Source organism: Amblyraja radiata, chromosome 9 (genome assembly GCF_010909765.2).
Source record: "Amblyraja radiata isolate CabotCenter1 chromosome 9, sAmbRad1.1.pri, whole genome shotgun sequence".
In the NCBI taxonomy this organism is placed as follows: domain Eukaryota; kingdom Metazoa; phylum Chordata; class Chondrichthyes; order Rajiformes; family Rajidae; genus Amblyraja; species Amblyraja radiata.
This window is the reverse complement of record NC_045964.1, coordinates 50,806,820-50,868,345: the sequence shown is the minus strand read 5'-3', so window position 1 is coordinate 50,868,345 and position 61,526 is coordinate 50,806,820. Positions and strand designations below refer to the sequence as shown.

Genomic DNA, 61,526 nt, shown 5'->3' with positions numbered 1-61,526 from the left:
GGGGGGGGGGGGAGAAATAAACTGGAGGCAAGAAAAGGCCAGAACAAATCAGGGCCAGCAACAAGTGACATCAGGAAGGGTAGACCCCATAATGGCCCTTTATTGGCTGGGAAAGGTGTAGTAGCAAGAGGTGTACAAGTATGGTAGGATGTCCAGGGTGGGGAGAGAGGGGAGGGGTGGGATTGCAAGAGTTACTTGATATAAGGGAAATCAATGTTCATACCGCTGGGTTGTAAGCTGCCGAGGTGAAATATGAGGTGTTGTTCCTCCAATTTGCATGTGGTCTCACTCTGACAGTAGAGGAGGCTCAGGACAGAAAGGTCAAAATGGGAATGGGAAGACGAGTTAAAATGTTTGGCGACCGGGATATCGCGTGGGCCAAGTCTGACTGAGCGTAATTGTTCAGTGAAACTAGATTGGGTCTAGGATTACTGAGATGTGGTATGAGAGAATGACTTGATTATTGCTACATTATCCAGACATTAGGAGGACAGAAATATCTTTGTGCAAAGGTCTGTGAATCTTTGGCATTCCCTGCCCCAGAGGACTGTGGGGTCTCAGTCATTTACTTCATTCTGGAATAATAGAACAGCCAAATGCGGATAGATTAAATTGACTTGGTTTGTGTCCGCTGACCTCTATACGAATGAGAAGTTATCAAAATGAAATGCATTATTTTCTGATTCAAAACTCTGACAATGTGACAGATTTTCCCTCACCTGGGATAACAGGAACACTCCCAGGTTACCGATCAAAAGATGTAAGACTGCGATGAGAAATGTATTCACTGAGACAGTGAATTATGTATTCACTGAGACAGTGAACCTATGAATTTGCCATCAAAGAGTACTGTCAAGGCCACATTATGGAGTCATAGAGTCATACAGCATGGAAACAGGCCCTATGGCCCAACTTGCACCCCCCCCCCCCCCCGACCAACATGTCCCATCTACACTAGTCCCACCTACCTGTGTTTGGCCCATGTCCCTCTAAACATGTCATATCCAAGTTAATGAATGTTTTAAGAAGAAAACTAAGCTTCCAGAAGCAAAGGTCATCGAGGGACAATAGGGAGAGGGTGGGACTCCTCAAATTACCCAGTGCCAAAAAGGCTCTGACAAGACGCTGACCATCCAGCACCCAGCTATGGCAATACCATACCAATACCATGTTATTGACCCATCAACTGCTTAAAGATTTTACCTCCCACTCACCTACACAGCAAATGTAATTTACAGTTGCCAATTAACCTGCCAACAATTGTATTGGGCTGTTGAAGAGTTGAATGCTCTGCATATATTCTTATTTTCATTCTAGATGGAGAATGATAGATTTCCGGACCTTAAAGGAATCAAGGGATTTGGGAGAGCATGTCATGTGCACCTCATTCTTTGTCCTTCGTTATACCTACACCGTTAGTTTCCATGCTGGCCACCACAAAAGTAATCTTCCTTGCCCCCCCCCCAACAAAAAAAGATCCCAAATTCATGTCTAGTCCTCAGGCAATGCTGCTTCCTGGCCATTTTATTGTATTATTCCCATAAACTTTCGATTCAATTTAAAGCCAGAATCAGTCTCTATGTTGAATAACATCTGGACTCTGAATATCCGAGGTAGAAACAAATTATCTTCGTTTCAGTCATCAATGATCCCTGTTGGTCATTATGGGACTGGGTGGCTGGGTAGGAGGGGTGATGTGGGTGAAAATACAAAGGACAAACACAAAAATCAAATAGTTTTCAAGTGAAATTGTTGGGGAGTTGAACATAAAATAATGCCACCTACATGGAAGGACGACAACAATGCTGGAGAAACTCAGCGGGTGAGGCAGCATCTATGGAGCGAAGGAAATAGGCAACGTTTCGGGTCGAAACCCTTCTTCAGACTGATGACATGATGGCAAAAATGTGCATCCACCTTTAAGGCACTATGTTTGGTTTTAGATCACGAAGATAATTGGTTTATTGATTGCCATTCGATGAGGGAGGAAAGCTTGGAGTAATAATGCCGCAGTCCTAATAACGGGGACAGACAGGTGCACGAGAAACAAGGGATGGGCGAGCATTATGGAAAACGACGCAGAAATTTGCACGTAACAGTTAAACATTCTGCCACAGCAGTTCCACTACGAACGTTTGCCTTGTACCTCACTCCACCACGCATGCAGCGTTTACATTGAATTTTATACAGCGACGATTTAGAAAACTTTTTTGGCGACATCTGTAGCGAATGAACGCCCCCACATTCCCAGCCCCTCCCAGCTTTCATTTTACTTGATGTTTTCAGCCCCCTCTCCTTTGTTCTCGCCGTATGGCCTCACACTGGCAAGGCTGTCTCGGCGTGTAGCTGCAGATAAAACCGCCACCCGGCAAAAACCTGATTAACATTCCGGGCAGGCTTGTAGACTCAGGAATACCGGTAGCGACGCAATGCGATTAAGTAATGTAAAATGCAGTCACCAATTGAACTTGCTGGTGATATCGCCAATGATTTCATGCCACCTTTCTTTGCTTCGTGTATTTATTTTCACCAGAGCCACGCCTGAACAGAGACGTTGAGTTAGTTTACGAACAATTCGTTCTGCAGCGCTTTACGACGTTCAAATAAGAACACACAGGCTTTAAAAGTTTAAACGATTCCAAAATAAAAATTGACCGTAATAACGATTACACGTAATTTTAAACATCGCAAACTGTATGTTTGCATTATGTAGGCGTCTGCACTTGGCAGATGGTGGAGTGTTACAACCGGTTCTTGCGAGACAAATGCATGCACGCATGCAAGCTGATGCTTATGCATACGTTGTCCAAGTAGGTAGGAATCGCAGCACACACACACACAGTTTACGCGTTACAGTAGCAGTGGCAGTAAATACTCGTTTCCACCCAAACTACCTGCTGCCGGTCGCCCCTGCCCTCTTTGTGTGGGGGATGTGTGATGAGGTGCCTGCCGCAGGACACTACCATGTGCCGATAAGCCGAGCGTGACTCCGACTCACAACTCCACCTAACAACACGACACCGCCACACACAGCCTCCATCTCCAGCCACAAAGAGTGAGTTCTGCCACTTCAGACACTCGGGAAGCAAAATCTGCTATTTTTCTTTTAAAAAAACGAGATAATATACTTTTATTTTTTAAACGGAGGAAAAATACATATGACAGGCAGGCGCGGGCAGTTCGCGCTGCAGGGTGAGGCCATTCACGCACCAATCGTTCCTGTTGTTGCCGAGCCTGGTTTATGAGTTTTGCTTTCTATTCATTTTCTTTCTGTTATCGACTTGCTTGGAATAAAGCACGCATACGTAAAATGTTGACTCCAGCGGATGCCCTCTCATCTTAAACAGGCGCATTCAGAATAACTGGTTACAATTCGCGGATGCAAGAAAAGGCAAGATTTTGGCGATCTAAGATGAAATTTCCAATAGAATCGTCAAGAAAACACACTAATTGTGAGCCACCAGGTTGGTAACTGTAACGCAGTAAGAATATATACGTGGTGTGTGTGTTTGTGTGTGTCATCAGAATTTTTGTTTCGTGAATTCACTGATATTTTTCCATGTGGTTGATATTGTTCTCATATCATTTAATGTATTTATGTATAAGCGAATCGATGGCCAATTACGTGAACGTGCAACTGTTGTCTTCAAGCAGCCAAGAGTGTGCTTCATTACATCGATATATGCACATCTAAATGGGGTTCTAATACAGACCCTGGCAATAACCATTTTGAGAGGGATATATTGCACTGTTAGCGGTGCACTTACATCGTGTCACCCAACCGTACGCGTTGGATCGCAATAGAAGGGTTATTTTGAATATGTACATTTCAATTATTTCCAGATTGCATATTGAGAATATTATTTTTCGCACACTTCTCTGCGTTTCACGAATCGATCATTTAGGTCCTTCGTGCAGCTATGATTTTAGTGGCGGGATTATTGCATGTAGCGAGGGAAAAAACACCCGCAGTGTGATGCGGGAAGGAAAATTAAAAAAAAACATTGAGAAAAATCTCTGTTACATAGATTTCCACTTAGACTGTATTTTCTGGGGGTATTAAAATGGAGAGGTAAACTGTTTATATCTATTCAGCTTTTTACCAGTTTTTCTATTTGCTATCTCTTACCGCTGTCTGGTTGAATTCCCGTTGGTGCGTTGCTTGAAAACTATTCCTTCCTTACAACATCCACAACATACCCTCTACAACAATTTCTAGATGATATAGCTGCCCCCGAATGTAAAACGGACAACACTAACCTTTCAACTATTCTGTTCCCGGCACCATACCAACCACTTATTAATTTCTCCTAGATACCAAAACCGTCTGAAATGTTGTGAATCATTAGGTGATATTGTATGCAAATAAACCAAACTGGTTTTTGGATTGAGACCACACATAGTAAAATCGCGATCCCTGTTCAATAATGTTTACGTTCGTCACAATAACAACCGCAAATATACTATATAGTGCTGCTTCAAGCGTCGTTATATGAACAATAGATTACTGGGAAATCGATCGTTTCCGGTAATCCTACACAAGATGTTAATTTCTACTAATGCGTTTAATGCTTCTGGCTCGAATTGCTCTCATCAAATAACATTAATGATCAGTAGAGCAATACTAAAGGCATACACTATTTATCGCTGCCTATTGGCACGGGGTTCACTCCGGCTGATATAGTGTCCGTTTTTAAACATCTGACATAGTTTGCTGCAGTTGGCTTATTCTAGCTAACTTTATAACTAAGCAGGTACGGTGCTGTGGGCGGGGGTGGGGGGTGAAAGTAAGCGATTGGATTCTGGAGCATGGCAGCCCTATCACCTTTAATGTAGTTTGACGGTTCCATTTACTTTGCACACTGAAGGCAAATTGCCCCCGTCCGGGGTCTCCAAGTGTAACCTGACACAACCACAGGAGATCACTTTATGGGAATGAATGATGTCACCATCACCAGGAAGTGCTAATGGCATGCGCCTGTTTAAAGCTGAGGAAATGCTACTCCAGCAATGGGAACGCTTATGCATGACACGACTGCACAGAACAAACTTAAAAAGGCCGAGTTACATGCAACTGAAACAGTGGGCGTTTCACCAATCTGCACACCTCCAGGAAACATCCTGGTCACAAGGTCAGACTCGGAAGGGAAATATGAAGTTAGTATGTATCCTAAATTGGTATCCGAATGCTAGTTATGATGTATCCTAAACTGGTATCAGATTGCTAGATAAACCGGTAGATAACTTTTGGCGCACATAAATATATATTTTTCAGCTTATCCTGGGGATCAAAATTATGCTTCATTATTTTTGTTTTAGTGGCTGTCCAATCCACTGTGCAAGCCTGTGACTCAAAGACCAACGGGCACTATCCGGTATCCAGGCTGTCCATATCTTCCAGGACTACGGTGATAGCTAGTATGGACAGTTGTCACCAGTCATCGCACACAGTCATGAAGTGGAAGACGGTGCTGGCCATTTTCGTGGTGGTTGTGGTTTACTTGGTGATCGGAAGCACGGTTTTTAGAGCTCTGGAAAAGCCTTTCGAAAGCAAACAGAAGAATAAAATCACGGCGGAAAAATCCAATTTTCTTCGAAATCACCCGTGTGTGAACTCCGATGAGCTTGATGCGCTTATTAAGGTAAGGACAGGTGTGTGCTCTCGTTCAACTCTGTGCATCTCCTGAACGAACATGGTTTACTCACTTGAACTCTCTCGAGCAAAAAGAAAGTTTAGTAAAGAAAGCGCTCGGTGGGTTTTGGTGAAGGAGTGCGATTTGCTCCAAGAGTCATCGATAAATGAATTAATTTTACTTGTTTTTTATGCCGCATGATCATCTTGATTTCCAAATAAGGACGAACAGGTGTTCAAACGACAAGTAGGGTTGCTAAATTATTGCTGGCACAATGGCTCTGACTTAGACTACATACCTTTCCACTTTATGTAAGCATCTGAGGCATCTTGAAGGCTGCTGCTTCAAAGCAGCAGCAATGTGGAGGAATCGGGGACAAGTAGTAACTTGCCTACTTGCATTTATTTTTCAATGGATTCGTGGTTCTCCAGACAGTTTTAACTCGGCGTACTGAACAATGCGAGATGATTCACCGCTCCTATTTTCAGTGAATTATGACACCAGCAGGAACAGGTTGTTCGGTCCCTCGTGCTTGCTCCATCACAATCAATTTATGGCTGATCTTTCACCTCTACGGCACTTTTCCGCGCCAACCATTCACTCCCCGAATATCGAAACATCGGTCAACCTCTGTATTGAACACATTCAGCCACCGTGATCTACACACCCTCCTGGATAGTAATTCCAGAGATTCATTACTCCCTGAGCGAAGACGTTTCTTCTAATTTCTGAGCTGAATGGCTGAGCTCATGTTTTGAGACTGTGGCTTCTGGAAATAGATTGACCAGAGAGGGTAACATCATCCTTTGTAGCTATTCTGTCAACCACTGTTAGAGTTTTATGCATTACAATGAGACAACTTCTCATGTTTTTCTAAATGCAAAAGAGCACATGCCTAGCCTTGCTTCGTTCCTTACACAAAGCACAATTCCCTCACACACCACTTTAGGATTCCATCTGGTGAACTTACATTGTATTCCCTCTATCACGAGTACAGGTTTCCTTAAGTAAAGAGACCAAATGTGCTTGAATTCTTTTATATAAAAATACAGCCTGTTCTACTTGTCATTTTTAATTCTCCACATACAATGACACTCAAGTTTCTCTAAACACCAACACATTTAATTCTCTCACCAAGTAATACATATTGTTCTTATTTTTTAAACCGTATTTGGTTTCACATTATTCCACAGAATATTCCTTCTTCCATAATTTCACCCACCCACCACTTAAATCATATTGTGTCCTCCTCATAACCCACAACCCAGCCTAATGCCATCAACATTACACCTGGTCCCCTTTTTCAAAAAAAATGAGATGGATTATGAATGCATGAGGCCCACCACCAATCTTTGTGGCACTCCACAGGTCACAGCCTCCCAACCCAAAAGTGATCTGTTTATTCCTACTTTTTGCTTTGTGTCCATTTATCAATCCTTAATACTCACCCTTACATTAGCCCCAAACCCATGTTTACTATTTTGTTCAATAGCTTCTCAAACAGTAGTTGGGTCTGCAGAATATTTGTTATTGAATTTGCCTAAACGCCACCAGGCAAGCAATTAAGAGTACAAGAAAGAAAATAGTAACAAATATGTAACCCTATAGCAATTAACCATACTATATATTTTTCAATTGTGCATAATACGTATAATATTTAAATTTAAATTCAAATTATCTGCCACAATCAACACAACTTTTCCATAGTTTGTATTATATACAAATGCACTGCATTTACTCATCAAGACTCTACATCTCCTAAGCCCGTGAGCCCCAGCAGTAAGAAGAACGGGGGATGTCCTCTTCTCAATGGGATTGTGGAGAGAATAAAATGGGATTATTGTAGGATTAGTGCATATTAGTGCATAACTGCTAGAGTCAGTTATTAAAGATGGGATAGCAGCACATCTGGAAAGTGGTGAAATCATTGGACAAAGTCAGCATGGATTTACGAAAGGTAAATCATGTCTGACGAATCTTATAGAATTTTTCGAGGATGTAACTAGTAGAGTGGATAGGGGAGAACCAGTGGATGTGTTGTATCTGGACTTTCAGAAGGCTTTTGACAAGGTCCCACAAGAGATTAGTATACAAACTTAAAGCACACGGTATTAGGGGTTCAGTATTGATGTGGATAGAGAACTGGCTGGCAAACAGGAAGCAAAGAGTAGGAGTAAACGGGTCCTTTTCACAATGGCAGGCAGTGACTAGTGGGGTACCGCAAGGCTCAGTGCTGGGACCCCAGCTATTTACAATATATATTAATGATCTGGATGAGGGAATTGAATGCAACATCTCCAAGTTTGCAGATGGCACTAAGCTGGGGGGCAGTGTTAGCTGTGAGGAGGATGCTTGGAGACTGCAAGGTGACTTGGATAGGCTGGGTGAGTGGGCAAATGTTTGGCAGATGCAGTATAATGTGGATAAATGTGAGGTTATCCACTTTGGTGGCAAAAACAGGAAAGCAGACTATTATCTAAATGGTGGCCGATTAGGAAAAGGGGAGATGCAGCGAGACCTGGGTGTCATGGTACACCAGTCATTGAAAGTAGGCATGCAGGTGCAGCAGGCAGTGAAGAAAGCGAATGGTATGTTAGCTTTCATAGCAAAAGGATTTGAGTATAGGAGCAGGGAGGTTCTACTGCAGTTGTACAGGGTCTTGGTGAGACCACACCTGGAGTATTGCGTACAGTTTTGGTCTCCAAATCTGAGGAAGGACATTATTGCCATAGAGGGAGTGCTGAGAAGGTTCACCAGACTGATTCCTGGGATGTCAGGACTTTCATATGAAGAAAGACTGGATAGACTTGGCTTATACTCGCTAGAATTTAGGAGATTGAGAGGGGATCTTATAGAAACGTACAAAATTCTTATGGGGTTGGACAGGCTAGATGCAGGAAGATTGTTCCCGATGTTGGGGAAGTCCAGGACAAGGGGTCACAGCTTAAGGATAAGGGGGAAATCCTTTAGGACCGAGATGAGAAGAAACTTTTTCACACAGAGAGTGGTGAATCTCTGGAACTCTCTGCCACAGAGGGTAGTTGAGGCCAGTTCATTGGCTATATTTAAGAGGGAGTTAGATGTGGCCCTTGTGGCTAAAGGGATCAGGGGGTATGGAGAGAAGGCAGGTACGGGATACTGAGTTGGATGATCAGCCATGATCATATTGAATGGCGGTGCAGGCTCGAAGGGCCGAATGGCCTACTCCTGAACCTATTTTCTATGTATCTATGTATATTGGTCAGTATGAACTTAGTGGGCCAAAGAGGCTCTTTCACCATTGTCAACTCCATGACATCAAATCCTTGCTTGATTTGCTTCAATGCCATTTTGTGGAATATGAGATGACTAATGAGCCCAATGCAGGAACTGTAAATGTTATCACAGATGGGGCAGAAGATGGGTAATTTTGGAGATGGTGTGCACCTTCCACTTCTGAACGACCCTGATGTGCAAACCTAAAGCTATCCTAAATTTTCCTTCTCCATTTTGAGTGGCCATTGGCGAAAGATTCCCAGGTGTTGGTTGGGATATTTCATGTTTCACGTTTTTCAAGTAATCTTTGAGAACATCTTTGAAGCCTCATTATTGTTCATTTCTGAGCGATGTCATGGCTCTCTTCCCATAACAGAGCTCAGAAATTAGTACTTGTTTCGTGAGTCAGCTATTGAACATGCAAATGTCATGCACGTGGCCAATGACGTTTCCATTGGATCTGACTGAATTCAATTAAGGCCTCAGTGCCAGTGCTATTAGCTTGTGCAAGTTTGCTTCAACAGCCAGTGAATTTGGAGAATTTAGGGGAAGCTGTATTGGTGGCACCTCTGCAATGATCTGATGTGTCTGCCACTGGTTATTACAAGTCTTGGGTGTATATATATAAAAGAGGGCAGGGACCACTGCTGTCTAATAGATCATGAATTTTGTATCAGGTTTAAAGTCATGATCTACAAATTCCCTTTTCTTTAGATGGGTAAAGGTTGTGCAAATGCATTGAAGGTGATGATTACTTGAATTATCAATGTCTGCTGAATTAGGGGAAATGTTCGGAGCTTCCCAAAGACTTTTCTGTCTGAGGGTAGTATTGTACCGTGGAGTGGATTGCATAAGGATGCACATGCAAGCAATTTAGATGCATGGGAAGACGACCAATAGCATGTTCCTTCAAATACATCCTAAATATACCAATGATCCTTCGCTGTGGCTGTGTCCAGACCCTAGAATGTGAGAGTGCCTTCACCAGAAGGTTAATAATAATTTATGGTGGATCACTGCAACCTTCAAACGGAAACATCCAAAAGTGCAGCAGAAACTATTTTATTTGATTGCATTTGTTGACACTCTAGTTTATTGAGAATAAAACGTGCAGAAATTCTTTGCTATTCTTCGAATAGTGTCATAAAATCATTTGAAGCCACAAGAGACTGCAGACGCAGGAATTTTGAATCTTGAGGAGCATCACAGTTACAAAGTACATGCACAGAAAAGATGAAAACTGCCCAGCAGTTTGCAAAAATCAATCAATCAATCAATCAATCAATCAATCAATCAATCAATCAATCAATCATCAAATTACAACATTTCCATTCTTATCAATGATGCACTCGCCCCCCCCTCCACGATGGCAACCAGTGTTCATGATGGCCTCCAGAGACCCTGTAGCCACCACTTCCCCTCTCCAGGGACACGCGGGCATGAACATAGACCCAGAAGAGGGGCAGGCAGTCGACTCGGGCAGAACACTCAATTGCCCGGGGGTGAAGGTGGCTAGTTTTAAGAGAGAGGTTGGGATGGGGCAGGAACTGGAACATGACGGGTGGATCTAGTGGTTTGGATGGATAGATGGATGAAATCAGGTCGGGGGGGAGGGGGGTGGGATGGGTGGGGATTGGCAAATTGTGTGGATGAGGAAGAGCTCAGTGAGAGGGAAGAGAATGTTGTGAGAAAGAAGAGAATGTACGGGAACAGGATGGATAATGGGACTGAGGGAGGGGATGCAGGTTATCTGAAATGAGAAAAATCAGTGTTGATGCTATTGGGTTGTAGATGACTGCTTTGCCAAGCACTTGTGGTGGAATACGAGGTGCTCTTGCCCTCGTTTTTTGTTTGGCCTCACCCAGCCAATGGTGGAGGCTGAGGACAGACAGGTCAACTTGGGAATGAAGAGGGGAATTAAAATGGCTAGCAACTGAGAGTTCCAAGTGGCAAATATGTTGTCTAATCTGTGCTTGGTAGCATTGACGTTGAGGAAGCCATATTGAAAACAACAAAGGCAATAGTTAAAGGGGGGGGGGGAGGGGCACTTGAATCTCTGCCTCACCTGGAAGGGCTCTTTGGTCCCTGGAAGAAGGTGGTAGAGGACTGGGTACTTGTCAAGGATAGAATGTTCACACATTGAGGGCACCCATCAAGGGGATCTCAACGTGGCCTCCTCTACATCAATGAGTGCAGATTAGGTGAGCGCTTTGCCGAGCACTTGTTATTCATCCACCATGGCTACCCAAAACTCTCAGCCATTTCAATTCTGCTCCCCATTCCTACACTGACCTGTCTGTCCTTGGACTCCTCCACTGCCAGTGTGAGTCCCAATGCAAGTTAGAAGAAGAGCAACTCATATTCTGTCTGTTTAATAAGGAACTGCAGATGCTGGAATTGTCTACCTTCATATTCTGCCTGGGTAGTTTACAGCTCAATAACATGAACATTAAATTTGGGTAAGCTGCACTGCCCAGCCCCTTCCTCCTCAGTCCTTTCATCAATTTCCCACACATACCCTTCTTTCTCACAACATCCCACTCACCAACTGCCTGTCGCTCACACTCTCCTCTCATTAGGCCCATTTCCCCCATATTCCCATCTATCCTCCCTTATTTGGCACCATTTCCAATCAGATTCCATCATCTGCAGCCCCTGGTTACCTCCACCAATCAGATGTTTACTTCTCCCCCTCTTCCCCATGACTCCATCTACCAATCCATTCTTCCTGTCCTGGATCCACCTATTGCCTGCCAGCTCTTGCCCTGGACCCATCCCTTTCCTCTTTATACTGGTTATCTCCCCTCCACTCATTCAAGTCAAAGAAGGGTCTCAACCTGAAATATCTACTATTAATTTCTCTTCACAGATGCTGCCCGACCCACTGAATTTCTCCAGCAGACTGATTTTTGCCATAGAATATTTTACTTGTTGGTGGAAGATTATTAAAGTTCAGGAATTGATATTTATTTCAATTTAGAATTTAAAAAATCTGAATGAATCACTAATGTACAGATTTACAATATCTTTCTTGATTTGGTTAAGTCACCAACGTTGTCACTAATTCTGGTATTTTAAAAATCCCAGAATTAGTAACGACTTAGGTGACTTAACCAAATCAAGAAATATATTGTAAATCTGCACATTTTTGGTGGGCTCTTTCTTCTATAACTTTTTCTGAAACTTTGTGCCAATGAAAATTGATCATCAGAGAAGCAGCAAAATATTATAACTGGTGAAAGATCATTCAGTTGAAGTTTTAACTTGTCCTCTCATTAGCACACATAGAAATTTACCTTTGTTTGTATTTGGTGAGATACATTAACCCATTAAGCACATATATTAAAATCAAACGCATAAATCTATATGTATTTAACATAATTATCAGATTTGAAATGATATGATAATTACATTAAATATATAGATTTATGAGTGTATTTAATATATGTTGGTAATATGGGGGAGATAGTCATGCCTTCCTTGCATGCCCTTGTCTGGGAGTATTACGCCTGACATAATGAGTGTTTCCAGAATTGCATGCCTTTGTTGATATCTTTCTGAATATAATAAGCATAATTTCAAGCATTCAAACCACTTGTATTCAAACTTACTTTTGAATTTATCACTTAGTTGCAGATCATGAAACCAATAATCTGCATATAAATGATCACAATCCGAATCATCAAATTGGAAGGACAAATTAAATTACTACTTCAAAACCTCAATCAAGAGGTGAAATGCTTAACAATAATTCCTTCCAATTCACATCACAGAGGCTTCACCTTGAAGTTACTACTCCTTTTCCACTATGGCCAGAAAGAGTGAAATGAACTCTGAGTGTAGAAATGAAGAACTGCAGATGCTGGTTTATACCAAAGATAGAGTGCTGGAGTAACTTAGCGGCTCAGGCAGCAACTCTGGAGAAAAATAATGGGTAAAGTTTCGGGTTGGTTCAGTCTGAAGAAGGATCTTGACTTGATACATTACGGATCCTTTTTCTCCAGGTATGCTGCCTGACCCCTTGAATTACTCCAGCACTTTCTGTCTATCTTTGAGATGAACTCGGGGCCTGTCCCACTTACGTGTCCTTGGCACGCAAATTACGCGACTTCGTGGTCGCGTTGAGGCGCATGGGCATCGTATGGCCCACTGAGAAGCGCGGAGGGGTATGTAATTGTGCGCGACATCGCGCGGGGCTCCGAAATTTTTGTAGCGAACAAAATCTTCGCGCGCCAACGGCCTGTCGCGGAACTGACGGCCAAAGTGGGACAGGCCCAAGACCCTGGCGCGACGCAACATCTCACCTTCAACAGCAGCAGAAGCGGGCAAACGATCGCCGAGCTCAGCCTGGGACTCATGGCTGTTGCGGTCTGGATCCGCCCCCACTTCTACTCCCAGAGCGGGGCCAAGAAAATTGAAGATAGACACAAAATGCAGGAGTAACTCAGCGGGACCAGCAGCATCTCTGGAGAGAAGCAATGGGTGACGTTTCGGGTCAAGACCCTTCTTTTCAGACTGAAGAAGGTCCTCGACCCGAAACATCACCCATTGCTTCTCTCCAGAGATGCTGCCGGTCCCGCTGTTACTCAAGCATTTTGTGTCTATCTTCAAATGACGTCACGCGCTCCAGACGGCTGTGCGGTCGAATGAAGTCGCTCGCGACCTTCGCGGGACCGTCGCGGCTCAATGCGACCACAAGGTCGCGTAATTAGCGTGCCAAGGACACGTATGTGGGACAGGCCCTTCAGAGTTTGTCTGCTACATAGTGAGGGCTCACAGCTGTGTTGACTTGCATAATACTGTACAGATTAGACTCTTTTGCAAAGACTTAGATTTATTCCTGCACATTACAAGTTATATTGTTTTCTTGATGACGATTTGAAAGTACATTTATATACACATTTCTTTTCAGCATGCAATTGAAGCTCTTGGTGCAGGAGTGAACCCTATAGGTGACTCAACTAACAATACAAGTCATTGGGAACTTGGCAGTGCGTTTTTCTTTGCTGGAACTGTGATAACCACCATAGGTAATTTCCTTAAAACATTGTTACCAGTATAATTTGTATATATGCACACATTTTCAGTTGATGTAAAGTAGTCCAGAGATTCTGTGATAGTTTACTCGACTTTCTTTGAAATTCCCTTCTCACACTTAAACCCGACCAGTGTTAGGGTAAAGGTGGAATGAGTTATCGGGTAAGGTCCAATTTAGGGATGATGAGCAACAACCAAAAATCTGCAGTTAATCTAGAAACAACGAACTGCAGATGCTGGTTTACAAAAAAAGACATAGAGTGCTGGAGTAACTCAGGAGGTAGGTGGGTGGGGTGGGGGGGAGAAAGCTGCAAGAGTGGGGGGGGGGGGGGGGGGAGATAATTGGTTGATACAGGTGGGGGGGGGGAGAGAGGTCGATAGGCAGATAGTTGAACAACGGACTGAAATGATAAGACGAAAGGTGTCAGATAAAAGGATTGTAGATATTTGAATTATGAAGCTAGAGGAAGGAATGTAGGTGGAAGGGGAGGGGAGAAATAGATGCACCCAGGTGGGGCAATAAAAGGGAGATTGGGAGGGAAGAAGGGAGAGTGGGAGGGTTTTGTATTTATCTAAAACAAGATAATTCAATGCTAATACCATTGGGCTGTAAGCTACCCAAGCAGAAAATGCTTAACTTTGGTAATGGAGGAGGCCCAGGACCAAAAGATCAGTATGGGAATACGAAGAGTAGTTAAAATAGCTAGCAAATAGAATGCTCAGTAGCCCTTGGCGAACTGAGCACAAGTGCTTGTCAAAACAGTTGACGAGTCTGCACTTGATCTCTCCAATGTACAGGAAGCTACATCAGGAACACTGGAAGCAGTAGAGGAGGTTCTTGTTAAACCCTCCCCTCTCCCTCCTCCCCCCACACTGCTCCCTTCTTTCCCTCCTCATTCTCCCCTGTGCCTCACATGGACCTGCATTTACTTCTCCCCTTCCACAAACATTCCTTGCTGAGGCTTCACAATTCACAACTCTACAATCCTTTTGTCTCCCTCATTCTGCCTTTCCATCTCTGTCCAACCATCTGTTGATCAAAAACTCCCCTCACCTGCATCTGCTTATTACCTGCCAGGCTTTAGCCTTCCCCTCCTCTCTTCCAGCGTTCTTCCCCTTGCTACCTACAATCAGTCTGAAGGAAGGTCCAAACACGAAACGTTATCTATCGATGTTCTCCAGAGATGCTGCCTGACCCGCTAAGTTACTCCAGCACTTTGTGTCGACTGCAGTTAATCTTTTGGATAAAGTATATTCACTAATTTGAATAGTATCTTATCAATGCATAACTGGAATTGGTATGGTTCAAACTGATCAAAATGCTCTTCTAAGGGCTGAGTAAAAATACAAATTCGGAATTGATGCTTATTTATGAGCCTGAATTATACCAAATGCCACATCAATGAAAACATTCTGCTGGACACTTTCCATCCGCTTACATACACAATTTTTTTTCTGACACCAATTTTTTCATTCCGTTCATCCATCTAAAAACTAATTAGCATTCTTAAACAATATTAATTTGGAGGCCATGAGCTATGTGGGTATGGAAACACACAGAATAATTAACTATATACTTTTTTCTCACCTGGATGTCCTGCAAAATGGTTGTACTATCAATGACTTTGTTAGTTATTTTCTCAAACTCAACTGGCTGGTAACCTTTTGGAATGACTCCTTTGTATATTTTTGCATGGAAGATTACAAATGATCAATCTCTCAGCATTCATAACGTACAAGAGTTTTCTGTTTGCTGCTCACTGAAATAACGTTTCCAATTTCATATGAGTCCTATGAGCTCTTTCATAGTGACAAACTATATTCGAACACCTCCGCTCAGTCCGCAATAACCTACCTGAACTCCCGGTGGCTCAGCACTTCAACTCCCCCTCCCATTCCCAATCCGACCTCTCCGTCCTGGGTCTCCTCCATTGCCAGAGTGAGCAACACCAGAAATTGGAGGAACAGCACCTCATATTCCGCCTGGGTAGCTTGCGTCCGGATGGTATTAACATTGAATTCTCCCAATTTGGCTAGCCCTTGCTGTCTCCTCCCCTTCCTTAACCCTCGAGCTGTCTCCTCCCATCCTCCCATCCCCCCGCCCTCGGGCTTCTATTCCTCCCTTTTTCCTTCCTTCTATCCCCCCACCCCCCATCAGTCTGAAGAAGGGTTTCGGCCCGAAACGTCACCTATTTCCTTCGCTCCATAGATGCTGCTGCACCCGCTGAGTTTCTCCAGCATTTTTGTGTACCCTGGAACATTACATTGATTGTTTTTGCATAAATTATATTTCATTTTTAATCAAAGAAAAAAAAAATCAAAACTAAAACATTCGTATTGTATCCTACATGATCTTAGAATTTTGATGAAATGTTTTTTATAGAGAGTGTTGTGTTATTAGAAGATCTATTGCATACACTCAGGTTAACTAAGAGATGGCTATACCAGTATGTACTAACATTTTAAAAGGAAAGCTTTATGCCACAGAGGACATTTACTGTTATCATTATACAAAATATAATTTGCAAATTAAATCATTTTTTTAATGTGTAATTTGCTGTTGAGAATTAGATTTGCTAATTAATTAAAGATATGGCAAATATGTTAGGTCTAATTAGTATAATATGTCATCATTGGTGACACAAACTTTACAATGTTTGTGTATTAAAAACAGCATTTGCACAATTAATAATAAGAAACTGTTGATGCTGACTTTATTAAATAAAGTAAAACTTGCAGAATAACATTTTCCCTTATGCACAGTATATTTCATTTTTCACTTCTGAATTATTTCTTAACAGGTTAGACATATTTGGCAGGGATACAAGTCATTCAGGTTTCAACATGTTATTGAAAACTGAATGCTGATTTTTGGGTTGATATGATTCCCCATCAGCTTGCTAATTCAGGGCTTACAGGTAAAACAACAGCACTTGCATTTTTTACATAATATTCTACAATCTGTTTCCTCTTTCTTTGCACGACCTGTTACACTCATGTAAGATTTATTGTAACCATGTATAGGATTTTTTACCTGCAGAGCACACAAAACAAAGATTTTACTGTATTTCTGTACACATGACAATAATAAACTATTCCAGTATCAAGTGGAGGGCATTACTGCAATTTAACATAAGGACTGAACTAGATGCTTAACTGATGAACGCTCTTTTTTAACTTCCTAATGTAAGGAATAAGTATCTAGAAATAAATGAAAGGCCAAGGCTTAATTAGGTCTAATCAGGTTGTTGGTTACTGGATTTGAACCTAGTTGCCACATCTATGCTGTATCTTTTGCATGTCTTTAGAACTGTTTGATGATCTAATGTATGAATTTGTAGCAACCATTTATTAATCAGCAACAGCAACCAAGCTTGTTTATATTGTTTAATCCCCAAAATATGTTCTTATTTATTTTAATAGGCTATGGGAATATTGCACCCAGTACTGAAGGAGGAAAAATATTCTGCATCTTATATGCATTATTTGGCATTCCACTTTTCGGCTTTCTGTTAGCAGGGATTGGGGATCAATTAGGCACAATCTTCGGTAAAAGTATTGCAAGAGTGGAGAAAGTATTCAGAGTAAGTTGACAGTATTTATTATTTTAATCTATTGTTTTATACTACTGAAATGAATCTCAGCTATTGCACATTGATATATTACTAATACAATTGCATAGATGACCAGAACAAAATTGGTGCATCACCAAAGTTGTCAAATAAAATTACTTAAAGAGTATGTTTTAAAAACAAGTTCTTTAATACAATACAATACAATACAATTCAATTTATTGTCATTTTGACCCCTTGAGGTCCAAACGAAATGTCGTTTCTGCAGCCATACATTACAAACAAATAGACCCAAGACACAACATAATTTACATAAACATCCATCACATTGCTGTGATGGAAGGCCAAAAAAACTTATCTCTCCACTGCACTCTCCCCCCCGATGTCAGAGTCAAAGTCAAAGCCCCCGGCGGGCGATGGCGAATTGTCCCGCGGCCATTAAAGCCACGCCGGGTGATGCAGGGTCGCGCACCGGATCTTGATGTTAGAGCCCCCGGCGCGCGCTCGCAGTCCCGCAGCCATTCCAAGCCGCGCGGGGCGGTGCTGTAAGGCCCCGCTCAGGTGTTCTTCAACCCCGCAACTCGGGCGGGAGAAGTCGCCGTTGCGGAAGCCCTGAAAAGCGGTCTCCCTCCAGAACCCGCGGGCTCCCGGTGCCGCCCGCCAAACCCGCAGTTGCAGCGTCCGAATCTCCGGGGGTCGGGTCGCAGCAGCGTCCACCACAGCTCCACCCACTCTGGACTCGGCCAGCTCCGCGACGGTGAGGTGAGTAGTCGGCACCACAGCCCCCGGTCTTCCTGTTGGAGGCCGCTCCTCGTTGCAGCCCCAACGACAACGGAGACCCGACAAAGAAAAGGTCGGGTCTCCCGTGCAGGGAGAGATTTAAAAGTTACCCCCACACCACCCCCACCCCCCACACACATACCCCAACAAAAATAACAAAAACTACATAAAAACATAAGACATAAAATAATAAAAACGCAGACGGACTGCAGAGGCCGCTGCTGACGAAAGTCGCGCCGCCCATAAGCGGCTTTTACAGGCAAAGCAAATTATAACTTTGATATTCTGGCTTTATATTTCATGAAATATCACACACCAGTTTCTCAGCAGTTCTTCCAGATGATCAATTGCCATCCAAAGGATTCTAAATACATAATCCAGCATTTAATGAGGTGAAAATTACTTTGTCCCCTGAATACTGTTCCTGTTCTGGCTACCTGATTCAATGCTGCATAGCAGAGTAAAGTGCATCTCTTTGCAAAATTAACCTTTACACACTGCATGTCAGCCAATGGTAAAGATAAGCAGTTGGTATGGTAAGATCTGAGATGGATATATGGGAAATTATATTAGTATACATCATTTCCAAGAGAATACAAAGTGATTTCAAGATCAGTGGAATGCCGTTGTCCAATCTGACAGCCTTGGGCGCCCCCGTGTCCACAATCAATGTCGCATACAACATCGCATACAACAGGTTTGCCTTCCTCAGGGTAAACCTATGGAAAACAACTGGCCCGGACGTGTTGTCATAATCTGGAGCAGGGAATGGTTAGGGTAGTCCTATTACCTCAGATGCTATCATCCCCGGGAGCCTTGATCAACAGCAATTTGCCTAATGTTGCAACAGATTCACAGCTTGGTATTCAACTACTACAGTCAAGACCACAATAATTGTGAAAGCAGCTCTCCCTCTCCCATATCGATTCCATGTACACTTCACGCTGCCTCGGGAAAGCAGCCAACATAATCAAGGACCACTCACAAACCGGTCATTCCCTTTTCTCCTCTCTCCCATCGGGCAGAAGATGCAAACGTTTGAAAGCACCAGATTAAGGAATAGCCTCGTCTCCACTGACTCTTGAATGGATGCCTCACATCAAGTCAAGATAAGTTCAGTTGATTGACGTGCATAAGTATGATTACGTACAGGTACAATGGAAATCTTGCTCGCAGCAGCATACAGGCACATAGACAGACAACATGCAAAAATATAAATTATATATAAATCGTACACATTTTACAAGACAGTGAAAAGAGGAAGACTTGCATCTTTCAAAGTACCTAAATGTGACCCTTGCACTATTTTTTATCTGCACTTTCTCTGAAGCAATATTCTGCACGTTGTTTATTTTCTCATTTGCACTACTTGATTACTCATGTATGCTACAGTTTGGCTGGGTAATACACAAAATATAGTCTGTCACTGTATCTTGGTACACGTGGCAATAATAAACCAATACCAAAGCAATATTTTTACTTCTTTATTCATGCTTTGGTCATCCTTGGTCCAATTCAAAATACTCCCATCCTCAGGCTAATGATTTTTTCTTTCAACTTGTTTTTAACATTTTCTTCAATCTAACATTATCTGTAATCGCTTTCAATGGATGATTGGACCACTATTGTACTTTTGTTCTTTAGAAGAAATGCATGATTGTTGCAAATCAGCTATTATCTATTTAAATGCTACTCACTGAATTCTTACTGTCACGTTCTTCAATGTAGTCATCTGATCTACCACAACTAACTTGCCCCCAGACCATTATAACTGGGTTTATTTAGATTAAACATACTGTTTTCAGATTAAACCTTTGAAGTAAATATAAAATTGTATCATAATTGACACTTTTAATAACTATCCACTTCTTGGTCACCAGATCTAAAATAGTAATATGGGCCGTCCTGGTTTATTTTGCCTTTTGATTTTCCCTTCAACCTTCAATAATATTTTTTTGTTCCCCCCCAAGAAGTTGTATAAGCGGTTCAAAGTAGCTGTAAAAGAAATTGATTTTCTTTTGACGTGGTCCGGAGATTTAAAAAATCGACATGAAATTATTTTGGATCAAATAGGGTATCTCTTTCTGCTGGCTAATTTACAAATAGACTGTTACCAATAAAACCTAATTGTTCAGGAAATAATACTCATGAATCTATTTTTAAAATAGCACTAAGTTTTGTGCTTACAAGATTAAGGATAATAACCACCTTGGCAACCACCCCTCAAAAACACGTCCAACAACACTATTTCCAAAAGTAATCATTTATGATCTCTCTTTTGCCAAATTGTTGTCAATTGAGGTGAAGTCATATAGTTTTTACATTGCATATTAGTGTAAAATCAACCAAGTATCGTTTGGAGGTAATTATAAGAATATTTATGAAGATCAGCCAAATATAAATCTATAATCTCCTCATTTATGTGAGTAACCAACTTTGTTTTAACAGCAGCGGTTGCTCATATATAAATGAGAAAGATAATTTTATTCTGAAGGTTTGATTTAGTTCCCAGAAGTTAAAGGACTTCCAATCTAGCTATGCTCAATTAGCCATGCCCAACTCCAATCTCACAAATAATTGGCACTGCCCTCTAATTTCCATTATTTGTCCTCCATGTGTGCATTTCTCCAAATGGTCTATTTTATCCAAGAATTTTACATTACTGTAATTGTGACTATTCATTTATATTTGTTTCTCTCATAACTAATTTTAGCTTTCAATATGAAACATTTGCATTAATTCAATTTATGCCATCAGTTTTAAATGTGAACCTTAATTATTTTATCCTTTTTTTCCAGAAAAAGCAAGTGAGTCAAACTAAAATTCGAGTCATCTCCACAATCCTTTTTATTTTAGCGGGTTGTCTTGTTTTTGTGACTATTCCAGCAATTATTTTCAAACACATCGAAAGATGGACAACGCTGGATTCCATCTATTTTGTTGTTATCACTTTGACGACAGTGGGATTTGGTGACTACGTAGCAGGTAAACTGTTTATTGCCTTAAGATCATTACTGGTTCAAATGTATTGCTTGAAAAAATATCACTGTCATTGTTTGGTTTATAGGTTTATGTAAAGTGTTCAGGGATCAACTTTGCATTTGTATACAAATTATTAGATCGAAACACTTGGTATGACCAGAATGAGCAAACAAAATTCTAAGCTATTCCAGTTAAAAAGTAGGCAAGCCAGTGATTACAATATAATGATGTTCTGAGATGAAGCTTGGCTGGCAGGTCATAGCAATATCTGTTTAATTGGTCTGGCAATGGAAACCGCCTGTAGCGTAAATCTTCATAATAGTTCTGTTCTAGCTCTGTCGCAATTTAGAAGGATGCTTAATATATATAAAGAAAATAAATATTATGATTTCATGCTTTGAATTAAAATAATCTGTAATGGTATAAAAAACCCAATGCATCCCAGATTTCTCAGGATCTACTTAAAGAACAATTCTACACTCTCTGGTGTGTGATGAAATTTTAATTGTTGTAAAATTTGATTAATTTGTGTCTTCAAAACTGCGATAAACCTTTATATTATAGGTAAATTGAAAGGTCTGATGATTGGGAAAGAACATTGAATAGAGACTAATGATCATACTTAGAGCAGATTCAAGGGGCAAAGTGGCTATTGACTCTGCTATTTCTTATGTTCTTAAGTTCATATGTTTATGATTATAGATATATTTAACTGCCAGCTTGTACAGGGCACTGCCTCTATCTGCTGAAATTGTATTAAAAAAATAGGAAACATTAATTGACAAAACCTTAGTATTAGATTTAACATGAAACAGTGCAATCAGGCCACATATCTGAACATCAGTCTGAAGAAGGGTTTCGGCCCGAAACGTTGCCTATTTCCTTCGCTCCATAGATGCTGCTGCACCCGCTGAGTTTCTCCAGCATTTTTGTGTACCTTCAATTTTCCAGCATCTGCAGTTCCTTCTTAAACACATATCTGAACATAATTGATTCAGAAATGATCCATAGTCACAAGTCATGGAATGTGATTGTGTAAAGATCAAGAGGAAATTCCATCCTTTAGTGAGTCTAAGGAGCACTTGGTAAGATATTCAACTCTGAATACAAAAGCAGAGCAGGACACATCTGCCTGGCTTTATTGAGAATCACAGAGTGACACAGCATGAAAACAGGTCCTTCGGCCCTACTCGTCCATACCGACCAAGATGCCCCATCTAAGCTAGTCCCATTTGACTATGTTCAGCCCATATCCCTCGCAATCTTTTCCAGCCATCTACCTGTCCAAATGTCTTTTAAATACTGTTATTGTATCGAATAAATTATATATAGAGAGCTGGCCACAAGGCACATAAATTATTGATTTTATTGCAACATAAACAGGCCTTAAGTTATTTCTATTCAGATGAGTAATGTTGGATTAGAATCAATATTATGGAGTCGCACACCGTGGAAATCTATGTCGACCATCAAACGACTGTACACAATAATCTGATTTACATGCCCTTGGTTCATAGCCTACTGGCCTTGGTATATTCAGATGCTTATTAAATATTGTGAGAGTCTCTGCCTCCCAATTATCAGTACTAAATTCTGTTTGCCTTTGCCCAACTAACCAACTGATAAATATAATCTGTAGCCTTGTTAGCAACGCTATCAATCTGCAAATTTACCCAAACTTCCTGCAATGGCACCTAAGCATCTAACTCTTTAATGCATATTATAAACAACAAAAGTCCCAGCACAAATCCCTTTGGTACATGACTGGTCACAGACTTCCAATCACAATACCAGCCCACCAAAATCATCTTCTGTTTCCTATCATCTAGCCAGCTGTGCATCCAATTTGACAACATGCCTAAGATCCCATGAGCTCTCATTTTTTGGACCAGACTTCAATGTGGGCTACGTCATAGGCCAGTAAGTCCTAATCTAACATTACTTTACATCCTGGCAACATGTGTCCTCTGACCTTTCTGACTGATAGTAACACTTGATACATTTAAATATGACGTCAATTACCATGACATCCCTCCCTTATCAAACAAAAAGGATATCCGCATCACCATACTGTAAAAACATTCCAACGTCATTTAGGATATGGCATTCGCTACATCGATAACATTTCATTTTCATATGTCAATACATCTCATAGTCCTTGTATCTCTTGGGTGATCTCTGTCATTTTGGTCTGACCACTACCTCCATCTCCTTCCAATCTTTGCGTTCTGCTTGGTCAATTCTCATCCTCTTCTCTAGAGGTTGGTTCTGCTGTTCCACTATCCCATCCTCGTCACCAATGTCAGATCCTCGCGTGGATCTGAATGTAATAAACACCCTTCAAGGACACTGAACATAAACGCTTTGTGTTATTCATCCGCCATTCCTTTACATCCTGGCAACATGTGTCCTCTGACCTTTCTGATCCATAATAACATGTGGTACATTTAAATATGACATCAGTTACCATGACAGTGACATTTAGAAACAAGAACTTTCTTTGTGTATTAACTAGCATCTGCAGTTTTTTGTTTCTACATCTCCAACAGTGAATGCTGTGCTGACTCTCTCTGTTTAATTCCTACCTTTCCAAGATTAAAATAAAACTGGCCCTCAGAATTTTTCCACTAGTCACCCTGACACTGACTTTGGACTCTCTACCTAATTTTTATCTGACTTATTTCAGCTGCCCCTCTTCAATAAAGGTACTAAATTTGCTGCCTTCCAGCAAATCACTAATGGCTTGTGCTGAAACAAGGAACTGCAGATGCTGGTTTACACAAAAGGACACCAAGTGCTGGAGTAGCTCAGCGGGTCAGATAGCATCTCTGGAGAATATGGATAGGTGACATTTTGGGTTGGGTGTTACATAGAGTTGTTACATTCATGTATATGGCAACAGTTTAAAAAAAAGCAGTGTTTGTACATTGATAAAGATTGAGAAAAAGGCAACAGAAATTGACTTTGAATTAAAAAATTTCAATTCAAAAGTTTAATCAGAGTGACAGTCAGACTGGTCAGAGAACTAGAAGAGATGGAAAGCAAGGGTTACTTGAAGTTAAATGTCATTGAAGCAGAATGAATATTCTCTAAATTCAAGTATCCCTTGTTTTCCCTCTCTCTTCATCCCTCCCCCTTCCTAGTTCTCCAACCAGTTTGTCTCCCTGATTAAATTTATCTCTGTATGCTTCGTTGCACCTCCTAACATGAGCTAATAATGATCTATTCTACATTTTCCTTGTGCCATTTCCTTGCACCTTTGATGTCTCATTTTCACACTTTGCCCTGCCTTATCTCTGTGTCTCCCCTGATTCTGTCTGAAGAAGGGTCTCGAGCTGAAACATCACCCACTCCTTCTATCAGAGTGCTGCCAGTCCCGATGAGCGACTCCAGCATTTTGTGTCTATCTGGTGTAAACCAGCATCTGCAGTTCCTTCCTATCCATTTACTTTAGTCACCTATCATAAGCCCTTGTTCACAATTCCTGGTGTAAGTCAGCAATATTGACTGATGTAAAAGTATGGTTTTGTATTTAAAACGGTAGTAGATTACTTTCTTGTTATCACAATGCAAATAGCCGAAAGATATCAAAAGGCACAACGCCCAAATGATAGACAATAGACAATAGGTGCCGGAGTAGGCCATTCGGCTCTTCGAGCCAGCACCGCCATTCAATGTGATCATGGCTGATCATCCCCAATCAGTACCCCGTTCCTGCCTTCTCCCCATATCCCCTGACTCTGCTATTTTTAAGAGCCCTATCTAGCTCTCTCTTGAAAGCATCCAGAGAACCTGCCTCCAACGCCCTCTGAGGCAGAGAATTCCACAGACTCACCACTCTCTGTGAGAAAAAATGTTTCCTCGTCTCCGTTCTAAATGGCTTACTCCTTATTCTTAAACTGTGGCCCCTGGTTTCGGACTCCCCCAACATTGGGAACATGTTTCCTGCCTCTAGCGTGTCCAAACACTTAACAATCTTATATGTTTCAATGAGATTCCCTCTCATCCTTCTAAACTCCAGAGTGTACTCCAGATGAGATTTTAATAAAAGCTTGAAAGAGTGTGCTGAATAGGACAAATAACAAAATCTGATCCATAAGCTGTAAATGGATCAACTGTGTTCAATGAGGGCACAAAGTTGTAATTCCAAATTAATCTTCTGGTAAATTAAACTTCTTAACACTGAATCATCTGGTATTGTGACCATGAAGGTGACATTGGCGACTGAGTTGTCAGAAATTTTATTTACTGGTTGGAATTAGATAAAGCCAACTGTACTATCTGTCAAGATTGCTGAGCCAAGATAGCAAAACACCTCAACAGAATTGGAAATGACCAAGGTTTCCATTGAGTACACATTTATTATTGTGAGAATGGGATTGGTGATTTGTTAGCAGGTTAGTTTAGTTTAGAGATACAGCATGGAAACAGGCCCTATGATCCACATCGATCAGCAATCACCCATTCACACTAGTTCTATGTTATCCCATTTTCTCAGGGTATTTACAGAGGCCAATTAACTACAAACCCTCACATCTTTGGGATGTTAGAGGAAACTGGAGCATCCCAGAGGTCCCTGTGATCACATGGGTTTTCTCCAAGTGCTTCGGTTTCCTCTCACACTCCAAAGATGTACAGGTTTGTAGGTTAATTGGCTTCTATAAATTATACGTTGTCCCTATTATGTAGGATAGTGCTAATGTACTGGGTGATCGCTGGTCAGCATGGACTCGGTGGGCCAAAGGGCATGTTTCCAAGCTGTATCTCTAAAGTTAAAATTAACAAACACAAAATTATGTTTCTGAACATCACCTAGCTAATTTGAAATCTGGAAATAGGGGGGTGGAGTAATAATGAAGCAAACATGGCATGTGAATGTAGTTGACAAATTATGCTGACAAAGTCAGAACACTCAGTAATTCCAGTGCTTCTCAAACCCAATGCAATATTGATGTACGATCAATAAGTGCAGAAAGACATGTATTCAAACAGCACCTTTCACGATTTTTATTTTTGTCATGCACTCACGGTTGTAATGTAAGAAATAAAACAGCCATTTATAGTTCAGCAGTTTCCACAAACAACCATAAACTCAAAGAATATATAATTTGAGACAAAAAGAAAAATGCTGGAAAGGCTCAGCAGGTCAGGCAGCATCTGTGGCAGCCTGAATCCTTTCCACAGATGCTATTTGACGTACCAATGTGGGTCGCAAGGCCTGTTCCTGTGCTGTACTGCTCCATGTTCTATGTATTGAGTACCCTAGAAGGCAGTGGAATGTGAGGAATTTATTGCATTTAAACAAAGATCAATGAATTTCTGTAAATGAAAGGATTCAAGGGATGTAGAGGTAGGGCAGGAAAAAGGAGTTTGAGGTAGAATATCAGCCATGATCTGGTTAAATGCCAGAGTCGGCTTGAAGGGCTGAATGGTCTACTTCTGCACCAGTTGCTTATGTTCTAACACCACATCTTAAAATGAAATGAACAACTGTTTGTATTGTATTCCTGTCCACACTGACTGAAATACGGAAACAAGGTACTGCCAATGCTGGTTAACGCACGAAAAGGACACACAGTTCTGGAGTAACGCAGCAAGTGTTACTCCAGCGCTCCTGAGTTACTCCAGCATGTTTGGTCCTTCTGATAGAAGTACATTTGTGTAATCAAAGCATTGCTGATTGCGACACATCAGATTTTTTTACCCCCCATTGATTTCTAATTTGAAAAAGTAATTTTAGCTTTTTGATTCCAATTTGATGCAGGCCAGATTCAAACAACCAAAAATCTAAATCAAGGTCACTATTTTTAAAGTTGATTGTGCTTATTTTTGTGTTGATGTGAACTTTAAATGTTTAATTGGCCATCCATGACCAGTAATGATTTAAAGGGATATGGGCCAAATAGAGGCAGGTGAGACTAGAACACATGGGGCATCTTGGTTGGTGAATGCAAGTTCGGCCAAGGGGCCAGTTTTCATGCCATTTCACTTTATGACTATGATTCTATGACTCCCTACCTCTAATGTTTCTGGCTGTGCTGATGATGAATCCAGTGCAACTGGAATTCAGTGTGTTACAACTGTAACAGATTTCCTCAGGTGATGGAGGTTGGAGACAGCTAATGAGAAACTTGATCATCATTATTCGATTTAGAAAGAAGCAGCGGAAAGTTGAGTTACGTGCACTGAGCTCTGTTTAATTCATTTCTGCAGGTGGAAACGTATCTATTCATTATCGAGAATGGTATAAACCACTGGTGTGGTTCTGGATCTTGGTGGGCCTGGCTTACTTTGCTGCTGTCCTCAGCATGATTGGAGACTGGCTACGTGCAATTTCCAAGAAAACAAAGGAGGAGGTAAGATGCTATTTTTACTCCTTAAACATCAACCCACTAAATAATTTGTAGGAGTTTGGGGGATGTCGTGGAATAGATTAACATTGTATCCCAGGTGTTGTAGCCCAAATGTGGTACAGGTACTGTTTCATCAGGAGAAATGCCAAGATAGGCAGGCCCATCATTGTAAACCACTTTACCTTTAATCATCATGAGCTGGAGATTCTCAGCAGTCAGGGGAAATGCTGCATTTCTTCAAGGAAGCTTTGTGGACATTCCACAATCTGTTCTTCTCTCTGGCTAGTCAGATCTTCTTCTTATCGAGTCCACACACAAGATTAGAAGTTGTTCAGCAAGAGCTGAACACACTTCTCGGCATCTGCACAATGGTGTCTGTCTTGCGCTTCTTGTGCGTCTTGTGCGTGGTGGTGGAAAGATTGGTTGAAACAGGGCCGGGACGTGAACGCTCTTTCCTTGACCCCGGCTAGTCAGATGACGGGTATCAGGACAGGTTGTCCGTGTTGGGGTTCTAATGTCAAGAATGAGAACGATATAGCTGGGTCTTAGAAAGTAAGATATTTCCCTGGAAGAGGACATTGAACATTGGTTTGCTTATTCTTCATTGAATTTGAAGCATTTTACAGAAATAGCTGAATGGTGCTTGTTGTAGTTAGGCCAGCTGGAAGGAATGTACAAGAGGGCAGGTGTATGAGTACATGATCACATTGCCTGGTATATGAGTACAGTAAAACAAACACTTTGTTAGTTCACACAGAGAGGGAGGCTGGACAGTCTGGAAACAGGTCAGGCAGCATCTGTGGAAAGAGAGAAAAAGTTAACATTTCAGATGGTAGACCTTTCATTCGAACCTGGCCTATGTTTCTGTTTCCACTGTCGCTGCCTGACCTGCTGAGTGGATCCAGCATTTTCTATTTCTGTTTTTCAACATGAATTTATATTTTTATTTTTGACTTATTCTGAATACTGGAAGTTCAGATTTTGGGTAAGGAATGTATGATATGTTCTCAGATAGGACAATGTGTGGGTTTACACAGTAAAAACAAATCTGTTCAGTGGTATGCGTATCGTCCATTAGATAATCTTCCAGATAGTTAGAGACTTACTAGTGTCCCCTAACAGTACCCCATGTCCTGGCCCCTCCTTGCTTCAATCTATTTCTGTGGCCGTGTGATCATCAGCCTTTTAATGAGCGACTTTATTGAAGTAACACTCCGCCTTTTTCCCCAAAGTAGCGTACTCTAAAACTAGCAGGTATAGTTTTGAGATGTGGGGGAGAAATTTAAGAAGGACTTCAGGGGCAACGTTTTCACTCTGTGGGTGGTCCATATCTGGGATGAGCTGCCAGAAGAAACTGCAGAAGCAGTTACAATTAAAGACATTTGGAAAGATGCATGGATAGGAAGGATTTAGAGGGATATGGGCCTAATGCAGCCAAATGGGACTAGCCCAGAATGTCAATTTGGATGGCATGAACAAAGTTGGGCTGAAGCGCCTGTTTTCATACTGTATAGCTCTGTGATTCTATAACAACGATTCTGTTCAGAGATATTCATATCATAGAAACTATGAGGTGGATAAAAGATTCATGGATGATTTCATGATACAGACTAGACATTGACTGTATAAATTATTTGAATAGCTAAAACCAGGTATTCTTTCCATTCACATATTAGTTGATTTGTGGAAACTGATTATCTACAGATCCATTGTCCCAAGCTAGATACTCGGGAAAATGACACCCATAATGCCCTCCACCTGCTCTGGTTTCCAATGAATAAGCAAATAGTTATCCATGATAAAAATACTAGCAGTCATTTGTATTAGATGCTTATATAATTTTTATGTGAAAGATGCCACTCGTAATCACCAAGTGATCTGCCATTACAGAACCACTGACACTTTTACAGCTAGCTGAGGTGTGTTCCTATTTGTTGTATTTATTTACAAAGCATTTCACAACACAATGTCCCTGCAGTTAAGTGGAGGTAGTAAAGTTCAATTTTATTTGACTTAATGAAAGAGGTGAGTTGTGTCTATAAACATGGCTCTTGGGTATTGATGGATAAACTTACTGTTGCTGAGGAAGATCTTGAACCCTTACAAAACTTGTAAAACACAGAGATTAAAGTTTGGCAGTTTTATCATAAAGGCAGAAGTACACAGGATGATGCAAGAAGTCAAATGTCATTGTAGTTAAATGCTTAATGCCAAGAATAATAAATCTACAGCAAATTTTCAACTTGTTTTTATCTGAATCTTTACTTTTATTCAGATTTAAATTATTATTTGTGTAGGCAAGGTGCATTGGACAAAGGTTCATAAAAATTATGAATCAAAAATAGAATTTGTTGCCTTTATTGATCACAAGATTCAATACAGGAAGCATCTGAATTTGACGTACCTGTCATCACTAAGGCTCCACAACTCCAGCAGAGTGTTGTGAAATCAGGTTTAATACTAGGTTACAAACTCAGTGAAAGAAATCTAAAGGTTCCACAAACATTAATGAGTACTATTTTCCATAACAGTTCAAAAACAACCTATTTCACAATTCACCTGCCTTACTAGATCCCACAGGTAAGGCAGGTGCATTAAAATCTTCACTCTAAGGGATGCACTAGACTGAAATGAAGACAGGGTGTCTCTGTGTAGTACCTGGGGAGCTGACACAGCAATGAGGAATTTTCTTTAAAAAGCATTAATTGGCTTGCACCATTGTTATTTGTGTTTGAATCCCAAAGAAAACTTTTGAAATATCGAAGTTCAGTGTCAGAGGAATTAAAGATAATTTTTAATTAAAAAAAAAATCCATATCATATTGGCCTACGCTTTCCTGTTTGTGCCCAATCCAGTACTCATTATAGACACAAAGTGTTGGAGTAAATCAGCGGGTCGGGCAACATCTCTGGAGAAAAAGGATGGGTGATGTTTTGGGTCGGGATCCTTCTTCAGACTGAAAGTAGGAGGTGGGGAGGGGGGAAGTGAAGAGCTGGTCTTTTTACACCTCCAGCTCTTCATTTTCCCAACCCCCCCCACCCCACTATTTTCAGTCTGAAGAAGGATCCCGACCTGAAACGTCACCCATTCTCCAGAGATGCTGCCTGATCCGCTGAGTTAATCCAAGAGTTTGTGTCCATCTTCGGTAAAAAACAGCATCTGCAGTTACTTGTTTCCCCAGTGCTCATTATCCATGTTCCCCATTATCCTACACTAAACTGGTTCAGATCTGGAACACTAATGTCACCACTCACCAACCTAGGGCTGAACAGTGTGGATCTGAGCAGAGGCAGAGCCACAAATGCCAGCATGGGACATTTGTGCCAGACTCGAAATAGAAAGATCTTTAGAAATGAGCAGTAGAGTGCGATAATTCAATAGCTTTTAAAAGAAGCTGGCACAAATATAATAGTCAGAGTGGTACCTTTTAGATTTCTAGGAAACTGGCAATGTCCAGAATCACCTCAAACAAAGGTTGTCACATCAGACAGAACATATTGCTTTCAATACAACACGGGTGTTTTCTTTATTTATTCCCTTTTTGAGCTATGGACATTACTGACAAAGCCATCAATTACTGTTCAACCATAATTGCCTTTGAGAAGGTAATGGTGGGTTAACTACATGAACCACTTGAGTCATTGTGGTAAAGATATTCCCACAGAACTGTTCACTATGGAATTCCAGGATTTAGAGGAAGTGACAGTAAAGGAATAGTGATATATTCCCTAGTCCAGATGGCATGCAGCTTGGAGGGAAACGTAAAGATGGTGGTCTTCATATACACCCATTGCTTTTGTCTTTCTTTGTGGTGGATTTGTGAAAGGTGCCTTTCGAGTGGTTTGGGCAAGTAACTACAATTCATTTGTAGATGGCATATCCTGATGCATTGGTGATGGAGGAAATGAATGCTTAGTGTGGCAACCAAGCAGGCAATTTTGTCCTGGGTGGTGTCGAGCTTCTTGAGTGTTGTTGTTGCTTCCCTCATCCAGGCAAGTGGAACGTATTGCATCATGCTCCAGAGTTTTGCCTTCTAGATAGTGGAAAGGATTTGAAGCTTCAACCTAGATTACTTGCTCCAATCTTTCACATTTGACTACAACTGACAACCTCTATGGCAGCATGCTAATATTAATCAAGGCTAGCATTGCACCTGCACTCGGTGTTACGGTAAGGGTTGCAGCCAGAGCGCTCTGGAGACCTTAGTGTAATCTTTACATTAATTATTGTTAATATTTCCCAGTCTTAGAATGCTTTCTAATTTGGTGACAAGTGCAATGAATGGATTTGGTAGTTAATGTTCCCAGTTAACATCTATAGATATGTAGGAAGGAACTGCAGATGCTGGTTTACACCCAAGATAGAGACAAAATGCTGGAATAACTCTGGGTCAGGTGGCATCTCTGGAGATAAGGAATAGGTAATGTTTCGGGTTGAGCCCCTTCTTCAGACACTGTCTATCATCTATAGTTGTTGTGGTTTAAGCTGTAGAACATCCGTATCTTTTTCAGTCTTTCCTTCCTTCTGGAATCTTTTAAAAACTTTGCTCTGGTATTTCATCGTCAGATTTTGATTTGCATTCATAGAGTCATGGGGTCACGCAGTTCAGAAACAGGAACTTCTGCTGATCATATCTAATATTTTGCCCATCAACACATCTCAATTAACTACATTAGGTCCCTATCCTTCTATGCCTTGATTATTTAATAGTCTGATAATGCTGAATAGTGATTGTATCTGATTCCACCACTACCTCAGGCAGCATGTTCCAGATATCAACAACTCTTTGGGTAAACAAACTTACCCCTGAGATCACTTGAAAATTCCTTCCTCTCACATTTAGCCCACGCCCTCTTCTTTTTAATTCCCTTACCATGGGAAAATTATTTTGACCATCTGTCTTATAAAAGCCTCTCATAATCTTATATTTCTCTTTCAGGTCATGCTTCAACCTCCTTTGCTTCGTAGTAAATGAGCCCAGTCTATCCAATCTCTCTCCATACCTAAAGTCCTCCAATCCATAGTGAATCTTCTCTGCACTCACTCCATCTCATCCTCCCTATGGTGTAACAATCAGAACTGCACACAGTAGTCCAAGTACAACTTAATCCGTGCTTTATAAAGTTATAACTTCCCACTCTTAAATTCTTGTCCTGACCTATGAAGACAAGTATGACCTATCCTTTCTGCACCATTCAATTTACCTGTAGTGCCACTTTCAGGAAAATATAGGCGTGAACCTCAAGGTTTCTCTCAACAAAAATGAAACAAGCTGCCGGAGAAACTCGGTGGGTGAGCAAAGGGATAGTCAACATTTTGGGTCAAGATCCTGCACCAGTCCTGATGCAGGATCTGATCCCAAAATATATCAACCATCTCTTTGCCTCCATAGATGCTGACTGACCCACTGAATTCCCCCCACAGTTTTTTTTTTTTTGCTGCACATCCCAGCATCTGCAGTCTCTTGTGTACCCTCTCTCTCATCAACATTCCTTAAATGTTGTGCCGTTTGCTGGATATGTCTTACCACTGTTTGCATTCCCAAAATGCACCACCTCGCACTTGCCAGAATTAATTCCATTTTCAAATGCTCAGTTAAATTTTCCATCTGATCTTTGTCCTGCTATCGCCTCAGACAACCTTATTCACTTGCCAAAGTACTTCCAATTTATATGTCATCTGCTAACTTACTTATCATACATTCTCATCCAAGTCATTCATATATCACAGAAAAACATGATCCAAAGCTAGTCCCTACAATACACCATTGGTCACAGACTTCCAAGCAGAAAAATATCTCCACCATTATCTTCTGTCTCCTATTACCAAGCCAATTTGGATCCAAATCACCAGGTTTACTTGGATGTCCTGTGTTCTAACCTTCTGGACTGGCCTACTATGCAGGACCTTGTTGAATGCCTCGTTAAAGTCCATGTAGATAACATCTGCAAACTGAACTTTTATCAGCCTCCTTCATTGCTCCTCGAAACTCAATCAAATTAGTGAGAGGAAATTTCCTCAACCCAAAGCTAAGCTTTCTGTCCCATATCATATCCTATCTTTCCAAATATATCCGTTAGAATTTCCCTATCAATCACATAATGCTCACTGGCCTTTGGTTGCTGGCATATCCTTTGCTGCTCTTCTTAACCAAAGGAACAATGATTCTGGGGGGAAATAAAATTCTGGCACGAAGGGAACCTTTCGTACTGCTGAAAATTTGTGGTGTTGCAGATATAACTTAAGCAAAGATGCCTTCACAGAGCTTTTCACTGTGCCTTGGTACACGTGACAATTATAAACCTAAACCTTTGTTTAGCACCATTGTTAATCTTGTATGTACTGTATTACTTTGCAATATTGATGAATTTTGTGCAGTAATAAATACCGATTTGTGTGTGGTTACAGGTTGGTGAAATGAAGGCTCATGCTGCTGAATGGAAAGCAAATGTGACAGCAGAGTTCAGGGAGACACGGAGACGACTAAGTGTGGAGATACACGACAAACTTCAGAGAGCAGCAACCATCCGAAACATGGAGCGAAGGCGGCTTGGCTTGGACCAGCGAGCACATTCCCTGGACATGCTCTCCCCTGAGAAGCGGTTAGCATTTGCAGGTCCGGAGACCGGCCAATTCAAAGCATCATCTCAGGAAAGTATAAATGGCAATGCTAACAATCTACAGCAGAAAGAAACAAGGCAATATGACAAGCACATGCAGGGAGCGTCAGAGGACAACATCATCAATAAATTTGGATCTTCGTCAAGAGGAATCAAGAGATACAAAAATAAAGAACTTAAAAAAGAAATACCAGAGGATGTTAGAAAAATATATGAAACATTTGGGAATTGTGCTCTGGACCAAGAGAAAAAGGATCTTGAAAAAGAGAAAGAAAATAGCCCAGTTGTCCCAGCTATAACTAGTTACGTTCAACACGCAGAAATAGAGGATGATGGTATACCCAATGAAACTAAAAATCCAGAAAATAGGAACTTACTTGAAAAAAAGATTTAAAGTGGTACGGAGAACAATGTAAGAAGTTTGAAGATTTTTAAAATTCCTGACATGTGCCTTATCATTTTCAAAATGTGAGAAGATTATGTTACACATGCATGGTCCACACAACCTGTTGACAGATTTATTGTGCCACTGTGATATAAGGGTTTGACTACCAAATATCAACCATCAGCTGAATTAACCCATTGACACTTTGTGGATGTGTTTTGCGATGGACAATATAAACTTGTGAAAATTTTAAGAGGACCTCGTGCCCATTACCAATGCAGTATACCTTAGGAAAGAAGTGAATGCCTCTGTACGTTGTTATCAGAGATCCCGCTTGATCTCTGTATATGTTTACTACTGAGAGGATTCACCTTTGGAATATTTATTTCCTTTAATTTATTAGAACGGTTCTACAATTTTTAACTAAACATCAGTTTGTGCAAACATCTTGGGCATCTGCTTGGCGTGTGCTGTTTGACCCTTTGAAGATGTTACATTTGTGATAACGGTAAGACTTCTGCAGCAGACCAACACAGCAAAGTTTCATTGTTACAATATCCTTGTGTAATTGCTAAAGACTAAGCACTCAACAAAAAAGTCTGCATGTTATATCTTTGTAATTTAATATGCAATATCTAAGACTGATCTTGACAAATGTTAATTTCTCAGAGCTCTCTTGCCCTGCTGTTACAAAGTTTTCTATATTACTGTAGGTCTACGATATGGTGTTGGGAATAATATTACACAGAGTAATAATTCAGAGAAAGCATGTTGATTATATTGATCTATGGTAATTCTCTTGTCTGTGATTCTTCTGCAATTGATGCAATTCATTGGTATTGGTTCTTGAAAATTAATATCAATAAAATGAAGACAGAGCCTGATAAAGTTAAGCAGGTATTTTTAATCACTGTTTTACTTATTTTTTCCTTTTCTTTTGTATGAAGGCTACACCCTTGATCCAGCCTTCTATCATGGAGGCTGGTAAAACAGGTTAGACATCCTGAAGCTGCTTTGAGTGCAGGTGCTGCAGTTCACAAAGATCAAAAGGATAATCTTCCAGGGTCAGATATTTCTTCTCTGTAGAACTCTGATCTATGGTTGATTAGGAACAGACAGGTAAATTCACAGGATACTTAATATATTTATGTCAGAAATGGTCCAGTCTGAAATCTGCAACCTCAGGAATTTACAAGTGGTTTAAAGATGCAGAAGACAACAACTTTGGAAATGCATGCACCTTGATCTGCAATCTGGTTTAAATTGGGATTCCTAATCACACCAAATTCCAAAGGGTTTTAGCAATTAAACCCCCAATTAAATCTGGAAACTTTCCTAATTGGGCTACTATGTTTGCTATTTATTCCCTTTCACCCTGTCCCTGACATTTCACTGCACATCTCGTATGTGTATGTGACGAATAAACTTGACTTGACACCTCGCCCTGTCTGGCACCACCTGCAATCTAGTGGAACCTATATGGCCCTCATCAATAGGATCCTATGTCTCAAGCTCCGGGTTATCAGCTATCTCTTAATGCAAATATCCCTGAGGTTCTGTACTGACTCAATATTGGATCAATACTAAGAGCTGGCCTTTGGAAATTTATAACTGAGGGGCATCTGGTTGATTTTGTCACAGATCCAACAGACTCGCAGATAAAGTTACGCAAGGCATCTGTTGACGTAGTCAACAAATTTGGAGAGCAAATTGTGGCCATGCATTTAAGCAAAAACAAAATCTCAGAATAGTATATTTTAAACAGTTTGGCATGATGTAAACAAACAGTAAATGAAAGTGCAGATGCTGGCTATCAGAATCAAAACTGAAACATGCTGGGGACACAGAAGATCAGGCAGCATTGAGAAAAAGAAAACCTAGTTAATATTTCAGATCAAAAACCAGATTGGATGAATGTAAGATTATTTACAACTGGTTCATTGAAAATCCAATTTTCATATTTTTTATATTTCTTTCTTTCTGTAAAGTTGTATAATTTTTTAACTAAAGAATTAATAATTTTCAACTGTTTTCTTTCTGTGATTATTTTTTTGCCAGCATTGATGACTGTGTTCCATCCAATTTCATTTCCTGAAGATGAAAAGTAAATAATATTCTAACCTGTTTAAATTTCAAATTTAACTTGCAACTTGAACTCCTCAGGAGAGTAACATTTGTGTTGGTATTGTATCATTGTGTGATATCACTTCAACACTATAGTGCAATGCAATGCTGCTGAGCTATAAATAAACCCCAGGAAATTACAGCTCACACAAGAATTTCCAATGGTGATTTGTCACTTTACATTTAATATTTTCAATTATTTTCCAAAATGGGAGATTGGCACAAGTAATATGTTTCTGACAAAGAGAAGATGAATGATCACTTAAAGAGTATGACAGTATTTTGAATTAAATGATTAAGCACAAAGGTATTATTAATCACAGCTATTTGTCTTTGTTGTCTACAAAACTGGGTTGATTTCTGTGCACCTGTACCATGGCAAATGTTTATCTTTCTCAAATTATTCTCTTATCTTTTCTCAAGTGAAATTCAAACTAATCTTGTACACAAAGTTCCCCTGCTCCCCCAATGAGCACAATCCTACAATCCCTTGCTCCCACAATCCTTCAGCAACATAACCCTCTAAAAGCCTACTCATCCATGAATTAAATCACTTCACTATTAGATGTCATGAACCAAGGCTCAGAAATCTCTTCAGCCTTTCTGTCTCTCTATCTGTGATCCCATGCTTTGACCAAATGTTTAGCTAGCTGTCCTAATATGATTTGCTTCAACACTGTCATTGTTAGATAACCCTCCCTCAAATTGCAGAGGGTTCCTTTTTAGTTCATTGTCACATGTGCCAAGGTACAGTGAAAAGCTTTTCTTCATGTTGCGTACCATCCAGTCAGTGGAAAGACTATACATGATTACAATCAAGCCATCCATAATATAGAGTTAAAGGATAAAGGGAATAACATTTTGTGCCTGATAAAATCCAGTAAAGTCTGATTAAAGACATTCCGAGGTCTCCAATGAGGTAGATGGTAGCTCAGGGTGGCTCTGTTGCTTGATAACAGCTGGGGAGAAACTGTTCCTGAATGTGGAGATGAGCGTTTTCACACTTCTGTCTCTCTTGCTGGATGGGGGAGGGGAAATGGGAGTGCGTGCGGGGTTAGACTTGACAATGATTATGCTGATGGCCTTGCCGAGGCAACTTGGTGTAGATGGGGTCAATGGAAAGAAGGTTGTTTTGTGTGATGGTTTGGGCTGCATTCACAATTCTCTGCAATTTATTGTGGTCTTAGATGGAGCTGATCCAAAATCATGCAGTGATTCATTGTGATAAAATGCTTTCTACGGTGCATCTGTAGAAGTTGGTGAGAGTTGTTTGGGACATGCCGAACTTCCTAAGCAATGTCAGCACCAGAAGACAAGAAAATAGAACCAGGTCAGGGCCACTTGGCCTCATAAACCATTGAACATCATCGCCTTTTCTGTGCCAATTCCGCATTTAATTCAATTCACTTTCAAAAAATTATATGCCTTTTTAAATATCGACAATGATTTGGTTTAGAGATACAGCGTGGAAACAGGAACTTTAGCCCACCAAGTCCGTGCTGACCAGCGATTCCATACGTTGGCACTATCCTAAACATTAGAGGCAATTTACAATTTTTACTGAAGCCAATCAACCTACAAACCTGTACGTCTGAAGTGTGGGAAGAACCCGGAGCAGCCTGGGTAAACCCATGCGGTCATGGGATGAACGTACAATCTCCGTACAGACTGCAGTCAGGATTGAACCCGGGTCTCTGGCACTATAAGGCAGCGACTCTACCGCTGCGCATCCATATCGTACTTCAAATGGTCTAGCCATTTGAAGCATGATAAAAGAAGTTTGTAATTTACACTAGAATTTGTTGTCAGCAATTTGTCACTGGCAATATCATGAATTTAATCTCTGGCAATACAGACTCACTGAAAAATACCAAAGTTTAAATAGATGGATTCATTAAAAATATTACAGATGTTTAAATATATATTTAATATATGTACCTTAATCGTATCTGGATGTTACATTCTTTAGCACCCAGTGCAATATTTAATGAATGTTTTTGTGTTCCAAGGCATGCTGTTTGTGAAAACTTATTAAAGCGATAGGTTGCTCAATGAGCTTGAAGATATAGAGCGAACTGATAAACCTGACAAATGAAGGCATTTGGTTTGAAGGCGTTGCTTTGTCAGTGGCATTACATTTTGGGGCAAATTTATTTTTATTACGTTTGTTCATCATTGGTCTTAAAAAAGATAAAATAGAGCCATCAATTATGTTATCAACTATGGTATCATGATTTTGGAGTGGATTTAATTTTATTCATAATAATATCAGTGTGTAAGAGAAACCACAGCACAAGCATTTCTTGACCAAAGTGATGAAGCAGAAAAAGGTGCATCACGGTTTTCTATTTTTCTAACAAATCACATTCTAATAAATTATTCATGATATCAAGGCAAACAGATCACCTTTGAATAAAGCTAAAATCTTCAAAAGATATATTAATAAAATTACTGAATTTGAGAGAGACTGATATGATTTAATTGAAGAGGTTTGATAGGAAAAAAAATCACTGCCATGTGAGCTAGCCTGAATATACTTAAATGCTCCCTAAAGAAAGTGAAATGAATCAGGTTTTTGATGGAAACAATCATTAAATATGTGTGGCTGGTACTTTAAAAATATCCAATGCGCAAACCAAATGTGTTGCAAGCCCTCACACTTCTCGTGTCACATTATTCTATTTTCACATGTTGCCTCTGCCATTATTTTGTATTCAAATAAACCCAATCTTTCACAAATATTGAAGTTGCCTTGATTACTGTTTCCTAACCCAACACAATATTCAAAGATATTTGTAGTGGTCCTTTGCGGATTCCTTTGATAGGAACTTAATCTTAAGACACCACATTAATTTTATACCCTCAGTATGAGTGGTGGTGAGAGTAAAACAGAGACTAAAACATGAGAGATTTGTGTCTGAAAATATCCAGCCCTTAACATTGAACTTTACTGATCAGGAGCTATTATCTTTTTTATCTGTGGAAAACATGTGTATTTTTTGATTTCTCATCTTATTAATGCAACAAACACCTAATATTGGGAATGTTACTTAATCATCAAACCAACAAGATGAAGACAATGTTGTTCCCAGCAGTTAACCAGAGAAGAAACCTTGAGCATCAGTTCACTGTAAAGTTAGTACCAAACCTTGACTACGTTCTCTATGGGATCAACTAGGAGAGGAGATGTTGAGAAGGGCATCATCCAGATCAGGGTGAGATAGGGTGGGTGGGGGTATATTGTGTTAGTGACCAGAGTGGACCAAGGTCATAGTTAGCAATATATGTCTGTGGTTTTACTAACTGGTAAGAAGGAGCATTCCTGCCATGTCCAAATTTGCAGTTAAATATTTGAGCACATTCACCATTGTGAAGCAGCCTGCAGCAGTTATTGTCTCTTTTTCTCACGGTAGGGGTATCTAAAATGTAGTTGGGTAGAAAGGTCCATGTGGATGTGGTGGCTGAAAGGGGTGTATCAGTGCTGTATGACTATGATCCAATGACAATTCCCTAGAGACCTGGAAGTTTGTGGCAATCTGATAGAATGACATCAATAATGTTGTGATATTTTATTTTCCATTAACTTCTGACTCATAAGGTATCTTCTCCCAAAGGCATCTGTTTGTTTTGGTGCTGAAGTGCTGTGGAAAATATTGTGATGCCATCAGATATGATACGGTGCTGAAGATCAGGACTGCAAATGGGTCTTAATTAAAGCCTGGGGTTAAAATTATTTGGCAGCCAGAGTGGGATTAAGATTAATTGATATTCAGGACAAACGGAGAATGCGAGACTCACAGTGGTGGGGTTTGTTCGGGTGGTGATGGTGGGCTGGGGGGGGGTTTGTGTTCATTATTGCAGAAGGTCCAGGGAGAAGCACAGGGCTAGTGGGACAAGCTCTTTGCCATAATCATGGACATTACAATAAAACAATGTTGAAATGGGACAAGAGGGCAACAGAAATATTATATTGTAACTGCCATCGACCTGTTCCTGAAGTTGAAACAAAGAACTGCAGATGCTGGTTAATACACAAAAGGATATAAAGTGTTGGAATAACTCAGCAGGTCAGGCAGCATCTCTGGAGAACATGGATAGGCAAAGTTTTGGGTCGAGATCCTTCTTCAAGTGTCCCGATCCAGTCTGAAGGAAGGTCTCGATCCAAAACATCACCTATCCATGTTTTCCAGGGATGCTGTCTGATATGCTGAGTTACCTTAGCACTTTGTGACCTATTCTTGAAATCTGTTCTATGTTCTATGTTTGATATCCGAAGCTAGCTTTTCACATTGTCCTCCTTCCTCTCAGAATCATTTATTTTTCCCTCCCAAACCCATTTTCCAGCCTTCTCCCCGTAACCCTTAATGCCTTTACAAATCAAGAATCTATCTCCAGTTTAAGAATACCCAATGTCTTAGCTTCCACAGCGGCAATGAATTCCACAGATTGACCACCCTCTGGCTATTAGTTGGGCCCCAATATTTAAAACTAGCAATAATTTTGTTCAAGTCCTCGAACACAGCCACAGTCCCGCCGACGAGTATGTCCAAATAATCCAGCGAGTGCGAAAAATCTGGAACGATGTTTGGAGGCACCGTATGTCTGATGTTTATGAGTACCTCTCTCATGAAAGTGATCTTTGTGGGATTTTCACAGATGACACAAATGAACAAACACATACAAAACATCAAGGAGCAGTACAACGTGGCAGCCATCGTCGGCGCTAGTCCGACATACATTCATATAATATAACCATATAACAATTACAGCACGGAAACAGGCCATCTCGACCCTTCTAGTCCGTGCCGAACACGTATTCTCCCCTAGTCCCATATACCTGCGCTCAGACCATAACCCTCCATTCCTTTCCCGTCCATATAACTATCCAATTTATTTTTAAATGATAAATACGAACCTGCCTCCATCACCTTCACTGGAAGCTCATTCCACACAGCCACCACTCTCTGAGTAAAGAAGTTCCCCCTCATGTTACCCCTAAACTTCTGTCCCTTAATTCTCAAGTCATGTCCCCTTGTTTGAATCTTCCCTACTCTCAGTGGGAAAAGCTTATCCACGTCAACTCTGTCTATCCCTCTCATCATTTTAAAGACCTCTATCAAGTCCCCCCTTAACCTTCTGCGCTCCAAAGAATAAAGCCCTAACTTGTTCAACCTTTCTCTGTAACTTAGTTGCTGAAACCCAGGCAACATTCTAGTAAATCTCCTCTGTACTCTCTCTATTTTGTTGACATCCTTCCTATAATTAGGCGACCAAAATTGTACACCATACTCCAGAATTGGCCTCACCAATGCCTTGTACAATTTTAACATTACATCCCAACTTCTATACTCAATGCTCTGATTTATAAAGGCCAGCACACCAAAAGCTTTCTTTACCACCCTATCTACATGAGATTCCACTTTCAGGGAACTGTGCACAGTTATTCCCAGATCCCTCTGTTCACCTGCATTCTTCAATTCCCTACCATTTACCATGTACGTCCTATTTTGATTTGTCCTGCCAAGATGTAGCACCTCACACTTATCAGCATTAAACTCCATCTGCCATCTTTCAGCCCACTCTTCCAACTGGCATAAATCTCTCTGTAGACTTTGAAAATCTACTTCATTATCCACAACCCCACCTATCTTAGTATCATCTGCATACTTACTAATCCAATTTACCACACCATCATCCAGATCATTGATGTACATGACAAACAACAGTGGACCCAACACAGATCCCTGTGGCACCCCACTAGTCACTGGCCTCCAACCTGACAAACAACCATCCACCATTACTCTCTGGCATCTCCCATTCAGCCACTGTTGAATCCATCTTGCTACTCCACCATTAATACCCAACAATTGAACCTTCTTAACCAACCTTCCGTGAGGAACCTTGTCAAAGGCCTTACTGAAGTCCATTTATACAACATCCACTGCTTTACCCTCATCAATTTCCCGAGTAACCTCTTAAAAAAATTCAAGAAGATTAGTCAAACATGACCTTCCAGGCACAAATCCATGTTGACTGTTCCTAATCAGGCCCTGTTTATCCAGATGCTTATATATATTATCTCTAAGTATCCTTTCCATTAATTTGCCCACCACTGACGTCAAACTAACAGGTCTATAATTGGTAGGTTTACTCTTAGACCCCTTTTTAAACAATGGAACAACATGTGCAGTACGCCAATCCTCCGGCACCATTCCCGTTTCTAATGACATTTGAATTATTTCTGTCATAGCCCCTGCTATTTCTACACTAACTTCCCTCAATGTCCTAGGGAATATCCTGTCCGGACCTGGAGACTTATCCACTTTTATATTTCTCAAAAGTGTCAGTACTTCCTCTTCTTTGAATCTCATAGTTTCCATAGCTACTCTACTTGTTTCCCTTACCTCACATAATTCAATATCCTTCTCCTTGGTGAATACCGAAGAAAAGAAATTGTTCAATATCTCCCCCATCTCTTTTGGCTCTGCAGATAGCTGTCCACTCTGACTCTCTAATGGACCAATTTTATCCCTCGTTATCCTTTTGCTATTAATATAGCTGTAAAAACCCTTTGGATTTACTTTCACCTTACTTGCCAAAGCAACCTCATATCTTCTTTTAGCTTTTCTTATTTCTTTCTTAAGATTCTTTTTACATTCTTTATACTCCTCAAGCACATCATTTACTCCATGCTGCCTATAATTATTGTAGATCTCTCTCTTTTTCCGAACCAAGTGTCCAATTTCCCTTGAAAACCATGGCTCTTTACAATTTTTACTATTTCCTTTCAACCGAACAGGAACATAAAGATTCTGTACTCTTAAAATGTCACCTTTAAATGTCCTCCATTTCTCTTCCATATCTTTCCCATAAAACAAACTGTCCCAATTTACTCCTTTTAAATCCTTTCGCATCTCATCAAAGTTAGCCTTTCTCCAATCAAAAATCTCAACCCTAGGTCCAGTTCTGACCCTCTCCATAATTATATTGAAACTAATGGTATTGTGATCACTGGTCCCGAACTGTTCCCCAACGCATACCTCTGCCACCTGACCCGTCTCATTTCCTAACAGGAGGTCCAGCACCGCACCTTCTCTAGTAGGTACTTCTATGTATTGCTGCAAAAAACTATCCTGCACACATTTTACAAACTCCAACCCATCCAGCCCATTTACAGAATGTGTTTCCCAGTCTATGTGAGGAAAATTGAAATCTCCCACAATCACTACCTTGTGCTTACTACTAATATCTGCAATCTCCTTACATATTTGCTCTTCCAATTCTCGCTCCCCATTTGGCGGTCTATAATACACCCCTATAAGTGTTGCTACCCTTTTCCCATTTCTCAGTTCCACCCAAATAGCCTCCCTAGACAAGCCCTCTAATCTATCCTGCCAAAGCACTGCTGTAATATCTTCCCTGATAAGCAATGCAACACCTCCACCTCTTGCCCCTCCAATTCTATCACACCTGAAGCAACGAAATCCTGGAATATTTAGTTTCCAATCACAGCCCTCCTGCAACCATGTTTCACTGATCGCCACAACATCATACTTCCAGGTGTCAATCCAGGCTCTAAGTTCATCCACCTTTCTTACAATGCTCCTAGCATTAAAATATACACATTTAAGAAACCCACCCTCTCTTATTCTCTGTTTATTGTATTTTTCTTCTCTCTCCCCTACATTTTGGGTCAGAGTGCTACCATTCTCTGCCTCCTGCCTCACACACTGACTGCTGGCTTTCCCAATTTGAGTCCCTCCCCCCCAACCATACTAGTTTAAAGTCTCCCCAGTAGCCTTTGCAAATCTCCCCGCCAGGATATTGGTCCCCCTCGAGTTCAAGTGCAACCCGTCCTTTCTGTACAGGTCGCACCTTCCCCAAAAGAGGTCCCAATGATCCAGAAACTTTAATCCATACCCACTGCACCAGTCCCTCATCCACTCATTTATCCTCCACCTCGCTCCATTCCTACTCTCACTGTCGCGTGGCACAGGCAGTAATCCTGAGATTGTTACCTTTGCAGTCCTTCTCCTTAACTCTCTACCTAACTCCCTAAATTCTTCTTTCAGGACCTCTTCTCTTTTTTTACCTATGTCGTTGGTACCTATATGTACCACAACCTCAGGCTCCTCTCCCTCCCATTTCAGGATTTCTTGGACACGTTCAGACACATCCCTGACCCTGGTACCAGGGAGGCAAACTACCATCCGGGTCTCCTGTCTGCGTCCACAGAATCGCCTATCCGACCCCCTGAATATAGAGTCCCCTATTACAATTGCCCTCCTCTTCTTTTCCTTACCCTTCTGAGCAACAGGACCGGTCTTTGTGCCAGAGGCCCGGCCGCTGTCGCTGCCCCCAGGTAGGCTGTCTCTCCCACCCTTACTCAAACATGAGTACTTATTTTCAAGGTGTACAGCCACCGGGGTACTCACCAGTCCCTGCCTCTGCCCATTGCCCTTCCTAACTGTGACCCAGTTTTCTGTCTCCCGTGGTCTTGGAGTGACCACCTCCCTGTAACTCCTTTCTATGACCTCCTCGCTCTCCCTGAGCAGACAGAGGTCATCGAGTTGCTGCTCCAAGTTCCTAACACGGTCCCTTAGGAGCCCCATCTCGACGCACCTGCCGCAGATGTGGACGTCTGGAGGGCACTCAGACTCCATGACCTCCCACATCTGACATCCAGAACAGTAAACTGCCCTGGCCCTCATTCTCTCCCTTATCCTGAATACAATACAAAGCCTTACCCGGGATACAAGCCAATCAGCTGCTTCCTCTAGTCCGTTTGACCAATCAGAGGCTTCCACCAGCCCCCTTAAATTGAAGTGTGATCTGCGAATGGAACGTTGCAGATTTTGGCTCCTCCCACTGTAACAGCTCCTGGGCCTCTGTTGAAACAAGCCCCGCGATGGGTTTTTGAACTCACCACACGGTCGTCGCTCCTCCCTCCGTAACGCCTCCTTGCACCAACGGCTCCCCGGGCCTCTGTAGAAGCAAGCCCCGCGCTGTTTTTATACTCACAGCTCCAGGTAACTCCTCCTCGCACCAACGGCTCCCCGGGCCTCTGTAGAAGCAAGCACCGCACTGTTTTTATACTCACAGCTCCAGGTAACTCCTCCTCTCACCAACGGCTCCCCGGGCCTCTCATGAACTGTACACTGCAAGGGCCAGGAAGCGAGCGGGTAAGATCATCTCTGTCCCCTCTCAGCCTGGTCACAAACTCTTTAAAGCACTTCCCTCTGGAAGGCGACTCTGGACTGTCAAAGCCGCCACAGCCAGACATAAAAACAGCTTTTTTCCACAAGCAGTAGCTCTACTCAATAACCAAAAGTCTGTAGCCTCCTTTTGCTCTGGTCTTTTATTTCATTCACATGTTTAAATTATAATGTTTTTTCTTAATGTTTTATTCTTAATTGTTTACTGTATGTCGTGTTGTTACTTGCGAGTGGAGCACCAAGGCAAATTACTTGTATGTATACATACTTGGCCAATAAACTTATTCATTCATTCATTCAATTTCATAAAGAGAAGGCAAATATTGATTGCCAGAGCTACTGGGATAATTAATATAGTGCTCTGAATTCGTCAAAGTTTCACAATCTTGTATCAGGGTGGAGTCTTCGTGGAAGAGATGAAAAGCAGGAGAGAATTAAGATGGGTAATGAGATTGGGGGCTCTCTAAACAGACGGAGAGATACCAAGAGGAATTTACACTCCAGGAGGTCATTGCCAAGAGTTTTATCTTATCTCAGAAACTGGATGCAATGCTGCAAAAAAATATAATCACTTAATACAAATAGCCAAGGTAAAGCATAGAACTTATGAACACAGTAAATGGCTGAAGTAAATATGTTGAGGCATTTAAGGAGAATTTGACAAGGATATGGGTGAAAAGGGAGTTGTGAGTTCACGTTTAGATTCAGGTAAGAAAACAAGGGATTAGGGTTGAGAGGGACATCAATGTTAGCATTGGGCAAATGGTCTCTTTCGGTACAGTATATGTAATCCTATGTTAATTCAATATTTTACCATGTGCCACCATCAGTCCTAAACTCTCCTCAATTCAATTCACACCAGTTATTCACGTACCAACAATCTTTATCAATCAGCACTCATACCGAACATTCATGTACTTTACCACACCCTCATATACTTAGCTCTGCTGCTAGCCTCACACCCACATCGTTCAGTTTGCACACAGTCAGCTATTTCACCAGAATACCTACGTAATCCAAATAACCTCAATAACAAACTTGCCTCTCCCTAGCAAGAGAAGGAGATGCACCAACGGGAACTAATAAGAGGGAAAGTGTGCACCTGGCACCCAGAATCCCCCTGGATGAGGTGGAACTGGTTAATATAGGAACACCACTCCTGAGGCTGTGACCAGTGGTGCTGATGAATCAACTAAAGGCCACACTCTCCTTATTCCCCACAGTCCTCTGCCAACCCACTTCCCTTGATCATGATCACCATCTCTTCTAACTCACAATATGTTCATAAATTCATGTCATAGGAGCAGAATTAGGCTGTTCGGCCTATTGAGTCTACTCCACCATTCAATCATGGCTGATCTATCTTTACCTCTCAACCCTATTCTCCTGCCTTCTCCCCATAACCCTTGATACCCTCCCAGATCAAGAATCTTGTCTGAAAATATCCAATGACTTGGCCTCTACAGCCATCAGTGGGGATGAACTCCACAGATTCACCACCCTCTGACTAAAAAAATTCCTCCTCAACTCCTTTCCAAAGGTATGTCCTTTTATTCTGAGGCTGTGCCCTCTGGTCTTACTGTTACTTTAATTCCCTTCACCAAAATGTACTCTTAATCGTTCAGAAATCGTTCACACATGTTTATCTCCAGCTTTAGTGGAAGAAAAGTTTCAGCAAGAGGGCAGCAAGGGCAACTGTCAGCTGACACTGTCCTGTCCATTTAGTACTGAAAACAAAAAACATTGCCAATACACAGCAGGTCAGGCAGCATTCATGGAAAGAGAAACAGATAGTATTTCAGGTTGTAAACCCTTCATCCAAACAGGAAAGCAATATGATAAGTTATAAATTCCACCTACTTAGTACCAGTTACTTAAAATAAATTTCTCCCCAAGCTCTCTCATCCCATATATTCATTTGCTTTCCCCATAATGTATGGAAAATGTGCGAGAGATTGGTGCCATCAGCGATGTCAGGAATTGAAGATGGTTTATTTTCATATTTCCTTACAAAAGGAAGTAATTCAGCCCATCAAATATGTACAGTCTCTCAGAGCAATCCCGTCAATCCCACTTAGATCTCTTTTGTTTTCTTCCTTGCGAATGGTCCTCATTTGGCCAATGGCATGGGTTATTGCAAGAGATTCAGTAAATGAACATCTACTAGTTCCTTGCCATTTGCTGTGCATGACCCATGATGATATGTGTTGTCTCCTGGGACAGTATTAAGGATTTTCATTATCCAAGAACATTCAATAAAACAATAGAGAACCGGGTATTTAGAGTGAAATGCAGGTTCTATATACAGTGCATTCAGAAAGTATTTAGACCCCTTCACCTTTTCCACATTTTGTTACGTTACAGCCTTATTCTAAAATGGGTTAAATTATTTTTTTTTATCATCAATCTACACACAATACCCCATAATAAAAAAGCGAAAACAGGTGTTTAGAAATTTTGGCATTCAGGTCAAAGAGTTCAATATTGGTTTCATCAGACCAGAGAATCTTGTTTAGGTGCCTTTTGGCAAATTCCAAGTGGGCTGTCATGTGCCTTTTACTGAGGAGTAGCTTCAGTCTGGCCACTCTACCATACAGGCCTGATTGGTAGAGTGCTGCAGATATAGTTGTCCTTCTGGAAGGTTCTCCCATCTCCACAGAGTAACTCTGGAGCTCTGTCAGAGTGACCATCGGGTTGTTGGTCATCTCCCTGACCAAGGCTCTTCTCCCCCGATTGCTCAGTTTGCTGGGCGGACAGCTCTATGAAGAGTCCCGGTGGTTCCAAAGTTCTTCCATTTAAGAATGACGGAGGCTACTTTGCTCTCAGGACCTGCAATGCTGCAGAAATTGTTTTATACCCTTCCCCAGACCTGTGTCTCGACACAATCCTGTCTCGGAGGTCTACAGACAATTCCTTCGGCTTCATGGCTTGGTTTTGGCTGTGACATACACTGTCAACTGCGGGACCTTATATAGACAGGTATGTGCCTTTCCAAATCATGTCCAAACAATTTAATTTACCACTGGTGGACTCCAATCAAGTTGTAGAAACATCTCAAGCATAATCAATGGAAACAGGATGCACGGAAGCTCAATTTTGAGTGGCATAGCAAAGGATCGGAATGCTTATGTAAATGCGATATTTCAGTTATTTATTTTTAGTTACTTTGCAAAACATTCTAAACACCTGTTTTTGCTTTTTTTTTAATATGTATTGTGTGTAGATTAATGATTAAAAATGATTTTAATCAATTTTAGAGTAGGCTGTAACGAAACAAAATGTGGAAAAATGACGGGGTCTGAATACTTTCTGAATGCACTGTAAATAAAATAGTCAGAGGTGTTGCCTTTAGTAGATTCATCATCACCACTGGCCATAGCATAGGCCCATCACCTGCAATTGCTATCTACAGTTCCCCTCATCAAAGCAGACCTGATCCAAATACAGAGATGTTATCATAAAGCTTCACTAGCAAGTGCTGAGCTGGGTTTCAAGCTGGGTTTCAAGCACTGCATTGGAAAAATCTTTACCCCAAAGTTCCACAGGAAGCTTTGATTGATAGGCAGAGAGCTCCAGCCTCCAGTTTTGCCAGCTGTCAAATTCATCAGAGATACATCAGAGATGTTTGGATGTGTTTGAATGCTGCTGTGAATCAGAAACACTTAAAGATACTAAAACTGAAATAAATATTGACAACTTTTTAAAAAATCCTTACATTGAAATGAAACAAAATAAAAACGTGTAAAAATGTAAGTCATTAAATAAAATCAAAATAATTTAATAAAATAACCTACCTTCCAATGTTCTTTGTTCCCTACAACTCTGCACTCCCTTTAAACTTACTGTGAATCTTCATTAGTACAGCACCAGAGTGTATTGAAACATACAGCAGTCACGATTGCTCGAGGTCTTGGATTCTTCCGTATAACTTGATATGTTAGGAAGTCTGTGATCTGCTGAGAATGAAAAGAATAAATGCTGTTGGAACCATTGACATTCACTCGCAAAATTCAAACCTTTTATTTCTATTTGTGTACAGTTGGTTGTTATTAAAATCCTGAAATATTTGAACAAAGTGCTGTGCAGCTTCTCTAGGAATTAGTCATATACCGTATTTCATGGCAATGAAGTCGCACCTGCGTCGAAGACGCATCCCCATTTTGAGTCGCAAAATATTGACAAATAAAAAATAGACATTCGCCGTGGTGGCGGTCATTTCCATTCGCCATGTTGGCGGTTATTTCCATTCGCCATGTTGGCGGTTATTTCCATTTGCGGCCATTTCCAGTGCAAAACACAGATATGTATACACCGGTGCAGTAATTTAAAAAATACAGCGTTTGGAATAAAATAACATTTAGTTGTGCACGGAACAAAGATTACAGAGATCACAAAAACGAAAAGCATTCTAATCTTCAAATCTGAAAAATTCATGTCATCCGAATCTTCAAAACATAATACCGGTAATCATCAGGGTCATCACTGCTGTTCGAAGCATCACTATCATCAAAGAGACAGTCGACTTAAACGACTTAAACAGAATTTACACAGCTCCTACCTAGACCAAGTGTTTGAAATAGCAAAAATCACCACGTGAATGCATGTTGCTTCTGATTATATTGCCGTTTTGTACTGAAACACTTCACTATATGCCAGGGGTGTCAAACTCGCAGACTGCGGGCCGCATCTGATCTGCGAAGGAGTCCGATCCGGCCCGCGGGATGATTCCCCCGATGCCAGAGCGGGCATGAAGTCGCATTTTGCCCGTGACCTAAAATGAGGTAAAATGAGTTTGACACTCCTTCTATAGGCCTATGAACAGCCTAGCCTTCGGCCTCGAAGACGCAGGTAATTTTTCAGGCCTATTTTAGGGTAAAATATAGCGTCTTCATTGCCGGGAAATTTGGGCAACACTGTGGCACAGCTGTAGAGTTGCCGCGTTACAGCGCTAGAGACCCATGTTTGACCCTGACTACAGGTCAATCTGTATGAGTTTGTAAGTTCTCCCTGTGAACGCATGGGTTTCTCAGGGTGCTCTGGTTTCTTCCACATTCCAAGGACATTCAGGGTTGTCAGTTAATTGGCTTTTTTCAATTGTCTGTCGTGTTTAGGATAGAACTAGTGTAAGGGTGATTGCTGGTCGGTCAGTCAAAGATCCTGTTTCCACACTTTATCGTTGAATTAAACTGAACTGAATTGAATTTGGACAAGGGAAAGCAGATAATTAAAACAGAGGTTCAGTGGAAGGACCATGGGAAGGCTGAAAGTAAAAAAATATAATATGACATCAGGAACGGACTTAATAAAAGAGCATAATGAGATCAATTTAGCTAAATCATAATGAAAGAAGTGCTGGTGGACACAAAATGTGAAGAAGGGTCTCGACCTGAAACGTCACCAATTCCTTCTCTCCATAGATGCTGCCTCACCCGCTGAGTTTCTCCAGCATTTTGTGTCTACCTTCGATTTTACCAGGATCTGCAGTTCTTTCTTAAACATGAAAGAAGTGCTAATGGTTCAAAATAGAATTGTTTGGACATGAAACCACTGCTTCATTCAACCTTACTTTTAAAGACCCTTTCATATGAGGGTTTTTAATTTGTATCTGGTTTTCTTGCAGTGATCCTTTTACCAAGGGGCATTGGATATTTTTTTTGTAAGAGTATTTTGGCTATTCATTTATTGATTGTTTTGTTTATTTATTATCTATAATCTGTGTGTATTGCATTTACAAGCCTAAAGCAAGTATGAATTTCACTGTTCCGTTGTCGGTATGTTTAGCAATTAAACACTCTTGCCTTGTTAAACATGAGTAAGGCACAATCTGTGCTACGCCAGAGCCCAGGTACATAGGAAGGAATGTTACATGATGCACAGGCAACAAAGAATAAGATAAGTTTAGATGGACGACTATGGATCTATGAAGTGTGTAGTCACTCTGCCAAGTCTCAGTAACATTATCAGGAGAGGACCTTTTCTAGTGGACCTCTACCTTCCTGGATACCACCAACTTTACCTGCTTCCAATCTCACCTTTCTGTGCAGCCCTCTCCTCAGATTCTCCCCTATTGCAAATCTCCCATCTGATATTTATTTTGCCTCAATCTAATAAATCATAACTGGTGATCAATGGGTTGTGGACAGCTTGCCTGCTTTGTTTAGTGAAGCTAACGTGGAATCTGGAGATTCCTCCAGTTAAATGAATGCTCAATAAATGCCACCTATTCCTTTTTTCCAGAGAAACTGACTGACCCGCTGAGTTACACCAGCTTTTTGTGTCTATCTTCAGTTTAAACCAACACCTGCAGTTCCTTCCTACACATATTCCCACAACTTGTTGCCTGCTTTAAGCTGATGCAAGGTAGAGTCATCGGGCTTACCAGGCCAGGAAGAGGGAGATTGATGATGATATAACGACAGCTTGTGGCAGCAGCAATGCGTGCATATGTGTTTGGGCCCAGATGGCACATCTGTTCATCTTGGCACCATGAGAATAATTTTAAAATATGTTTATGGTCACTTTGTGTGCATCATCTGTGAAACTGGATGAGAGATTGGGACAGATGTTGACAACTATTTTGTCATGTTTAGTAGAGAGTGGCAGGTTAGAGACAAGAAAGGAAGGGTTTGGAATATCTGTTTTTGAAGGCACATAAGCATCGATTGGTGTTTCCATGGAGATGGAGCTAGTGCATAGCAGATTGGGCAACATTGCACAGGCTGAAATAGCTTGGTTTTTTTGTATTGATTCGAGATCTGTATCGTTAGGTTCATTCCAAATGCTTGGCCAAGAAGGGGAATGAAATCAAAGTTTAAGCTGGGGACTGAAAATGATGATACAACTTTCTGATATAAGTTGACAAAGCTGTGACTTCATAGCAGGCATCTAGTCTGACACAATGGAGCTGATAGTGTTGAGGAGGTGAAACAACTGGTTGGAATCATTGAACATATGGAAGTTGACTATTTCTGTTGATAAGGTCCCTTTACCAGAATGCTGTATGTCAGCAAACGCTGTGACCACAACTCTACATGCACTGATTTTGATTGATTGGTGAAATTATCTATAAATTCCCACAAACTAACTTCAATATCTTATCTAAAATGGCAGATTTTATAATGAGCACACAAAAAAATCCATAAAAAACTAGTTCTGCTGTGTAGCTATCCAAGATCTTTTGACTAAATTTCTAAGTGTAGTTTGTTCTTTGTTAAGTACTAAGAGCTATAATGTAATGGAAATGCTGTAAAGGAATGGAGCTGCAAATTGCATCGCAGCCATCCTCTTCATTAAGCTGAAATTGTTCATGTTTCAGTGTAGCAGCCACCTTTTGTTTCAATATGTAGAACATTTTAAGGAACAAAATACAATTGTGGTCCTAATAATGTGCCTCCTTGTTCTCCCCTCACATCAAATTTCATAACGTTTACGGCACTTAGGTGGGCCATTTAACACAAATGTCCTTGCTAGTGTCAGACAAGCATCCTCCAAAGCCATTTCTATTAACTTACTTCATGTTAAAGCATGAAACAACTTGGTTACTAGATTTGGCGGCAATTCGAGAACACGGTGCAAGATGCTTTGGGAAACCATTAGGCTAAGTGCAAACTTTTGATGCCAGCTGCTTTTCAATGGAGGTTGATCATTCCTAAAGTAATTCTGCCTCTAAGGTGGTTGGACTATGGCTGAAATGGGGGGCTAGAAATTGATGAAAGGATTAATTATTCCTCATATTGAGAAGAGTGATGAAATGTCTTTGTCTCCATGAGGTTTCATAGTATGCTCATACGTTTCCTCATTTTATAATGTCAATGACCATGCATGATAGTATCATTTAAACAAACTTCACACAGAGAGTGAATGCTAAACCATTATTCAATGTATTTTCAACCATGTTCAAATATTTTGATTATGGGCCATTAAATGACAGAAGTGAAAACATTAGGTTAACAATGAGTTGCAAAAGCTTTGAGTGTGAGAAGATGGTATTTTTGCATCATGAACTAGGATTAAGAGCATTGATGCTGTTTTTTTGCTTCTGTATTGAGTGCTTGTATGCAAGGTGGTTTTGTACATTCTGGCCCTTCAATCAGAAACGGTCCTGTGGGCATGTCTTCTATCTCTACGTGGTCCACAGGAAAACATTAAAAAAAATCAAAGGTTCGATTTCCCTACCTCAACTGTGACCAGAACCCTTGTTGCTGGATTTGACACTGCATGTGGGCTGAAATGTGGCTTTGGCCATTAAATTAGCCATCTGTGTCTCTGAAAAATGCATCCATCCCATTTCTCAGTTCACAAGGTCTATGCTACATCTGTTGGTACAAACACCTATTCCTCTCCACCGGGGCATGCTACCACAGAGGTAAGTTAGGTATTTACAATCAAATCTGGAATGTGAAAACAAAGGATGTGAGTGTGGGGTGCTTGGTTTCCATGTACATTTGCTATATAAATGCAACTTGTTGTACCCATTCACTTTTACAGAGGCTGAAAATAAAGGTCATTCTGTTTTGCAAACTGTACATTTCCATTTTGTTGATAGCATCCTCCTGAAAGTCTGATGTTCATTAGAGAATATAATGAACTTTAGCATTTTTCTGGAAAGTACAGTTTTAATGTTAATCAGCTTGCAGTCCATATCATTATTAGGAAATCGTTGCTGAAATAAGAAAACTTCACAAGCTAAATGAGGCATGGAGATAGTCATAAATAATAGGATTACGGTAGTAATGATGTAAAATACGATATTGAAAACTGCAATAACAGAATTTTATTGATTGTTTTCATCTTCTATTTTCTCTAGTAAAATTAATATAGATTTAGAAGTCACAATGATTGAATTTCCTCCCTATAATGAAAACCATAGATACTACAGATGCTGAACTAATTCAAGAAAGAACCAGAAATACTCGGCAGTCATGTAGCGTCTGTGAAAAGAGAAACCCGAGTTACTGCTAAAGTTTGAAGACCTGTTAGGGATGGATAAGACAAAGAGAATACCTCTGAGAAGGTGAGCGCAGGTTTTCTGTGGTGATAAGTTGTTGATGAAGCCATTTATTTGTTAGGTAATTAGAGAGGAAAATTAGGTAAATTGTAGAGAGAACACAAACAGAGAAAGTGCAGAAGTTGTGACATTCAAAGAGGTAAGGAATGGCCAGCAGATCAAGCTGTGCTGGTGGAGAGGAAAACTGAATCACTCACAACTGGATGATATACAGGAAATCTGGCCAGTTCTAGTAACAAACTAGGGTGTATTAGCATTTAATTTCAATTGATGAAACAAGAATTTCGGACACATACGATTTCATTTATTTATAGATATTGTTTATGACACTTTATAAATATTCTTGTTTTGTTTTTTGTATGCTGTTTCACACTTGCTTTTTATTCTTTTATTCTGTTCGAAATAATGAGTTAAATAAATAAATAAATAAAGAATGTGTCTAAGACAACTATTTTAAATATGAATAATGTTAATTTTCTTAAAGATTTTCTTAAATGTGTGCAGCGACATCTTGATTGATGATCCCTTAACCTTGCCAGTTCATCTCAACTAACTCTGCTTTTGTGCATTCATAATTAATCTTATTCATATTTAAATTAGTAGTACTCGGTCCTTTCTTCTTTCCCTGAAACAAAATGCAATGTGAAATTAAATTATGATATAATTCTAAACTATCCCTAAAACATCCTACGACTGCATTCGTCCATATGGTTTTTCTACCCATTTTTGTAGATTAAAATCACCCACAGTTATTGCTGTACCTTTTTGACAAGCTCCTTTTATTTATTTCTGTTTACTTTGTCCTATCGCATAAACCGTCAGATTGGAAATAATGTAGTGTCATAAGCATGCAAGATGAATTTTAGATTATTTTTTCAATTCATTTTCATTGGAAGTGAGAATTGGTGCTAAATCAGTTGAGAAAATGGGACATCATGAATGATGGATCTAATTTTTTTTGTTCTAACCAATGATATTTAAAGTTAAAGACAGAAATAATTATTGGCAATAAAGTAGGGCTGAATTAGAATCAAACTTGAAATAATGAGTGTCAATGAAGGGACTATTATATGAAGAAAGAGAAGAAAAGGAAGGTGATTATTTTAAATAATTATAAGGAGTCCCTGGGCGTAGCATTGATGGACAGCGAAAGGATGACTCCAGAGCACCTTTGCATAAAGAACATGCCTCGATCAGTTACTGTGGTTCACCAGTGAGTCTAGGTCCATCTACCCCTTTATGGGAGCAATCTCCTATTCACTCCCATCATTGCAATATCTTACACAAGTAAAAGAATGAAATGATTAATAAATCCTCATCTGGTACAGCACACACAGAGTCTCCACATTTTGCTACCATCAGGAAACTTTCAGGTCTCAAGCCTCTGAAAAGCCTGATCTTTGCCTTAGGAGATATGCAGTTTCTTATTTTCTCACTTTAAGGTCCCGGTGCCCTGGTTGCTCTGGACCGATGCAGAGGTCGGCCTGGCCCAGTGCGATGCTTTCGGCTACTTTCGCCATCGCTCCGTGCAGCTGCTGCAGGCTGCACTCACCCTGCTTGTTCACCCGGCTGCTGCAGGGCCTCCAGCACTGCCTCCACCAACACAGTAGCATCACTGCCCTGTAGCTGAAGTGTGCTTGTGTTATGCAATATCCCTTTAACAACTGGTTGCTATGTACAAGCACAAAACTAAATGTTGGCAGCTGCTAGTAAATGTAGGAGATCAATAGAGAACACCTAGCTGAATCTGACACCTTGTGGTATTAGCCCAGGAAACCCAAAGGACAACTGAATTCCCACAAAGCATTTTAAAAGATAGAAATTTGAAGCAGCTCTAGGAGAATTTACCACCTTGGCTGCAAGGCACCACAGTTTAAATTGATTGATTGTTGAAATTACAGCATAGAAACAGGCCATTTGACCCACTGAGTCCACTCCGACCATCGATTACCCGTTCACACTCGTTCCACATTATCCCGCCTATGCCTCCAATCGCTGCACACTCGGTGCATTTTAAGAGGCCAATTAACCTATGAACCCACATGTCTTTGTTCCCCTTCTGGGTCCCCGAATTTGCATTTCATGTCAGGATGATAAATTACCTGGTTAATGAAGTGCGAACATTGAAATTGCAGCTTTAAATTCCTGCAGCAAGAGTCATGTTCATTTCTGGCATCAATCCAGCAACCTCTTCATTTTCATTGGAAGCTGAGGTTAATAAGGCTAATAGCAGGGTGGTGCAAATCATTCAGACCATGTGACAACTGGCAATTCATAGGACAGGTCTTCCACACAACAATTGGTTGGATTTATTTGTAAACAGGGATTGTTTCCCTTCAATTATTGGACTGTTATATCTGCCATGTGCCATTTCTTAATCAACAAATAATAGAGCTTTTTCTGGTCAAGCAAAAAAAGAAAGTTTATGCAGGAAGGAACTGCTGATTCTGGTTTACACCAAAGATAGAAACAAAAAGCTGGAGTAGCTCAGCAGGTCAAACTGCATTTCTGGAGAAAAAGCATAGGCGACATTTTGGGTCGAGACCCTTCAGAAGGGTCTTATTCCTTCGTTCCAGGGAAAATAAACCTAGCCTATAAATCTCCCCTAATAATTCAAGCCTTCGAATCCAGACAGCATTATCTTCAATCCTGTTGAGCTTAAATAGAACATTAAATAGAAAACAACAAAAAAAATTATCATATCTAAAAGTACAGTTGGAATCTTTATTATCAAAATATTGATTTCAAAATGGGAGTCAAGAGTGGCATTAACTTTTGCTTGGGTTTACATAGTACTGGTGTTCGCTATATCTGCCTACACTCAAATATAATTCACATACATTAACTAAATGCACATATTTATTGTAGACATTTTAAACTTCCAGATTCGTCTTTAGTGGCTACAATCATTACATAAAATCAAAAACATGATGTAATAATTCAATCCTACTTGATGCATCATTGAATATTTTTGCTGAAATTTGTAATTTTAGACATAGAAATAGCCTTAATTAATAACAAGCAGTTTATGCACCCGAATGCTCTTCTATCAATGGGCAGAACATTTATTGGACTCCAATTTTCAACACATCCCAAGCAATTATTCATCCAACTCAGTATCCTGTACCTGCCTTCTCTCCATACCTCCTGATCCCTTTAGCCACAAGGGCCACAAGGTCACCAGAGGTTGCTGTTTAGGTCTCCTAAGTGGGACAGGCCCTTTAGGATGGCTACCGGGGTGAAAATAATTGCCCTCCTCTTCCATTACTCATGATTTCTCTTTAGAGCACCACTGAAGTTGTAGACAAAAATATTTAACATAGAAACATAGAAACATAGAAAATAGGTGCAGAAATAGGCCATTCGGCCCTTCGAGCCTGCACCGCCATTCAATATGAACGTGGCTGATCATCCAACTCAGTATCCTGTACCTGCCTTCTCTCCATACCCCCTGATCCCTTTAGCCACAAGGGCCACATCTAACTCCCTCTTAAATATAGCCAATGAACTGGCCTCAACTACCTTCTGTGGCAGAGAATTCCAGAGATTCACCACTCTCTGTGTAAAAAATGTTTTTCTCATCTCGGTCCTAAAAGATTTCCCCCTTATCCTTAAACTGTGACCCCTTGTTCTGGACTTCCCCAACATCGGGAACAATCTTCCTGCATCTAGCCTGTCCAACCCCTTAAGAATTTTGTACGTTTCTATAAGATCCCCCCCTCAATCTTATAAATTCTAGCGAGTACAAGCCAGTCTTTCTTCATATGAAAGTCTTGACATCCCAGGAATCAGTCTGGTGAACCTTCTCTGTACTCCCTCTTTGGCAAGAATGTATTTCCTCGGATTTGGAGACCAAAACTGTACGCAATACTCCAGGTGTGGTCACACCAAGAATGTCACGGAGGAGATCAGAAGTAAGTTGCATCTCTCCACTCTGATACTCTGGGTTCAAGTTCCAATCCTGGGACTTGAATGCAGAAGTATAAATTGATATTCCTGCATGGTATTGGTGGAGCCCTGCCTATTCTCTCATGTGGATACATAGTTATCCATGGCATTGGTTTGAAGAAGAGCACAGGAAGTATTAACAGTGTCCCAGATAAAATGTATCTCTCAAATAACATTACAGAAACTGGTTATTTGGTCTTTATCACATTTAGAAACAGAAATACTTAGTATCAGTAAATGGTGAATGATTGCAAAATGTTAATGTTCAGAGTGTACCCTTGTACTGAGAGCTAACATGTACATTCAGTAGGCAGGTCAAATGGCAAGCAGTATGATTGGTCTTTGTTGCTGCAAGACTAAAAACAGAATATACTTGTTTTAAAAGGAGTATAGAATATTGCTATGAGCTAGACTCATTCTTAAGATGGCAGGCTTGTCCTATGAGAGAGATCGATTTGGCTAGGCCTTTATTCTTTGAAGTTTAAAATAATGAACACATAGAAAACGACACATTTCTTCTGGAAGGTACACACAATTGCTGGGGAAACTCAGCGGGTGCAGCAGCATCTATGGAGCGAAGGAAATAGGCGGCGTTTCGGGCCGAAACCCTTCTTCAGACTGATGGGGGGTGGGGAAAGAAAGAAGGAAAAGGGGAGGAGGAGGAGGAGCCCGAGGGCGGGCGGATGGGAGGGTGGGAGGAGACAGCTAGAGGGTTAAGGAAGGGGAGGAGACAGCACGGGCTAGCCAAATTGGGAGAATTCAATGTTAATATTAACATTGGCTAGCCCGTGCTGTCTCCTCCCCTTCCTTAACCCTCTAGCTGTCTCCTCCCACCCTCCCATCCGCCCGCCCTCGGGCTCCTCCTCCTCCTCCCCTTTTCCTTCTTTCTTTCCCCACAATATTAACATTGAATTCTCCCAATTTGGCTAGCCCGTGCTGTCTCCTCCCCTTCCTTAACCCTCTAGCTGTCTCCTCCCACCCTCCCATCCGCCCGCCCTCGGGCTCCTCCTCCTCCTCCCCTTTTCCTTCTTTCTTTCCCCACCCCCCATCAGTCTGAAGAAGGGTTTCGGCCCGAAACGTCGCCTATTACCTTCGCTCCATAGATGCTGCTGCACCCGCTGAGTTTCCCCAGCAATTGTGTGTACCTTCGATATTCCAGCATCTGCAGTTCCCTTTTGAACACATTTCTTCTGGAGCCTGACAAGGTAGATACATAGAGATTTCCTGAGCTGAGGCATCTGGAAACTTATAAACGTATGTGTTAAAATAAGTGGACATCACTGTATTTATGCATAATGACAATAAATTGAATTTGACGAGTAGGCAATCAATGATAGGTTCCTCCCCCCAGCTGTTATCCCAGATCCAACTGAACCATCCTATTATCAACTAGAGAGCAGTCCTGAGTTACATCTACCTCATTGGAGACCCTCGGATTAACTTTCATCAGGCTTAACAATATTCCCGTTATCCTTTGCACTAAACATTATTCCCTTTATCCTTTATCTGTACCCTGTGGACAGCTTGATTGTAATCATATATGGTCTTTACGTTGACTGGATAGCACGCAACAAAAAAGCTTTTTACTGTACCTCAGTACACGTGACAAAAAAAACTAAACTAAACTACAATAAAACTAAACCATCAGGAGGTTGCTTGGTTGTCAAACAAAGCGCTGCTTGTTTAGTAGCACATTTGGGCCACGTGGACTTGGGTTGATAAAACATTCAAATCTGATATATACCTCTAATAGTTTAGTGGGCCCAGCCCAAAGCAGACTGGCAATATAATTTGCATATAAAAAGAGGCTAACAATAACTAGATCATAATTTTGCAACTGCATCAAAAGCTCAGAAAGAATTTGCTCTGATCATTTTTGGTGGAGTATTTGAATGTCAAACATTTCCGTGAAGAAATATTACTCGTGCTAATATATATGAATCGTTGGAAGCAGAGATTTAAACCCATGCTCAGACGAAGAGCTTCCCAGAATGAAACTGGCAGATATTTTTTGTTGCCACATAATTAAACCCCCTTTACAATTTTGTGTTCCACATGAGTTATAGTCTGTAAACAATTGATTGCATTGAACATTTAAACTCATAAATGGACACATTGTGATCTAATTAATCAAACAGCTCAGCAATTACAATGAATAGGCAGGTAGCAAAATGCAAGGCAGTTGTTTTACTTCAAAAAACATGGGAAATACTTTTGACACAAATTATGTTTATATTTACATTTTAATTCGGTGATTTAATTGGTATCACCGGAAGTTGCAAGAATGTCCGTTTCCAAAGGCTTTACTTTTACCTAGGCTCAACCCCACAATACAGCATTTTTTCTTATAGGACTCATCACAAAATAACATTCAGAAACAGGACACCATGGTTTGACTCCATGGATAATTCAATTTTTGAAAGCAAATAGCACAATGGGATATTAAAATTTAGAGATGATTAATGCATCTGCAATACAAGAGCAATTAAAATTACATAGATAATGGGGAAAGGATACAATAGCAATAGAAACATTATCATTCCAGTGACAGTTTATTAACAGTTGTGGAAAGACAGGAATTGCAGAGCAAATTTAGTTTTATTTGCAATTTATTA

At 40.7% G+C, this 61,526-nt stretch overlaps 1 protein-coding gene across 1 annotated transcript; it reads left to right on the top strand.

Annotated features, from left to right (window-relative positions):
* The first annotated feature begins 3,185 nt into the window (after positions 1-3,185).
* kcnk10 (potassium two pore domain channel subfamily K member 10) lies at positions 3,186-36,548 on the top strand. Its single transcript, XM_033027366.1, has 7 exons — positions 3,186-3,464; positions 5,320-5,642; positions 13,801-13,918; positions 17,349-17,509; positions 21,076-21,262; positions 27,473-27,615; positions 34,021-36,548. The coding sequence occupies exons 1-7, from the start codon at positions 3,380-3,382 to the stop codon at positions 34,624-34,626; spliced, it is 1,623 nt and encodes a 540-aa protein (XP_032883257.1). The 5' UTR covers positions 3,186-3,379; the 3' UTR covers positions 34,627-36,548.
* Positions 36,549-61,526: the final 24,978 nt, after the last annotated feature.

Coding starts and splice junctions, on each gene's coding strand:
- kcnk10 (XM_033027366.1), top strand. CDS start 3,380: ATGCAAGAAAAGGCAAGATTTTGGCGATCTAAGATGAAATTTCCAATA. Junction 5,643..13,800: donor AGCTTGATGCGCTTATTAAG/GTAAGGACAGGT, acceptor ATTTCTTTTCAG/CATGCAATTGAAGCTCTTGG. Junction 17,510..21,075: donor GAGTGGAGAAAGTATTCAGA/GTAAGTTGACAG, acceptor CTTTTTTTCCAG/AAAAAGCAAGTGAGTCAAAC.